Raw genomic sequence first — 69,961 nt, forward strand, 5'->3', positions numbered from 1 at the left:
CTTGCGTGTTGGCTGCATTGGAGGTGCCATTTTGGACATCTTCAGCTGTTAGAATAGAGCTATCCAAGGACCTGTAGGTTATGTGACGTTCCTGTAGATGGTAATGACTTTTGTCACGCAATTTGCGCCTTGTGTAAATATGTTTTGAGCTCAGTTGTTCTGTTTAGTGGCTGTATTGCAGCATCGATGTTGTTCTGAATAGCTGAGTAACAGAGAGATCTTGTGTTAAGATTGCTTAATGCCAGCAAGTCGTAATTCGGGTTTCTATGTTTATCTATATTCTGAATCAGGAAATCAGCCGGAGAGACGGCGTAACATGTAAATTTTCAAACCGGTGAAATAGTGTCCGTGCTTGCTGCCCGAGCTTGAATGGCAAGCCATCTCCCAACGAACAGACGAAATAGTGTCTGTGCTTGCTGCCCGAGCTTGAATGGCAAGCCATCTCCCAACGAACAGACAAAAAAAATTGACACAAAAGCCAAAAGAAAGGTTGCAGCGTCAACGTTGTTCTGAATGGCCGAGTAACAGAGAGATCTCGTAATTCAGGTTTCTATGTTCATCTATTTTCTGAATCAGGAAATCAGCCTGGGAGACTCGGCGTAACATATCAAATTATTCAAAGTTTCAGATCAGTGAAATAGTGTCAGTGCTTGCTGCCTGAGCTCGAAACCAGCAGGTTAATGAACAGCCGGGAGCATCCTTCTCTATAGAATGGGCTTTGTCTCCCTTGCGCAACGAACAGACAAAAACATTGTCACAAAAGCCAAAAGAAATGCTAGAATATGGTAAAGATTTCATTGACCCTTTCATTGCAAAATTTGAATGAGAATGTTGCGTAAGAAAGAATTAGCGCATAAGAAGTACTTAACCCAACATGGATAACAGATACGCAAGGTCTCTGAAGAAATCAGATTACTGTAGATTGACTGAAAACTATCACTGCCCCAGCTCTGAAACATTTCAGAATGGCAAATCGTTTCCCCAGAAAAAGAGTCTCATCGGTGCCATAAGATGACAATGCAAACTATCACTACCACAGCTCTGAACGTTTCAACCTGACGAAGCATTTCCCCAGCAACTGAGAGTCTCGTCGGTGCCTAGACCTGCCTAGACCTTCAGCACAAGGCCAATTGGACTGTGGTCGCTGTTTGTTACATCGGGAAGAATGTACGAATCATGTACCCTGTCAATGATGGATCCTGACGCCAGAAAGTAATCCAATCGCCAACCTGTTACATGAACAACAAGATATTAGAGCGAGTATGTTTTCATTTCGACAGAAATATGAAGAAGGAACAATGCTTTAGTTTTAGGAAAAAAGGGGTTTCTTTTGTTTGGAAAAAATATGGCTGTAACTCAAACATTTGATTAACAAAAATCTTTCAATATAGCACCTTGATTTTATACCATTTGTGTATTATTCTAGGTAGACATGTCTGCAATTATGCAGTATAAACCAATGGTAGTATAAGCTTCATGCTGTAACTGCTGTATTTCCATGTAAAGAGAATATCTCTCACTCAAAGGGTGATTGAATGAATAGTTAATTTCATTTCACAGATGCTAAGATTTCCCAGACATGGATGCAGTGTTACCTTTTCGGCACAAGGGTAATAGAAATCAGAAAACAAATGCAACACTACAACATTTATTTATACAATTAATTAATTATATCAACCAATGTAGTGTACCTTTGTTGTTACGCCGCTGGTTTTCTCCCCAGAAGGTGTAGCCCACAGCGTTGGGATGCTGCTTTCTGAAGGTATCAACGAAGCCTCTCATAGTAAAGTTTATCTCAAATGACTGCCTCTCTTCTTCCGTGAAACCTGCATCGTCAGTTTTCATCTGGAAAAAATGCTGAGTAAGAAATTGTCCACATACACATCGACGGGCTACTGAAATAGAAAAAGAAATCCGGCACTGATATGGTATGATACTTTTGGAACCTGAACTGTTCCATTTTCAGGAGATATATATGTAATGCAAACAGCAACTCTTAACTTTTGTTGAATGTTTTTAAAAGTATTGAAATTCATACTAAACTGCTGATAACAGACTTGATACTGAACTACAAATAAAACACAAGTTATGTTTAAGATTATATTCTGATGTCAGATTCTGGCAGTAGCTTCTTTGGTATTGAACTTTAACTGAACCATGAATTAAACAAACAAGATGACCTCCCTACAAAATTTAGCAATGGATAGGTCATGGACTTCTTTTAGAGCACAAATGTTCTGATCCCTAAAGCATGGCCGCGGCAATTTCAGTGCTGCTCCTATACCATGTTCACATATTAACGTTAGTTTCAACTCCCTATACCATGTTCACAAAATCCATAAGTACGCACCAATACCTGGACCGTTTTCTACTTTCTGTATAACTTCATGTCTGTTGTGAAAAGAGGAATCATAGATGTTCAAACAGAGGAATATGTTTCATATCACAGAAAAAAGACAAGAGCAAGGAAAATTTTGCATAGCGTGGCAGTTCTGCAACTGAATTTCATATCTACAGCTCTCCCAAAGAAATCAATAAAACATGGTAGGGAAGGCAAATTGGGAACCTTCAGTTCCCAGTTCCAATACAGCATCAAACAATCAACACATACCTCTAGGAAAATATCCTGGGTTTATAATAAGTTATAATAAGTGAACTAGCATACAAGCGTGGTTTGTAGATGTGTAACCATGACAAGGGCAATGCAAATGATACAGCGTACAATCTTAAGGATGGAGCTTTTGAGCAATAAGTTCCTCAAATGAAAGAGAACTTACTGGAGGATTATGGATGTCCATCTCCTGACAAGCACAGTTGAGGTCACCAGCAACAATTACTGGTTTGAAACTTTCCAGTTTCTACAGACCAAAAGGTTAACGTTAGTCTCCATTGCAAAGCTGCCTTCGAATGATCGCAGTAGGGAAATGTGATTAGATATTGTGCTAAACAGAAGAAAAGAACTAGATAATATCCCTTACGTGCACTCAGAGCAATCAATAATATAAAGTGAATATGCAAAAAATGGTCTATGGATCTCAAAAAGAAATTAAGACTGCAAAGCTAGCTAAGTGAACGTACTTCTACAAATTCGCTGAAACATGGATCCCAATCATCAACCCTGTAGAGCTGAAGATAAAGATTAAAAAAGTATTAGACTGAAGCAATGACAGTAAAACAAATGGCAGCAGTTATAATGAAAAGGAACAACAGTCTTACCAGCCTCTTTAAACCACGGCCAGAATTTGGGACATAAGCATTGACCAAGTAGAAATTATCAAACTCCAAAGTGATTACCCTGCCCTCCTGATCATGTTCTGCTGTGCCAATTCCGTACTGGACAGAGATTGGTTTTATCTATGAAGTGCAATGGAACCACAAGGGAAAACCATGTTATGAACGACTTTGAACCAACCGATATGTTGTGCCAAAGCATCTAAAGAAACAATTATGCAGAGTGAAACGAGTCTTGGTCTTGAGCAATGATCAGCATACCCTTGAAATCACTCCAGTCCCTGAATAGTCAAGCCTTGCGACACTGCATGACCAATAGCTGTAGTCATACCCTGCAATCAGATTATTGAAATCTTTCACATCGCCCTCCTGGAAAAAAGAGCGGAAACTCAGTCATCGCAATGAAAGACCACCAATCCGACATGTCAGGTGATGATGCGCATACTGAAAAGCTGATAGGGAGTGCTGTAAGCTAAGGGTGTACTGGTGGGAACAACAAAACTTGCCTTCAAATGAGTCTCTTGGAGGCACAATACATCGAAATTCTCCCTCTGGGCTAGGGCAGAAAACTGTCCTGACATCGCAACATTTCTCACCCCATTGACATTATAGGACAGAATCTTCATATGCTTGGTGTCGTCGCCCAGTGGCTGAGGCCTCATGGTCCTCGGATTGTACGCAACCCATCCCGGTTGCTTCTTACTGTGTGCAAGCTTGGTCCAAGGCTCCTGCCTGCTCGCCATCTTAGCCTGGTTCCAAAAACTATGTAGGCAGCCGTCAGTACAGAACAAGACTTCTGAAAAAAAAATACAAGAACACTTTGTATTTCTTCTCTAAATTGCCATATCAAGATAAACTAAAGTTCTGTTTGCAACTGTATGATTCTTCCAGAACACGAGCAGAAAAGTAGTCACGCAGGAAAAGTAGTCACGCAGGAATGCAGGTGACGTTTGATCATGGAAGTAGATTTTTCATCAGAATCAGGCTAACACGAGCAGAAAAGTAGTCATGCAGGAATGCAGGTGACATTTGATCATGGAAGTAGATTTTTCATCAGAATCAGGCTAACACGAGCAGAAAAGTAGTCATGCAGGAATGCAGGTGACATTTGATCGTAGAAGCAGATTTTTCATCAGAATCAGGCTATACTCATGTACAGGAACGAGAATTCCTGAAAGAAGATTTTCTGCCTTACAAGAATCTGACGCGAATGTACCATCAGAAAATAAGCAAACTAATCCCCGGTAAATTGAAAACACAAGGTAACTAATCATAAAGATTAATTCAGATCTAGCGTACACCAAACGTAACCAGTTGCTTTTCAGTTCCAAATAAGAACGCTGCACGATCGAAACTACGCCTTCTAGAGCGGGGGAGACGGGGAGTTACCTCCTTGGGCTAGGAGTTTCGTCAGCAAACTGTTCCCCAAATCCACAGATCTAAAATTCCCAGGATTTACCCACGCCCATCAGGACACGCAGAAAACCACTTCCACTTCAAAGCAAAAGCAATTAAGACACGGGATACAAATCCAGCGCCATGGGTGGTTACGGATAAGAAAATCCAGCGCCATGGGCGGCTACGAACAAGCAAATCCAGCGCCACGCCTTGTCCGCTCAAGAAATTCCGCTGGGGAACACCCAAATAAACGGGACTAATTCACGAACACGCACGCGCAGAGCCCATCCCGATCCAACATTTAACCGATTCCACGGCCCGCAACCGTGTGCGCCCGCGCTTCTACCCAAGGAAAATCGACGAAGAAGACTACAAGCGGCCACGAATTTTTTCCCCCAACGCCATGGTTTCCCTATCCAGCAGGTACGGGAGAATCCGCCGAGAAATACCCCAAAAAACGAAACCAAATCGGAGCCGAAGACGCGCTCGCTAGCGGGTGGAGAGGGAGGAGGGGGAGGGAGAGAGGCGCGTACAATCGGAGAGAAGAGGCGCGAGTTGCCGCCGTCGTAGCGAGGGAGCGAGGTCGGCAGATGACGCCGGCGGGGGTGTGGAGGAAGCCGGTGAGAGAGGAGAGGAGACGATCGCTGGGTGGGTTTAACTCGTTTCCCCTTTGCCACGCTAAACCCGCTTATATCACGTCACGTGGGGCTCGCCGACCCCGTGAGGCCGTGAGTCGGTAACTCGCCTTGCCGGCTAAGGCATTATTAGAGCAGAGTCTATAAAAAATTGAAAACTCAAAAACTTCAGCGATAATAGGGGTTTGGTCGAAGATGGGCCGGAACGAAACCTGAACTCGCGCACTGGCCCGTATAACGAGTTTGGCCCGTGAGAAACTGCGCGACCGTCCCGTATTAAAATGGGTCGCGGAGGGGAGTCCGGTTTCTAAACCATACTCCCCTCCGCCGCTTTCACTCCCGCCGCCGCCGCCTGCCTCCTCTCCTGTGAGTCATTTCGCCGCCTCTGACGCCGCTTCCGCCACCACCCTTCTATTCACAATGGGGCGGTTAAGACGTGTAGGTAGGGGAGGGGGCCGAATCGGCGGCGGAAAGGAACCACGGCGTCCGTCGGGTGTACAGGCGGAGGCGGTCCGCGCGAGGCGGGCGCGCTCCGACGGCGCATGGAAGCGGGCGGGCCGGAAGTGACCGCATGCTATCGTGGGCTGGCAAGCGCGAGAGGAGGCGGCTGAAGAAGGAGATGCCGAGGCGCCCCCGCCAGCTCCTGTAGCCTGCCGCTGCCGGTGTCTCCCCCGTGCGATAACGACCACGACGACGCCGACGGGCCGACTGTAGCCCGGCGCGGAGGCGGCAGCCTTCGAGGTGGCGCATTGTCGCGTAGGATTCACCGGCGAGGAAAAACCCTCCGCCGCCGACGGGAAACGCCCCGGTGACAATCCGGGGCCTAATCTAGTCATTTTAGGTCTCTAATTAGCAAATGTAGGTCGAACAATCATGTATTTTGGTTAAATTAATGTAAATTATTGATAAATTAAGCTTGATCGGAGCAAACTGGGTTCAATCGCGACTTTGATTTTCCCGCAACATTTGATTTTCGCTTTTTCAGTTCACAAGTTCGATTTCTGATCTGGGCGGTGATAAAATCCATCGGTTTCGAGATATACGGGCTCTGCTAGACATGCTCTTATGCTCTGACTGATCTCCCTTGCGAGTGCTGATGTGGCCGCAAGATCGGCCGATCGTTCGAAGACCGTATGCAGTGATGTTACAACACACGCATATACTCGTGAGATTTAATAGACTTAAATTTTGATGAAGGATTATCTGGTACTTGTGTATTTAAATCTTGAATTCCCTTTAGAGCACGCACAAGTAATTTGACGATGCCTCCACTTTCCATATCTTCCGGTTTGTGATCTGACCATAATTCAATTCAGATTGTACGGTGCTTTCAAACCCGTAGGCACTCTACATTCTACAGTACTACGGGTGAAGCCTTAACAAAAAAAGATCAGCAACAAAACACATCGTACCAACGGAGGAATAATTTCATGCGTACTCTACTCTCAAAGATCAGTCTACAACCGAACCATAATAGTACTACAACCCTAGATTGGTAGTACAATGGCCAATCAACAGCACCATTACAGACTTCCAGTAGCACCTATTGTTTCACCGCTGGAAAATCCATCTGCGCAAAACGGAACGAGCAGCATTTGCAGACCAACCACAGAAGAAGATTTGCGTTTTCCATCCGGGCTGGGGCGCGACCTCCGCCTAGAGCTTCAGTATGAGGCCGAGAGGGCTGTGGTCGCTGGCCGAAACGTCCGGGAGGATGTACGAATCATGGACTCGTTCTGCGATGGACTCTGACACGAGAAAGTAATCCAGGCGCCAACCTGTGAATCCATCAACAGACAGATGCAACATAGTGAAATAATGAGCTTACCTTTCTCTTACAAAGCAAAATGATAGGCTCATTGGGATGATCAAAACTGTGCACAATGTGTTGGCTGAACAAATAGAACGGTATAATTTATAGATGGTTGCTAAGAGATCATGCTCTTCGGTAAATACACACAAAAATGGGGGATGGGTTTAAGTTTATGATAGTCCGCGGCTCAAGTGTTCATACCTCTATTAGTCTTGCGGCAGTTGTGCCTATATCCCCAGTAGCTATATCCAACAACATCGGGATGCTGTTTCCGAAACGTATCAACGAACCCTTTGGACAAGAAGTTAGTCTCGAATGATTTCCTTTCTTCTTTTGTGAAGCCAGCACTTCTACTATTTCCCTGGACATAAGGCAAAAAAGTACAAGGTATCAAAACAAACACATAATGTTTGGGGAGGTTAAATTGGAAATAATATCAGTACCCACAATCTGACCAGGCCAGACATCATACTCATACCCATGAGCTAAACAAGATGACGGACCACTCAAAATCATGTCTAATGACAAAATGATGCAAGAAATTTATTTTCCACAAATTTGCACAAGGATTTCTCAGTAACTGTGCTTTTTCACAAGCATCTTGATAATTTATATTCATAAGCATATTTCTGGATACTGAAATAACAAACACAACATGGGAGAATCTTGATAATTTATATTCATAAGAAGCATATTTATGGATACTGAAATACCAAACACAACATGGGATAGAATGCAGCACATAGCAATTTTGCATAATATACATCACCTTTTAAGAAATACATCGAGTGCTTACATAGTTTCCAAGTCAACAATCGTTTTGGACAAACTAAGCATTTATATACTTGGGTGTTGCAGTTGCTATCGTAACCTCTTAAGATATTGGGTTATAAAATAATTTTAATAACATAATAAGCAAAGGTTTAAAATGGAGTGGAATAGCGCATACACCAATATACTTACGCATAAAATTTACTTTTCTGAATCACATATATTCAAGTATGTAGGTGATTCAATCTAACGATTACTTACAGCAGGATCATGTATATCAATCTCCTGATGAGCACAGTTAAGATCACCAGTTAGTATGACAGGTTTCGACTTTTCCAATTCCTGCATGATCATAAGAAATTCATCAGGCTCTCCTCAAACATGCAATTGGACAATTGGAAATACAATGATAAATGAAGGAGGGGCAGCAACATGCTTGAACTGTATTTCTGTCTAACAAAGTAGTTTTGCACATGATGCCAATTACACAGGGGAAAAAACTAGGACTGGGTTTATCAGTCTTTAACTAGTAACACATTATCCACATAACAAATGAAAGACCAAACAGAATGGAAGATGTTCCAATATGCAAGCTTGGGCAAGGTAAAATAAGGAAAGGATGGTAGCCAACAGCGGAGATATGTAGCATACTGCACCGTGAAAGATGCCCAGTGTGCTGTGTTAAAAAAATTCAAAACTCACAGCTCTAATTAAGTTTAGGGCATTAACATACAACTGTGCCATGTACCTCCAAAGTTCTAAGGAATGTTATTTTATTCTTAGCTTTTTCTCAGATTGGCATGTGTGAAGGTATCAGGAGAACCAACAACCCTAATTGCAACAAGATAAACAGATACTACAACACAACTGCTTGTACTGAAGGAAGAATATGTCCAACAAACAGAAAGAGTATGGAATAGGAGTGGGCAATTAATGCAGTGACAAACAACTATATGTGAAACGATGAGCAAAAGCATAACTTCAATTTTCCAGAAAAGACGCAAGGAACGTATAAAAGCATAAGAATGGTACTTCGATATATTAATAAGAGTTAAAAAAAAGCAGTCATACTTTCATGTAGTTACCAAGGCATGGATCCCACTCTGTGACCCTGTAAGTCTACACAGCAACATATAGTCAAGTCATGGATTAGGTTGTTATCCCAAATGATGTATAACCACAATGAAAAAAAATAGCAATGAATTACCAGTCTTTTTAGGCCATCACCGGAATTCGGCACATAAGCGGTTAGCAAGTAAAAATCATCAAATTCCACTGTCACAACCCTCCCTTCTGTATCATGGTCTGGTACACCAAGCCCATACTTGATAGAAAGTGGTTTCACCTATAGAAAGTGCAGGACATGACGAATAGAAACAGAATATAAGGCATATGCTAACCAAAAAACTGTAATTGATAATAAATGTTCCTAACTTGTTAATGCGACACAGATCAAATGAATGAGGAAAAAATATTGGAAACCAGCATAACAATATAATGGATCTCCTTGTCTAATATCTATAAAAGATACATAAAGCAGAGCTGGATGATTAATCAGGTGACATGTCTTAGTACCATGGAAGGGGATAAGGGCGAAGCAAACTAACAGCTACCGAATATCACAGTGAAGAAAAGATAGAAGATGCTTCAGGGCAAGAAAGAAGAAGCTCATGATAACTATGGAGAATCGGATAGTCCAGTCCAAAACTGGAACTGCATAAATACTCTCTTTTTTCCTGTCATCTGTCTTAGGGTATTCTTCTTTTCTTTGTATTTTGGCCAAGTTTTTCTAACATTTCCTTTCTAAGTTTCAGGTACTCTGGGGTTAGAGGCTCCAAAATAAAACACGAGTATCAATGGAGCTGGAACAACTGGTATAACTGGGTAATTCCTAGGTAAGGGGACAGTTGGGCACTTTGTTACTTCATTCCATTTCCATTCAGTTTTAATTGCAGTTGGTTTAACTTCAAATACAATAGAAGAAAGAAATGAAAATTCATACGTGTTCTATTTGCATATGAATGAACAATGGAGCACTGACAATAGCGGTGGCAGTAGGGTGCGAATGACAAGTCCATACCCGTGAAATGATGGCAGTCCCCGAATAGCCAAGTTTCGATACACTGCATGTCCAGAAACTATTGGTATAGCCTTCAAGTAGAGTTTCTTTAATGACTTCAACATCTTTCTCCTGCAATAGTGAAACTATTGGTTAAAAAAAATCCAGTGAATGATGTGCAACAGACATTTCGGAGAGGACAAAAGGCAGATGCCAGATTTGCGAGGTAACAAACATCTTGCCTGCATTTTCGTCTCTTGCAGGCATAGTATATCGAAATCCTCCCTCTGTGCTAACTCATGAACAGAGAAGCCCCTAGATTTCATCAAAGCTCTCAGTCCATTGACATTCCATGATAGAATCTTTACGGCCCTTGTATCCTTGCCAAGGGGTGGAGGCCTCATGACCTTAGGATTGTAGGGAATCCACTCAGGTCGTGGCTTCTTGTGCACAAGTAGAGTCCAAGGCTCTGCATCATCCACAGTACCGTGAACTGTGATAAACAATCCCACAGTTAGCGAAGAGAGAAGTAATTTTCTAGCCCAAGAATGATCAATTAAAGACAACTGAAACAATGAGCGTACCAACAACTGTTTCCTTCTGGATTGATGTCTTATTTAGCTTGACAGTAGTCACAGAATTCTCCTTCGGAGTGATGCCCTTGGTTGATTTCTGCTTTGTTCTACTTCTCTTGCTAGGAGTTGCAGAAATAACTTCAGAAGTTTCTAAATTTTGTTCAACTACTACTGAAGCGGCACCTTTTCTTTTTGAAGGTACTTCTGATGGGCCAACTTTCTCAACTGTTGATGCTCCATCTTTATCTGTAGAAAACAATTCAGCATCCAGCCAAAATGCACATTGCACATTCTATAGATGTAGATGCTAAAATGTACCAGCTTGCTATTTTCTGGCTACCTAGTACCTACTAGGAATATTTGTTACCTACGAGGTAACAAACAATTCCTGGGGAAAAACTGAAAATTGCCTTATATTAATAGGGATAGAGTCACAATTTGGATCAAGAGGTTGTTGAGGTACATGTATTGGCTCATCATTTTTATTTTAGAAAGTTATGCAAAGAAAGCATGGATTTAGGCCAATGGTACTACTAGGAAAATATGCAAGTAAGCCATACCAGTTACTTCCTGGCCTAGAGAATCCATCAGAGCTGATACCAAGTCTTTCTTGTTACCTTTCCCCGAAACGCCCATCCTCCTTCAAATACATCGCACACAATAATTAAATGGAGAAATCAATTCTCGGCAACACAAAATAAGGGCAGGCTAGGAAAAGCGTGAACCTTGTGAGTTCCCTGAGCTCTTTCACTGTCATGGATTGGAGCATACTAGGATCACCTCTGATTCGCTCTATCTCCAACGTGCTTTCAGTGACATCTTCCTACGGTTCAAACCAAAAGAAAAATGAAACCACATCCATGGGGACGGGTAAACGGACAATGACAGCACAAAGGGGCATACAAGACTAACCTTCTCTGTGATTGTCTGGTCATCTTTCTTGATCTCAATGTTCTTAGAGGCTGCTCGGCGTGAATACGTAGCACGAATCCCCTCACTCATCACGTTTAGTTTTGTAAGCACTAACTTTCTGCAACTGTAGTTTGCACTTGGAAGCCCACGGCTACACCTGTAAAAACAAATGTCACCACATTACATATTGCTGAAACATCCTAGGTGATTCTTGTACAAGCGACCCAGATGCGTGCCAGATTTCGTCAATGCGCAGAAAATTGGAGAAATATTATGGCCAACATTGTCTTTGCCGGTTCGTACTAATTGCAGATGGGTTCAGTGGAAGTTGTTCACATGAAACACCAATGCTCAGCCCCGTGAATGGCAAACTTAATAAGCTACAGCACACTGCATAAAACCATATTTTATTTCGATCCGTCGCCAAAGCCAAACTCCTAATGGAATCCGCCCCTTCTATTATCCCCCCCAAATCGAAAGCGGCGGCTCAAACATGCGGGGAAGAGCCCGAATCGATAGAAGGAAATTGAAATGCATGTAAGGGGGCTCGGTAACCGTACTCGTAGAGACGGAGGAGAGAGGCGCCGCGCAGGAGCTGCTGCATCCGCGAGTGGGTGCGTGGTGGCGGCGGGACGCTGCGCAGAAGGAACCCTCACTTCATAAATATCAAAACTAGGGTTTATGGAATCAACAGACCAAGAGAAACCACATTCGACTCGAGAAAATGGGCGTGCGGTAGGGCAGAGCATACCTGAGACGTCGCCGCTGAGATGAACGGAGCCGCCGCTGTACCTCTGCTGTTCACGACGGGACGAGGGCACAAAGCTCCGATGTGTTCGGCGGCCGCAATTGACGGCAGAAGCCGATCCATTCGATGGGGGTAAAATGGGAAAAGGTGGTTGCGAACACATTTTTAGAAGACTATAGTACAGTATATATTTTAAAATTCAAGTTTGAAGCATATGTTCTCTTAAATACAGCAGGAGTTTCAAAATATTACAGTTCTGTTAATTCTCATTCAGCTGATAATTTTTTAAGTCTAAGCCAATTAAGAAATTTTTATTGATTCGTAACCGGTGCAAATTTTACATTTTTTCTGGACTCTAAAAATAAGAAATGCATTCCTTTTGTGGTATGTAAACAAATTATTACATCATAATGAAAATCTTTTAAGATATGTATATCCCAATTTGTAAAATCGGATGTCACTAATTCTTCGTTGAATGAGACTTACATACTCTCTAAATATTTTTAGAGTCACAATGTGGTAGGATAAACTCTAGCCGATCCTATAAAAGAGTTGAAGCTGTAGATTTACGGTTTTTCGGTGAAAATATGTCAATCCCAGAGTGTGTAAACAATCACTAAATTAAAATCTGCTTACCACATATTTGCAGTGCATTATAAGTTGCTAGATATAAATGCATTATAAGCTTACCACATATTTGCAGTGCAGCTCAAAAACTTTGTGCAGGGGTTTCAGGATAAGGCGGTCACGCAACCGCCGCCATCCCCACATTCCATCCATGGTTTGGACCTCCCAACGTAGTTGTGACGCCGAGAAGGTCCCTTGCCACCCGCCGCACCATCTCCATAATAGTATGATATTAGCACATCTCCGTATATAATGCATGATATTATGTAGTAGTTATAATTTTCTTATATTTTCAAAATCTAGAATCTCAAATTCTCAATGTAAAATTGTATACAAGATCTATTTGATATTTATTTTTCTAGTAGTACGTGCTATAATACTGTTATGAACTCTCATCACTAATTATAGTGATACATCATCTTTCTACATGCATGATATTTTCATCCTAGATAGTCTAAATGTCTGTTTCGAGAAATTTACACTAGAAAAACTAGAGTGCATTATAAGTAGTTTTTAGATGGGGTTAATAATTTAATTGGGTCTAATGCATATAAAAGGGGTGGCAACGATTGCGCCATTGGAGAAGATTCGAGGGTGAAGCTGGAGGAAAAGATCATTGGATTTAGGTCTACTAGTTATGTAATGATCATCCACTAATGAAGTAATGAGCCACGTTAAAGAGCAAAGTGGTGAAGGTTTCAGAAAATTTGTTGGGTTCTGAACCCAACACTTGTTTACCAGCTCCGCTAGATCGATTGCTGCCACGAAGGTTTACATAGACAGTGTTCGAGGTTTACAAATACATAAAAGCTCCTAGCAAAGAGGACACACAGATTAATGGTCATCGATTATAAGCAAAGAAAAATGTCACATGCACCGGAGGTGGAAAAGACTACCCTACGGTCCACCTATCATACTTAAACCATTCTTCCATTTGGTATCAAACTTTATTCATGTATGATTGACCATTTGTTGCATTCAGAATTACTTATTTAATTTAGAATATAATTATTATTATTATTATTATGGTGTGACATTTTTCAGTCAACTGAGAATAATTTCGTTCTTAACATGTTATTAAATCTTAGTTGCAACCTTATGACTAGCACAAATCACGGAGCTTTTATAAGAGAAAAAATTCAGTTGCAACCGCAACCAAACCTACGTGCAACTCATATGTAGGAATCGCAATACAAATTACGAATTGGAATACAAATTAAACGATGTAGAACTTGAATGGATCGGCATTGCTCAAATAGTGTTCAAGGTTTATGAAAATACCTAAAAGCTCCTACCAAAGAGGACACAGAGAGATTAATGACCATGGACGGAGCAAAGAAATGTCACATGGAGGTGGAAAAGACTACCCTACGATCCACCTATGCTGATACATAAACCATTCTTCCATTTGGTATCAAATTTTGTTCATGTACGATTTGACCATTTGCATTCAAGATTACTTGTTTAATTTAGACTATTATTGTAATTTGTATTATTATTAGTACTGAAAACATTTATTTAAGAAGAGATCATTTTGATGAGTTCACATATTAACGTGACAAATAAAGGGAACGCGCGCCATATCGTACGTTTGGTTATTTAGCAGTTGCTCTCTAAGGTTGTCCCCGGAGGATTGGAATTCCATTAACTCGAACGATTTACATGAGCTCACGGTGCTGCCCAGATAAGCAGCACAAGACGATGCAGGTCACCTCACTGATCATGGCAGATCTGAAGAACTGTACTCGGTCGCTCAAAGTACACGTACACTAGTGTATTCCTGCCGTACATTACAAGAGGAAATGCTGCAAGTATCTGAGCCCCTCGTCGACGCTGACGTACCGGCAGTCAAGCAGCACCCCGAGCCTCACCATCTCCACCAGCCTCTCCTCCCCGCGCACCCCGACCACGACCTCCGCCTCCAGCCTCCCGCCGCCGCATCCCGGCGCGGGCATCCTCTCCGTGGCCCACGCCTCGCCCCTCTCGCCGCTCCGGAGCGCGCCCGCCCTGGACGCCGGCACCTTGGCGTCCATCATCACGATCGCCGCCGCAGGCGCGAGCCCTGTCCGCACGGCCGTCCAACGCACGCTCCAGTGCTCCCCCGGCCCGGCGGCCGCGTTCCGGTCGCTGACGTCCACGCCGAACTGGAACACGCCGCCGGGGGCCTTCGTGACGCCGGCGTCGGACGCGGCGACCGCGAAGGAGAGCGCGGTCTCGCCGCTCGCCGCGAAGAGGTCGACGCAGAAGGCGACGTCGGCGAGGGCGAGGCGGGGCGCCGGGAGCGAGCGGCCGCGGGAGGATGCGGCGTGGAAGAGCGCGTAGAGGCCGCGGTGCGGGCAGGCGCGTCGGTCGGCGGCATTGCCGTTGCTGTCGGCGTGTCGTAAGGGGAGGAGGCTGGTGGCGGACGGGTAGTGGGAGCGGCAGAGGCGCGCCCAGAGGTGGTCGGCTGCGAAGGCGGCGTGCCAGGAGGCGGAGACGCAGGACGCCGCGGCGAGGGAACGGGCGTCGAGGAAGCCGGCCACGAGGGAGAGCGCCTCCCACGGAGGCTCCTGCGACCGCAATAATGGCCTCGCGGCCGGCATTGTCGTCGTCGCTCCGCCGTAGCGCATATGGTGGCTGCTGTGGTTATCGTCGTCGAGTTTTTTTGGGGTGGAGATCGGCCCGTGCACGTCAGTACGGGCGCTTGTTTATATCGGCCGGCGGCGTGCGTTACGCATGTAGGAGAAGATCGCCATTGGGAGAGACGCTGGGCGGTGTGTGGGCGTGAGCGGAGCACGTGGTAGCGGGCTGGTGGCGTGGCGCGGCGTGAGCGGGGCGCGTGGCGGCGAGGGACAGAGCGTGCCGAGATGGCCTCTTGCGCGCGCCGCGCCGGGAGCTGCCGTCGGACAGAGCGTGGCGTTGCAGCGAGAACGAGACCACGCGTCTCGCGCACAGAGAGCGCACACGAGAGCGGGACGCTGCTAGACACGTGGCGGTAGACTGAGTACCGTACCAACTCATTTCCGTTCCCGACCCGACCCGGCTATTTTTTTTTAAAATATCATTTTTTTAAAATTTCAGAAATAATATGTTTTTTAAATTAAAAATAATATAGCGTTGTCTTTTTTTTAGAAACACAGTACAAACGCAGACGTTTACATACACGCACATACACCCTTTCCTACGAACGCACACACGTACACACTACCCGTCGTCTTGGCTGACGACAAGTGATGATCGTCTTCTATCAGAGCAACACTGTATCACTTTTAAAAATTTATAAAAACATGCATTATTTCTAATAGAAAAATAATAATATCCTAAAGCGTAAGTTATAAGAAATATCTAAATGTCCGTGAAGACCGTTGAAACCTCTACAGACCGGAGGAACTTGGCTGGGCTGATTGGTTTTAGCCCATGTCAATAGATATCCATAGCTAGGTGAATGATCACATATGACATTTCGGTGGACTACACCAATAAGTATTCTCACATTGGCGAAGATACTACTCTCGAGTGTGTGTGTGTTTTCTAAGGTGATCACTCATGTGTTTCGTGCGGTGGATCTTTCCCAATGAAGACGATTTAAAGAGATTGATGACGATCAATGAGAAAAATGGTTGGCCAGAAATTCTAGGGAGCATAGATTATTTGCCTTGGAGATGGTAGAACTTCCCTATTGGCATGGCACAGACCGTGGCATTAGAGGTCTTGTGGATTTATCATTGCTTCTTTTGACTATCGGGTTTTCTCAATGACATCAATATCTTGTAGAGGTCTTATCTTTTTGCTAGACTTGCGGATGCTCTGACTTGCAACTACATAGTCCATGGATATGCCTACACTATGGGCTATTATCTTGTCGATGATATTTATTTGTTGTGGTCTATATTTGTGAAGATCATCCCAAATCCAGCAACAAGCAAGCTGAATTTTGCAATGCACAAGAGCAATGCTGAAAGGACACTCGGAGAGTTTTCGGTGTTTTAGAAGCTAGGATTGCTATTGTCCAAGGTCTTGCTCGTTTCTAGGACAAAAAATCCTCAAGAACATCATGGTTGCATGAGTGATTCTTTGCAACATGATCATCGAGAACGAGAAGGATTTAGACTTGGAGTTTTCTCTATTTATGTATACTAAGCGATTAACTTATACTCCTCCATTTCAAATTAACTGAAGCAAATTTATTTAAATTCGTACTTATATGCACACAAAAAAATATCTAGATACATGGGTATCTAGAGAAATCCGCGTCAATTAATTTAAATGGAGAGAGTATTGATGAAAAATCGCTCAATAAAGGTAATAGAACTTCATATCATCGATTTTGTAAAACAAATTGGACATAGCTTGGGTGCTCCCTACAAAACAAAGATCATAGCATGTCTTTGTTGTCCGCTCGTGCACTCCTTGATGACATGACATGCACCTTAGAGAATCAATTGGCTGAGTTCAGGATGCATGTCAAGTGAATTTTGAAGGTAGACCATAGCACACGAAGCGGTTACCAGTATTTCTCGCTTGATTTATCCGCCAGCAGAGGGGACAGTGTAAGCTGCAAAAACAATAACCAACAACAAGCACAAGTAAATTAACAACTAACCGTAAAAACAAAGTAAATTAAGAACCTCATGTGTCGGGCGAGAGAAACATCTACGAGCACTTACTTCCACACTTGGAGCCAGGCGTGAGTGGTCGCTTGCAGTAGTCAGCGACGTACACAACTTCCTCCATGTCTATAATCGACTCGACATCAGCGTCCACCTTGGAGCACAGACATGGTATATCCACCTTCCGCCATGTGTCGCAGCATGCTTGCGATGGCTTACTCTTCGTGCCCGGCGGGCCGATCACGTAGAGTATGCACTTTGGGATTAGGGCGAATATGTCACCGACACAAGCACCCTCTCCCTCTGTGCCTATAGCTGTCGCCGACGCACTGGCCACTGCGACCATTGCCAAGGTGAGGAGGATGAAGAAACCCGAGAGTTTCACCATGGTTGCTGCCAATGTAAATTATTTTGATACACTACTTGTGTGATTTCGGTGCAGAGTTTGAGCGTGTTGGTTGGGTTTATATAGACTCTTTGGAGTAAAGATTGAGATATGAAAAATATCTTATTAGATTGGTCATTTATTATGGATTTCTATTTTCGCCATAAGCAAATATATATGAATGCAATAATAAGTATTGTACATTTATGTCTATTTATTGTGTATTTACCACGAAATAAATTAATGAGGCCATTTATTATAAATATTTCTAGATATACACGTTTGTTTGGAGTATAGCTAGTACTACATGCATGCAAAAAAGCTGATGTGTCATGTCAATTAATGATGAGAGATGATAGTAATATCGTAGACAGATACCGTATCATAGCACATAGAATAAGAAAAATTACTGGCATCTCCAATGGACCGACGCAAAACGGACGCTAAAAGTGTCCGCACGCGTCCGTTTGTGTCGGTCCGCAGACACCAAATCGGTTCTACAGGGCCTCAGGGTCCATTTGCGTCGGGGATGCAATTTTTTTCCATATAGCGTCAAGCTTGGTAATGAAGGTTTAATGCCCTGTGGAGCCCTACGAACGGCGATTGCCGCTTCCCGCGTGGGGGCGGTGGTTCCCACGTGCGTGAAGGCCACGGAGGTGGCGGCGCAGGAGGTGATGGCGGCAGCACAGAGAGTCCAATGGGACTCCTCTCTGGTCGAGGCCATCGAACGCTGCCGTCGGGAGGAGGAAGCCTCTAGGGAGTTCCGGCGACGTGAGTGGTGCAATGCGGTCACTGCCTGGATTCGCTTCGACGACGATGTCGGCCACTCAGCTCACGTTGGCAGCCATTAGTAGGCAGCGCGACTGCGAGTAACCCCGGCCATAGTAGGCCGCGCGACGGCGAGTAGGTACGGCCGTAGTAGTTTTATATTAACTCAACTAACCATCTCTGTAAAGATGGTAATTTTGGCCAATCAATAGTTAATGGGAAACTGATGTTCGGCGCAACCGCACAACGTCAGCGCAGACGCAAACGCGGAGCATATTTGGGCCGCGTTTGCGTCTCCAAGGACAGGCTGGCCACTTTGCGTTGGGCCGCTGGATCTCGGTGCAGACGCATTTTTTTATCGCTCTGCAACCGTTTGCGTCGGGCCGTTGGAGATGCCCTAATGCCAAACAAACCTTGTACATGCTTTTGTATTGAGATTCTACAAATTATTAAATATAATTAACATATGATACTATTGCCTAGATTTTAGAGGCCTTGGCATTGATCTTCATCATCACCATCCTCATCCATATCATTGAAACCCTAGTGTGGATTTGCACGTTTAGTATTTGATCCTTCACAACCATTTGTACCACTATGATGATGTTGTTTGCCTCCATGTGTGAGTAGCTCCATTTGTTCTTGGGGACATGAAGAAACACTAGCAATATCATGAACTGTAAAGAATATTATGTTGTATCCATTTGAATTATGCATGTGGTGATCTTATTTCAATGATGTTGTGTGAATGTCGATTGCACAATATTTTCCCCTTGGGGACACTAGAGGAAATCATCGTTATCAACGGCGGAGGCAGAAAAAAGTTTGAGGGGGGGGGGGGCGACCAAAGAACACAACTCGCGGATGACAAAAAAAGGGCAAGAAGTGATAGCGATATTTTTTTTTCATTGATTATACAATCATTCACTGAATAATTGATGATGACAAAAGGATGTACAATTTCATATATTACTAAAAGTAGTAATCTAGATAACATGAGATAGAGCAACTAACACTTCTCAATTAAAGTCCACTCGAGGAGGTGCTTCATCGAACTCATCTATAATTGCATCCGTTGATATTCCAACAACAATCTCCTTTTCAATGTATGTTACCAACCATTCTCTTAGGAATCCATCTTCCATTTTATTTTGAAGCCTTGTTTTCACAAGTTTCATTGCAGAAAACGTGCCTTCAGTAGTTGCGATTGAGACTGATAAATTAAGAACAAGGCGAACCAATTTGTCCATTAAAAAGATTCATTAAAAAGAGTTAGTACTTTTAGCAATGATTAAATCAACTCATAGAACAATTCTATTGAACAAGGCGAACCAATTTGTCCATTAAAAAGAGTTAGTACGTTTACCTTAGAAAGATGAAATTAAACACCATCAGGCTAACAACTATGTATCATAATTTCATCGGTTTTGCTATATCTCAGTCAACTGAGATTTTCTTAATTCTAAGTCACTTACAAAAAAGTGTTGGACTTGCACTTTTCTATGAAAAAAGTGCAATTGCACTTTTCTGCTAGAAATGTGCAACTGGGTCGAGTTGCACTTTTTTTTGAACCATAGTTGCATTTTTCTGAGGTGACTGAGACTTAAGAAAATCTCAGTCAACTGAGCCATAGACACCATATACTCAAATGTTAAATCTAAAAGAGAAATTGGTAATACAATCAACAATTACACTACATTGGTTCATACAAAACAAGTCCTAGATCTAGAGGATCAAAATAGAGGAACCTACAATCCTAGATTCGGAAGGGGAAAAGCCGAGCTGCTCCTTACCGCTTGCCTGGGAACTCGATGGGAGGGCCAACTGGTTGGGAAGATCGGAGGGGGCGATTCTGGGAAGGTCGAAGGGAAGGGGCCAAGCAGGGAACTCGAGGAAGGTGAGTAGGGGCTTCGTGGCCGCGCAGTCTCGCCTCGCAAGTCGCGAGCGAGCAGTCCGGGAGAAGAGGACGCCAGATGGGCCTGGCCTCCTAGAAACCTTGTTTTCCTCTTCCAAACTTTTTTTACAGGAAGAAAAAACTGTAAGGGTACATTGCCCCAATGTGTGGTTTTGGTAATTAATGAAAACCCCTATGGACTAATGTTTTCATTGAGTTTATATGAAGGAATATTCCATAGGTACTTCTTGTATTCCATGTGTTGGATTCAAGTATGGATGCCATGAAGATAAAGATACACCTTGTGTATTGGCATCAAGATCATCGATTTAAAGATACATATGTGATATGATCAAGAAGAAGAAATGAAGATGGAGTTCTTATGTGGAACTCAATATTAGCCATGCTCTATCTTAAGTGAGTATGTGAAGATACAAGGTTGAGTTGGGCAAGTTCAAGATGAGCATCTCAAGTGAATCACATGCTTGAAGCTTGCCGCCCATTTGGTAATAATGGACTTGTGAAGATGTGCATCAATGAAGCTTTCCCATCATAGTGTATGGGGGAGCATTTGTGAGTCTTCACAAAGCAACAATGATCAAGTGAGGCATTCCGGCTTGAGTGGAGCGTGAAGAGCTATCATCAAGATCAAGCGGGATGCGCAAGGCAAAGGTATGACCTTGCTAGGTTTTCCTTTTACCGGTCTCAAGGTGGTTGTTGGGAGACCGGATTATAGGATAGATAGCCGCACTATCAAGAGGGGCTTTCGGTTGGGTAACTTGATCACATCGTCTTAGGGAGCTCAATCCTTTGCATACTTTTCATATCCTTATTGCTTCTTGGTGTTTCTCTGTGTGAGGTTCTTGAGCTTGTTGCTAGCTTTACAACAAGCCCAAGTTCATCGAAAACGGAATCCGCATGCATCTTCTATTGCGTTTTCGAGTTTGGACGTCTTCACCGTTTCTTGACGGTGGGAGACTCCCTCTCTAAAATCATCTAAAATGTTCTATTCATCATTATCTTTCCAACAAAATTGGTTTCGTGTCAATCGGGGTCCGGACACAAAAGTTATCACAGTTTTTGTATAACATGTTTTCCTGCTCACCCGGTCAGGGACCCGGTCGGACCGGCCCATGCGCCGGCCGGTTCCGGTCTGCCACCCGGTCAGCCGGCCTCCCAACCGGCTGGCCCGGCGTGCCGACCGGTCAACCGGGCGCCAACCGGGCGCCAACCGGGTGACCTCCTGGACAACACAAAGTGACCCCGGTTGGGGTCCGGCCTGCCGACTGGTTTGGACCGGCTGGTCGGACCTTTGGCCCAGTCTGACCGGGCCCTTGACCGGACGGCCCGGCCCCAAGCCCGGTTGACCGGCCTCCTTGACGAATGACTCAGCCCAACTTTTCCCCAACGGTTATATTTGCTCTTGGGCTATAAATAGCCCTTCTTCCACCTTGGGCTGAGTTAGTTCTTCCCATTCTCTCTCCTCCATTGTTGCACTTGAAGAACTTGCTCTCTCTCTCTTGTTCCCCTCCATGATTCTTGCTCATTCTTGAGGGATCTAAGAGAGGAGATTTAGATCTACACTTCCACCAATCCATTTCTCCTCTAAGTGAGGGAAACTCTTGGGATCTAGATCTTGGAGTCTTTTGTTGACTTTTCCCATTGTTCTCCCTCTCCAATCTCATCTTAGCATTTGTTGCTTGGGTGGGATTTGAGAGTGAAGGATTTGAACACCTCTAGTGTTCTTGCTTTGCATTATTGCATAGTGTTGAGCTCTCCACCACGATTAGTTCGAGTGAGAGACCGTGAGCTTGTTACTCTTGGAGGGAGACCTCCTAGTTGGCTTGGCGGTTGGTGCTCCGGTGATCTCTTCAAGAAGATTGTGAAGAGGCCCGGGCTTCTCCTTCGTGGAGCTTGTGAAGTGGTTGTGGAGCTTGCCATCTCCGGAGCGGAGGAAAAGCTAACCATAAGGAAAGGGCCATTATCCTTCGTGGGTGTGGTTCGGAGAATAGGGTGAGCCTTCGTGGCGCGGGGAATCCTTCGTGGGACCTCCACTCCTCCAAACGTGATGTACCTTCTTGCAAAGGAAGGGAACACGGGAATACATCCTCGTCTCCGCGTGCCTCGGTTATTTCTATACCCGAGCTCTCATTCCTTGTGATAGCCATCGTGCTTGAAGTACATATATCTTGCTATCACTTGTGCTACATATATCTTGTGCCTATCTTGCTTAGCTCTACTTGCTATTGTTACACTTAGTTGAGCTTAGCATATTTAGGGTTTGTGCTTGTAAACTAAACGATAGTTTAATTCTGCATTCTTACAAGACAAATCCGCAAGAGTTTTTAATTGCCTATTCACCCCCCCCCCCTCTATGCGACATCTCGATCTTTCAAAAACCAACAAGTCAACATAGTTTAGTGGGTACTAAAAAATTGGTTGCATTTGTGTGTGTGTGTGTGTGGGGGGGGGGGGGGGTTGTTGGTCCCCTACTGCCTCCGCCTTGGTGGTATGTGTGCGTCGGTACGTGATATCATTCATCGCCTCCTTAAATTATGTATTAATGAGGGAACATGGTGACGTGGGGTAGCACGACAATGCCCTTGGATTATGGACTTGGTTTTTCGAGGAAGAGGATGGGGGGTTGTTGGTCCCCTACTGCCTCCGCCTTGGTGGTATGTGTGCGTCAGTACGTGATATCATTCATCGCCTCCTTAAATTATGTATTAATGAGGGAACACGGTGACGTGGGGGTAGCACGACAATTCCCTTGGATTATGGACTTGGTTTTTTGAGGAAGAGGATGTGCTGGTAAATTCTTCTGCGCGCAAACAAGACAACACCCGGGACACGATTTACCCAGCATTAGGCCCCCAGAGGGAAAATCCTACGTGTTGCTTGTGTTCTCTTGATTGAAGATGATTAGGGTTACAAGGTTGGTGTGTCGGCTATGGTGTTCTCTAGATCATGTGTTGTGGAATCGTCCTTCCAGTCAATTTATCCTAGTCCTTATATAGGAGGCCTTGTCTCAGGACTCCGGGTCGGTTACATGTTCGACTACCCCTGTATGGGCTTGTCCTTGTGTTGCACGTCAGGTTCTTGGGCTTTGATTGCTTGTCGTGTCATGGGCTTCCTGGGAGTTCTGCTTGGACCGTAGCCTGGTATGTTAACAATGGGTATCCAATAAGGTATGCCCACGTCACACGGGGATCCAAGAGTGGATATCCATAACCATGGGGAGAACATTAAGTACTAGTGTACTTATGTTACTTCCTATAGAAGTACTAGCGATGGTTATGTGGGGTGAATATTAGCGCAAGTAAGTGCATCTTTATGTGCGACTCTACCCGTACACACATACTAAAGTCACCATATATGCTAATCATATAGCTATGGTAGTGGTGAGTGTGCAACTCTCTGGAACCCTTTTTCCCATTGCAGTTTCAAGTACTTTACATCTCTTACTATGTTTACTATGCATGTATAGGAAGAAATTATATGCGTGTATAGGAAGAAATTATATGTCTGGTTTGTATTTATCCGGTTTACGGATGGAGACAAAATTATGGCGAAATGCAAGAGGGTAGATTATGGCAAAATATCTCCTCTGTTTCTTGATATAATGTGTATTGCACAAATATTAACGCACAAATTAGGAGGGAAAACTTCGTTGTTTGAACGTTACTAGAACCTAGGTATCTTGTCCGGCCTTCTCCATAGACTGTGAGAGGCGGACCAGGAGCTGGTATCTTGTCCTTTTTATGGGATCTGGATACTCGATGGCTAATTCTCGGATAATTGCAACCCATTTGCAATCCACATGCAGCACTAACCATGATTTAGATCTAAGGGTTTAAAAAATTTCTCATCGGTTGCAACTCACTTGTAGTTAAAAAATAATGAGCTGCAACCCACTTTCAACTAGAAAACACTCAGCTGCAACCCACTTATAACACTTCACACACACAAATCACGACATAAACTCAACGATTCTGATTCTGTAGTTGACCGAGCTCTAAAATTTCTGAGCCGACCGAGAACTAGTACACCGATATATAAAAAAAAAGACAAGCAGGGAATGTTTTGATGGTTGTCAAATCTCATCGTACCAATTATCTTTTTCTTATCAACTTATTTGTCGGCGATGACAAAAAAATGTGGCACTGGAAGGATTTCACAGGAGGTTTAACATGTAAATGCTGCAAACAGTGGCTGGCACACGTACGTGGAAGAAGAGTTTATCAGGTTTACGGAGGGAAACAAAATTATGGCGAAATGCAGGAGGTGGCGGAAGGAAGTTGCGTGGATGCTTCAATGTAAATAAATACTGATGAGGAGAGCCGTTTCCACTCAGACACGATTTTAGGTCTCGCTCATGAGACGCGGCGTGGGTCGCTCCACAGTCTTATAGCATGGAAAAGGAATGCTTCTCAATTTAGCTTCTTCCAAAGAAAGAGAGAAAGGAACGGTCCAGCGAGCTCACTGAATCTCCGATCACCTTTCGTAGATCGGTGCAGCGTTCATCACTGGCCGTTGGACGGATGTAGCTCGTGATCACGGAAAAACCAAAAGAACACATTCTACCGTCTCCATGGCGACTGCTTACGCGTTGTGCTCCGTCGCCGTGGTCGCCTGGTTCGCCTCAATCGTCGTCATGGTGCTGAGCTTTTTCATCGACAAGGGCACCGTCCAGATCCGCGTCACGACCAGCTATGCTTTGGTCGACTGTGCCCCGCCGCTGCTGCCATCACCGGCTGCAAGAAACAGCAGCTCCTTCCGCGAAAGCCTCCTTCCGCTCCTGGCCGCTCTGCCCGCCGCCGCCGCCGCCGCCGCGCCGCGTGGATTCGCCTCTCTTCACTCCGACGACCACAGCGCCTTCGTCCGCGGCATCTGCCTCGGCTTCGACCACACCAGCAGCTGCCACGCGTGCCTCGTCGCGGCCGCCGAGAACCTCACCAGCAGCTGCCTCGGCGCGAGCCGCCGCGGCGGAGCTTGGAGGAGCGAGAGCTGTTTCGTGGCCTACGCCGACACGAACACCTCCTCCGCGCGGGAGGACGCCTTCCGTGTGTTAGGAATAAGCCATGTCGTGGTGTCGACCAGCGTGTGTGCGCGTCTAGGTTGAGGTCGGACTGCGGTGCGTGGTCGCGTCCATGCTGGTGTCCGTGGTCACGGCAGGTGTGCCTAGTGTATCGTGTGTAGGTCGTGCCGGTAGATTGGCTAAACTCTAGGTTTGTTAGTGCGTGCGTTAGAAACGGAGAGTCCTTGGCATGGCTTGCGGTCAGCTTAGAGGATATCGATAGTGCGGTTGAGGAGATGGCTCACTTACTTTTTTTTTTTTCGAAATGGGGGTGAACCCCGGCTTCTGCATCATGACGATGCACACGAGCCTTTTATTAAAACTTAGTTCAAAACACAAATCTTTTACAAGCACACATCAACGAAGATCGATACAAGAATCAATCATCGAAAAAAACAGCATACTAAGACTATAAATCAACATAGCCTCCTAGTATGACGCCAACCAGCCTGGCACAAGATATCCTGAGCAACCATCAGGAGCCGTATGCAGCCAGAAGCCATGGCATCCCGCTGCCCCTCCGGGGAAAGTAGAGCCCAGAGTTGGACCCAATGGGAGACCATATGAAGAACCTGCAAAAAGTTAAAAGAGGATTTTTTTATTAAAGATTATATCATTTCTAATCCTCCAAATAGACCAACATAAAGCAGACATCCCAATCCGAATAAAAGCCTTAGATTGTCTATTTACTCCATTTAACCAATTACCAAACATATTAGTAATATTGGTTGGAGGTGGAAGATCATAAGTGAAAGTAACCGTACGCCATACGAGTTTAGCTAACGGACATTCAATAAACAGATGTTGAATAGTCTCCTGCTCCCCGCAGAAGACACATTTTGTACATCCATTCCAATGACGTTTCGCTAAATTATCCTTAGTTAATAACACTTTATTACTCATGAACCACATAAAAATCTTAATCTTTAGCGGTATTTTCACCTTCCACAAATACTTTCTCAAGTAAGGAGTATGATCACACATACTATCTTCATACATCGACTTGACAGAAAACATCCCATTAGCTGTCAACTTCCAAACAAAACGATCATCCTCATCGTTTAAATTAACCATCATTAATCTTCTACATAATTGTATCCACGAGGTCCACTTATTATCATTTAGTAACCTCCGAAAAGTAATTTGCAAAGGTGATTGGGCAAGCACATGTGCAACAGTAACATTCTTATGATGTACAATATTATACAAGGACGGATATTGCTGGGCCAAAGAGGTATTTCCTAACCAGACATCTTCCCAAAAGCAGATGGACCTACCATTCCCAACTTTGAAAGAGCCCCTAGAAAAAAACTCCTGTTTGACCATCATCAATCCTTTCCAAAAGGGGGAATCAGTAGGCTTAGCCTCTACCTCTGATAACGTCTTATGTGTTAGATATTTGTTATGTAGCAACTCTTGCCACACCCCATCCTCATTTAAAAGTTTGTAAAGCCATTTACTCAATAAACATTTATTCTTTATTTCGAGTACCTCAATACCTAACCCTCCTTGATCTTTGGGTCTACATACAATATTCCATTTTGTAAGCCGGTATTTCTTTTTGTTTTCGTCAGACTGCCAAAAGAATCGAGATCTATAGAAGTCTAAACGTTTTCTTACCCCAACAGGTATTTGTAGGAAAGACAACATAAACATTGGTAAACTAGTCAACACTGAATTAATAAGAACTAACCTATCACCATAGGATAATAACTTCCCTTTCCAGCATCCTAATTTACCTTCAAAACGGGTCTCCACCGGATACCAATCTGAATTCCTTAGTTTTTTGTAATGGATTGGAATACCCAAGTATCTAAAGGGGAGTTGTCCAATATCACATTCAAAGATCTGTTTATATTGGAGCTCCTCCTCCTTTGCCATTCCAAAACAAAAAATCTCACTTTTGTGGAAATTAATCTTAAGACCCGACAGCTCTTCAAAGAGACACAAGATTAATTTCATATTAACGGCTTTACTAAGGTCATGTTCCAAGAATAGGATTGTATCATCAGCATACTGTAATATAGAGAGTCCTCCATCAACTAAATGAGGAATTAACCCTCCTACCTGACCATCTTCTTTTGCACGTTCAATTAAGATAGCAAGCATATCCACTACAATATTGAATAGCATTGGAGATAAAGGGTCCCCTTGCCTTAAACCTTTCCTTGTCTGAAAATAATGACCAATATCATCATTTACCTTGACACCAACACTACCTCCTTGAACAAACTGTTGTACAATCCTACCCCATTCTGGAAAAAAACCTTTCATTCTCAAAGTTTGTTGTAAAAAAGGCCATTTCACCTTATCATATGCCTTTTCGAAATCAATTTTAAATAATACCCCATCCATTTTCTTAGTATGTAGTTCATGGATTGTTTCATGAAGTATAACTACCCCTTCCAAAATATTCCTTCCTGGCATAAAAGCAGATTGAGTTGGTTTAATCACTCTTGGTGCAATCCCCGAGATACGATTAGTCCCAACTTTAGTGAAAATCTTAAAGCAAACATTCAGCAAACAAATAGGTCTATATTGTTGGATCTGAACCGCATTTTCCTTCTTGGGTAACAAAGTGATAACCCCAAAATTAAGTTTATAAAGGGGCAGTTCCCCATCACTAAACTGGGAAAACAATGCCATCAAATCATCCTTTAAAACTTCCCAAAATGTTTGATAAAACTCAGCTGGAAAACCATCTGGCCCAGGAGCTTTATTCAACTCCATTTGAGAAATGGCCTCGAACACCTCCTTTTCAGTAAAAGGAGCCGACAAGATCTCATACTTGGGCAGGCCGGGTCTCCAGGAGCTAGTGCGTGTGCGCGCGAGTGCCGCAGAGTAGTTGCTAGGTGCTGTTCTATAAAACGTCATGTAATCCTTTGTACTGTTTTGGGTGCCAAGTGAATACAAAAGAGACTAGGGCGTTGGTGCGCCCGTGGCGGCGTTCGTCGCCGGCCGGAAAACCTTGTGTTCATCTCCTTCTTCTACCTCAAGTCCGTGAGTGAGAGAGAGAGAGAGCTACCTAGGGCTGCTTGGCACCTACACCGTGACGTCGTCTTCTCCGGCCAAGACCCGGGAGGAGACCCCAACTGCTTCGACACGCGGAAGCTCGTCGCGCTCGCGCGGTCCATGGCGCGGCGCCGCGCCGCGAAGGTCTTGGGCGCGCATGTGTTCAGGGACGCGGCCGCACTAGCGAGGAGGAGCGTCGCCGCCGCGCAGGACACGGTGCGCGTGTTTCCGGACGTCGCCAGGGGGGACACCAGGGTGCGCGTGCTGGCGCAGTGCGCGCGGGACCGCGCCGGCGCGGCGGAGTGCGCGCGGTGCCTGGGCGACGCGGCGAGGCAGGTGCCGCCGTGCTCCTGGGGCCTCGACGGTGCGCACGTGCGCGTGGCGGACGTCGTCGGGTACAGCTGCTTCCTGCGAGTGGAGACGTTGGTTAAGCCGCAGCCCGTGGCGACATGGCGGAGTGAGTACTTCTTTCTACATGTAATTCTCTTGCAAGATCATGCCAAATTCTAAGCTGTCTCTAAGTTGAAGATGGTCGATCGATGCCTGCAGGTCATTTTTTGGATATGGCAACGAACGTCCTGGTAGCGCTCGAAGTTTTTGCAACAGTTCTTGCCGCAGTAGCATCAGGTGCGTTCCTGTTTCCGCATCTAAATTCATGACTGTCAATCAGTCTGTGATTTCATTGCTGAGCACAGTCTGATCCGGGGCTCTGGTGAAGCAGGTGCGCTGGTTTAGCACCACGCGGGTTTGGCTCTCTCGTCGTCCTGGGTGATATACTGGTTGATTGAGGACTTCATATCTCGAATCGGTTGATAATTAGTCATCTATGTTCTTATGTTTTCCTTGAACTGCAGTCCATACTTGCTGTGTTTTGCATACCTGCAGCGTGGTTGTTGGCTTTTTTTTTTTTGTTGAGGGAATGCAGCGTGCTTGTTGATTTCTGCTTGTTTTCTAAGAAATTTTCATCTGGAATCCATGCCTAAATCGGTGCACACCAGGAATGGTTTTGTTCAAAAAAAAAAAAAAAGGAATGGTTGAATGAATACAAGGTATTACGGCGTACCGTCCTTCTGCATTAACTGTGAAGAACGAATAGGACTCTGAAAAAAAGATGCTTATAGTCATCACATGGCAATACATCATTGATTAAGTTGGAGAATGGCTGAATGGGTGCTGAATTAGCATACTATGCCGATTGCAAGTACATAGTCCATGTGGCTCCAAGTATGGTGAAAAATCCATCTATTATTACCATAACTTAATCAGATAAGCCCTTGTGCATGTGATGTTTCTTTTCAAAAAGGAGATTAAAATCCCGGCCTCTACATTAAAACTATGCACACAACTTTCTTTATTGAAGTTGATCTAAGGCAACTATGCTAAAGTCATCAGCAAATAAAGTACTGATGCATGGACCGAAGGTAAGCAAGGATGTGAAACTGCATCCGCCGTAAAGAAGATTTTTTTTGCGAAACACTGTACAGACGTAGAAGTTCACATATATGTACATACACTCAACCGCTATGAACGCACGCACATCCTACCCCTATGAGCACCTTCGAGAGACTGTGTCCAAGAAACTTCATCCGACAAGTCTTGAGATTGACGAAGTCACCACAGGCGCCTCGCTGTCGATGAAACGTCGCCTCCCACTGAAGAATATTTCGCCTTTAATGAGACACCAAAGTGTTAAAGCTGGTGTTTAAACTCTAGTGGGCTGGGGGTGCCACTGTCCTCCTAACCACCCAACCCAACTCAGCGATACACTTTGCTAAAGCACGAAACTATGAAATCTGAGCAATAGTGAACTTGTGGAATAGTGCAAAAAGATACAGGTTCAATTCATGAACTTTGGCTTGAAGAGCAAACACTATAAGTCCATAAATCACCTAATGTAATTTTTTTTGACAAACACCAAATGTATTTAGAAGACCCAGTACTGTTGTCACTATACGTACCTTCCAACGTTGCACCACAAAAGCAAAGTAATTGGTGGTGGGGGGATCACGAAATGATGCAGAATTTAACCAGAAAATGATTTAGACTACGGAGACCTTTTTTTGACATAAACATAGCTCTTTATTCATCGTTACATCGTTTACTAACTAGTAATTTCTACGTGCTTTGCACGTCAGATTATTATGTATACCTACAATTCTAATCCATAAAATTAAAAGAATCACCTATGCTCGGAAATTCAATTCGGCTCCCGGGTGCAAATGCTCTCTCTACCAAAAAAATTATATTTCATCATGTCGAAATTTTTTGACAAAAAATTCTACATGTACATGTCCACAATTGAAATTTCGAGCGTATGCACCCGGAAGTCGAATTGAATTTCCGAACATGGGAGTGGTGTTTTGGAACATGAGATCATATGCTCCCCCATTTTGAAATGCATGTTACACTTATTTTGAAATTTTAAAAAATTTAAAACAAAAATTCTCACGTATATCTTCACATGCTACACGCTCACAAAGTTATTTCATGAAAAATCGACTTATCATGTGGCGTGTGTAAAAAATTCAACCGTAAAAATAAGGCTTTTTTGAAAAGAAATTTTCTCTTTTTTACGTAGACCACATATGTTATGATATGCTACTATTTAATACGTAGTTTTCAAAGGGTGGTTATATTCTAGGAACTCCAGAAAGTTTTTTGTTTTTTTTTTTACATCAAACCACAATTGGACAACTTTTTATGAAGTACTCCCTCCAGTCGTTATTAATCGACCCGTAACTACAACTAAAACAATGTATCCTTCCGTATAGGCGACGTCGATTAAATCAGATTAGAGGGAGTATGTATTAGGAGAATCCTTGGTTTTTATTTAGTTTACCAACTTCTCAAACTTGAAATATAGAGAAAAGAAGTTTGATGTTCAAATTTCCGCCATTTTATAAACGGAGGCTGTCATGCATGCATTCTAGGTCACACTGTCAGTTTGCTAGCATTGTACGTGCGCATTTATTGAGATACTTCTAGTTCTCTACAGCCTAGTCTACCATCTTCAAGTCATCACGTTGTGTTTTCTAGTTCTCTATACTGCCTGCTCACGTGCAGCTCCTCGCGTGAAAGTTCTAGAGTCACTAGTGGAAATATGGCCTTTTGCACCGGTTTTTAAAGGCCATATGCACCGGATGGGCAACCGGTGCAAACCATCCGGTGCAAAAGGCCCCCCCCTTTTGCACCGGTTCTCTTACGAACCGGTGCTAAAGGGGTCTCCACGTGGCCGGCTGTGGGGCGCTCGGCGGGGGAGCTTTTGCACCGGTTCGTAATACGAACCGGTGCAAAGGGTTGGGCCGCGGCAGCATTTTAGTGCCCTTCCCTGCCGCGGCGGACTCGCCGCGGCAGGGAATTGCACTAAAACGCTGCCGCGGCGAGACTCTGCCCCATTCGAAATACGGTATAATATTAATGCAGTACAATTCACATATATATATAGGAAACCATTGTATTACATATATCGATCAAAGTGACACACGTTCATGCATATATATATATGTCTACATCAACATTGATATTGGCGGTTGTCCACATAGTGTTCTCCATCTGGAGCTATGACTTGCTCAAGTAAGAACCCCGCCAGTTCTTCTTGAATTGCTCGTACATATAGCTGTTCTCCATCTGATGCCTCTTCATCTTGATCACCTCCTCCTGCATCTTCATCTTCATCATGCCCTGTTGCGGTATAACCGTAGTTAGGGTACATATCATCATCCTCTTCTTCTTCTTCGTCGTCTTCCATCATAACCCCTCTTTCTCCATGCTTGGTCCAACAATTATAGCTGGGCATGAAACCTTTCCAAAGCAGGTGTGAGTGAATGACTTGCCATTCAGGGTATTGCTTCAAGTTATGGCAATCAACACATGGACAACACATAAAACCATCCGCCTGTGGGTTTTCCGAGCCACACGGATAAATTCTTCCAGGCCCGATCTGAACTCGGGTAAACGTCGGTCAACGTACATCCATTGCCGCCGGTTCATCTACATCAAATAATTAATTAAGTTTATCAATAAACAATTACAAAACATCATAATATTTATAAATAGTGGAAATTAGCACCGTACAAATGAAAGGGTTAAGTTGTTGCTTAAACCTTGATCGAGGAGGAAAGAAGGAGAAAGCTTAAGTGTCGCTCCGGCACCTCATCTCATTTTTGTTGGGTGTAAAATCAAGCGGCATCACTCTCTCACACATTTCATCGAGCACCTTATGTGCATGCCAAAGAGAAGCAACTTAGCACTCAACACACACACCTTCTCCTAGCAAAAATGAAGTGAGTTGGGCTGTTTGGCCGGTAGCTGAGCTGAAATAGGGCTGGGGACCTTTTAGCACCGGTTCGTGTTACGAACCGGTGCAAATGGTCTATCTTTTGCACCGGTTCGTAACACGAACCGGTGCTAAAGGGTCCTCGGCCGACACGTGCTCGGCGACGAACCTTTTGCACCGGTTTGTGTTACGAACCGGTGCAAAGATAGATCATTTGCACCGGTTCGTAACACGAACCGGTGCAAAGGTCCCTCGGCCGGCTGCTCCCCACGAACCGGTGCTAATGACCCCTTTTAGCACCGGTTCGTGCCAAATCCGGTGCAAATGACATTTGGGGCAAAAAACCAAAGCCCTTGTTTCTACTAGTGAGTGTACGGTTTGGTTAGATGACAGAGAGGTGGTCCCCTCAGCGAATCCCTTCAATATAAACCGTAGGATTGCAACATCCAACGGCACATGTGATGCCACCACATCTCAGATTTTTAGTCAATTGATTAGAGCCATTGGATTGTATAGATCCAACGGTTGATATGTTCTGCTATTGGTACACTATATAGTGGTATAGATATAGATAAGGGTACAGTAAAATCAGGTAGCTCATCGAACCACACATGCTGATCATATCTCCGAGCTAGTCTCGCTAGTTCATATTTGCTTCACGGACATTGTACTTGAACTGAATTTTTGAAAATTTTGTTGCCAGGTTGTAACAGTCATCTAAAGTCGCCGCTGCGGCTCCATTTGAGTAGCCTCCGTCTTGCATTGCTTGGATCACATACAGGTTATCAAAGCAGTAAATAACTCTGTTACAGCCAACAGTTTGATCCAACATGAGTCTCTGCTTCAGTGCATTGATCTCAGCTGATAAAACATCACGAACAAACTCCTATTTCGTGCTACTAGCAGCTATGAAGGATCCATTGCAGTCCCAAATTACAGCCCCGGTAGCACCTCGTAGCTGGTCCTCATCAAATGAGGCATCTACATTCAACTTGACAAAATTAGATAGAAAGCGCCAATGGCCATTGCCGATTGCGCCACTTCTTTCACTTTTTCTCCATGCTATGCTTGCCTTCTTTCCCACCATAAATACCAACACATGATTTTTTAAACATAAGGCCTAAGCCCAGCTTTAAATTAATAAAGCCACAATGGCAGAAAACCATACATCCGAATCTGAGATCTGACACACATACGCCACAAACACTCAGCCAACTGCAAGACTGAAACCTACTACCCCAAGACTGGTACCTACAACACAAATACAACGCAAGACCGATAACAAAGTCATATGAACCAGCGCCACGTCCAGCCCCATCAAGTCCTCATCCTCGCGAGCAAGCTCCTACCCTCATCCAGCGGCACGTCCAGCAGGTCCCTGACCCTCCGACTGACCCGTGCCCTCCAGCTCTTGCTCGTCGTTCCTGGTGGAGACGCCGTCCAAGTCCTTCTCCTCCGCCCGCCTCATGGCCCTCTCCAGAATCGGTGTGCTCGCCTGCACACCGGTGAACCTTGCGCTCTTGCGGGTTGGCATCATAGACGATGCCTTCTTCTTCCTCCTGGCGTACTCGATGGTCTTTGTGCGGCGGCCCTGAGCCACCGGAGTTGTTTCCTTCAGCGCCTTCTGCAGGTCCTCCCTTGGCTGCTCCCCGGTGCTGTCCACCAAGATACTCGTCCTCCATAAGCCCAAGCTCGCTCGACTGCCCCTCCTGGACGCCAGATTTGGCGAGCACCGCCGGCGGCAAGTCCACGACCTGGCTGTCATCCACCCATGAGGGTAGAGGGTCCGTGACCTGCGAGATAGAGTCCGCAGACCCCGACGGCGCTCCCGCCCTCAGCTCCTGCACCATCGCCCCTGCTTTGAGTGTGAGCAGCTCCAACTCCTTCATCTTGCCCTGTTCGGCCTTGTCAAGCATCGTCGGTAGGGGCCCCATGTCCACTCCGAGATTGGAGCCATAATAGTTGAAGCCCCAAGCCGCGGACCCTCCATGCGACTGACCACGGACCGGGGCACTCCACGAGCCCAGCATCCCGGCCCCAACCGTCTTGGCCCCGGATGCACCGGCCTCGTCCACCGCCCCGGCCCCGAGCCCCGGCTCAGACCTCTGGTCTTTGTCCTTGTTCTTTTTGTTCCTTCCATCCTTGTTCCGCTCACCATCTGAGGACACATAGTCCGAGTCCTTCTTGTCCCTGTCATCGCGGGCCGGTGGCGGGTCCCCTGCCCCTCCCCAATCCCATCCCCCGGGCCATGTTCCGCCTGCACCCCAACAGTGAAGCCTTCACCATTGACAAAGACTTGAACCGAGCCCTTGATGCGCTCAGGGTACCGGCATTGGAACCGTATTCGAATCGGCTAAGTCTCTCTCTTTAAGATCGATAGATCATCAACATCAATTGCCCTGCCCACCATCCCAAAGGCCACCATAAGTCTCTCCCGTTCCATCAGGTCCTCAGGGACGCCGATAAGACGAACCCAAGTCGACGGTAGAACAAGGTACGGCTTTGGAGCGTTGAAAGCCTCCCTAATCTCCGTATCTTTCTTGTTGAGCGGTAAGTATAGCTTGCCACTCCCCGTGCTCAAGCGAAGAGTCTAACGTGTGGGGAAGATGACGGAGAACTCTGACTCCGACAGCCTCCGCACCTTCCAATCCCACATGTCATCTACCAGGTGCTTTAGCTCAGCAACGAGTTGTTCCTCCGAGAGCGGTGCAGACGGGAACTTGATGACAGCAGCAAACACTTCCCCCACCCGCTTACCTCCCTTGAGCGGCTCAACATCAATGTTGTAGAACCCACCACCTGTAATGGCATGGCCCATCGTCTGGAGGTGGAAGCCCTTTCCCCTCGACGGCCAGTTGGAGGCGCCCGCACCCTCCCGGCGGTCGCCACCCTCCTGCCAGCGACCACCGTAGCCCCCGTCCCTGCGCCCTCCCGCATCAAAGCAACGCTTCCGCCCATCATCCCCACCGACCACGAGCACCTCCGCAAAGGAGCGGTCGAGCGGTGGCGGGGTTTGAACTGGGCGGAGGAGCCTGTGTGGTGGCGCGGAGGGATCGCACAGCCGCTGTCTCACCTCACTATGACGAGCTGGGAACCCTAAGGATGGGGATGAGCACCCGGCTGGCATCCAAAGCCACCTAAACCTCCAACGTTTAAATGGGCCAGGCCCGGGAGTGATTAGAGTCCCCTCACTAGCCGGATCTGGAGCAGACGAAAGACTCACCAGGGGCCCAAGAGCAGGCGACGCGGCCCACCCCAGGCCTAGGCCGCCCCTCCCCGGGGTCTCCCTAGGGTTACTGCCGTCTTCCCCAGCGGCCGCCTCCCGCGCGACCTGCGACGCCGCCGTCTGAACCACCGGCGTCGAGAAAGACGAGCACCCCCACCCCGACGGAGCACTCCCAGCGCGCGTCTTCCTTGTAGAGCTAGCAGCCTGCCAGCCGGCGTCGCCCAGGCGAGTGAAACGAGGCACGGTGCGACTGAAGCCCGCACCTTTTTCAAAATCTTTAAATAGCCGGCTACATTTAAGTTCAGGTCTAGAAGGGGAAGTTTGAAAACATACATTTCAAGGGAGCTCAAATTGCATCGATGCAACTGCAACTCTAATATGCAACACAACTACACAGATTGATGATTACACTTCGCTTTCTGATGAAAATGCTAGCAAACTAAAACAAGATACATAACTCCACATATTTCTTTCTCGTTGTCAGCTCTAGCTAATGAGTCATAATTTGCAGTCACAGAGCATGCTGCCTACCGACCGCCTCTTCCATAGTGCCAGCAACTCTGCGGCTTCATCCTCTGCCTGACTCTGTCTTCGGCGAGAGGTGACGCAGCGGACAGGCGCCCACGACGACGAGAACAAGAGGGGCAGGGGAGGAGCTGACCGATGCAGGGAGCGACAACAGATGAGCTAGCGGCGGGTGATGCCGGTGACTAGCGCAACCATAGCGGAGCCGTTGAGTAGGAGGTGGAATCACGGCGATGGATGAGTTAGGCGTTGGGGAGTCGAGCGAGATGACTCGCGGAATATTTTGACCAAGAAATGCGACAAGAACCGACAAAAGCTAGCATTTCGAAACGATTAGCAAAGTTGAGGGTTTGTATTGTAGCAAGTTTTATTTCTTAACACACAGAAGAGGAGGAACGATTTTCAGCTTTGGCAAAAGCACAAGAAGCACATGGGTCACAACCTTCTGTCTTAGTTTTGCGAAATAGTAGAGGCAACTTTAAAGAGCAAGCTATGTATAGGTCTGGAAAATTCAAATCTACTATTACATTGATGAGAAGATCTTCGGTTTTCAATGATTTCTGTTATTGATGGCTCAGTTTTAGCTTCCAAGACATGTATCTAAGTACTCCTAATTTCATCATATCGACTTTCTTCTATAAAACTTAAATAAGGTATTATCCAGGAATATAAGACACCAACCATATCGTGCGCTAATCTGTTCGTAATTTTGTGTGCTTTATCCTAATTCCATCCTATCATATTTATTTTGTAAAAACTCAAAAATGTACTATTATTTTCTCACCTGGTTCTTTTTAAAAAGAAATAAGCTGATTTTTATCGTCGTTATACAAAATTTCAATCATCGCTAATTTTATGGGATCGTGCACCAAGGTGCACATCTAAATCTAGTGGTTAACAATTGTAGGCCATTCAAGCATAGGTAGTGGTAAACAATTTGACTTGGTTATGACTATTGATTCTAGGACAGTTTTAAAATTTGGAGCACTAGAATAAATAGTACAGGGAAGGGAGAAAATATTTTACCATTTACCTCTTTTGTCTAAAATATAAACATTTGTGTTTGAATTTTGCTTAGAGACCTTTTTGAGGACATTTATAATAAAGAAAAATATGTCCATTTTAGAGTGTTAAGTTTCCCTCACAAATGCAATTATTTTTTATACGAGTTGAAAAAAAATGAGTGCTATCCTCATTAGTGCAAATTGTCTCTTTATTGCATATATTAGATGTTACAAGGGACTATGTACCTCGTCTCTCCAGTTTCTCCTCACTAACCTAGGGGTAGAGTCCCCTAGAAAATAAGTTTGTTTTTTGTCCCTGCAGCCATAAGTGAGGAAATAATTGTTTCATCAAGCAACACAATAGTTTTTATTAAGAAACAAGCAAGTTAGAAAGAACAATTAGCTCACCGATTATGATGGCACCAGAAGATACGATGAATGAGGTTACCAGGGGACGGTTCAAGACCACAAGTAGATTCATCGGTTGTCCTCAACCATGTGCCACCCTTGAGGTGGTACTCCCCAAGATGTATGTCCCTGGGTTTGAGTTTTACAATGGTGTCGCCAACAATGGTAGGGAGCGCCCTAGCGCTCACACTCAGACTCCTATCGATATTGGCAAACAGAACATTTCCCCCAATGCTCTCTACTGGGGTAAATTTGTTTAGGATAAGGTCAGCTAATCTGTAAACTAACAGGTGCAAAGAATTCGGTTTGTCGCTACAACCGATAGCCAGAACATCCGAGTCACATTGTACCAGGTGGTATGGAGGCTGGATTTTTCCTGGGCATGTGGCAATCAACTTTGGTGGCGATAGGATTTCCTTATCATGGTGTGGAGGGTCGATCTGGAGAATCTGTGGGTTACTACTGTTATAACCGGAACGCTGCAATATGTACAGCCTTCCTTGGAACGACACTGACCTCCACATGGGTGAAAGGCTCCAGCTTGAGACACTCCATTGCCGGTCAATGCCGCCGGAGGTGGTAGCAAAGGCCACGTGGCCCATCATTGAAAGAAGAATCATGACCGTGATGAGTCCATCCGAGCTCACGCTGACGGAGGTAGCACTGATTTTCCTGAAATCCGACAGATCCCATATGGAAGGCAGCTTAGACTTGGCCGCAAAGTCAGTCACAAGGGTTGAGAGAGGCGGGAGCTCGGCGATGTCGCCGGTGAAGGGGTGGAGAAGGCGGATGGCGCCGTCTCGTTCCTGTAGCAGCAGGACGAGGCCGTCAACCGAGTCGAGAATGCGGTGGTCCTCGAACAGCCGGAGGCGTGCGCGCACGGAGAGGCCCGTGGAGCGGTTGAAGAAGCGGACGTACCCGTGGAGCTCGCTGTGGCCGGGGAAGAGCGCGCGGCCCTCGGGCAGCAGCACCCACAGCCGCGGGTGGAAGCGCTCGTCGACGAGGCCGCAGCCAAGTGGGCAGACGGTGCTGGAGCGCCAGAGTGGACAGACGGCGCGGAAGCGCACGTAATCGAGCAGATCTCCGGCCAGCACCCGCCACCCAATCAGCCGAACCAAGTCCGGGTAGAGACACGCCCAACGGGATGCATCGTCCATTGGCAGATGGTACCCTCGATGCAGCAAACACGACAAATTGAGATGGTTGGCGAAGAACTAACAGAATCCAGATGAGATACACGTAACACGCCGCCGCCACTCCGGCGCGGATCGTCACTTCGCCTCGCCCTGCGCCGCCGTGGGAATTCAGAAAGATGACAAATTGAGTTGCTTGGCGAAGAACAAACAGAATCCAGGTGAGAAACCGAGCTGATGCACGCAGCACGCCGCCTGCCGGTGAGCGGTGAGCCCTCCCACGCGGATCGTCGCAGCTGCCTTAGGCCTCGCCCTGCGCCGCCGTGGGAACTTGGGAGATTTGGGATTTTAGGGGAACCCGGGACAACGCCGTATTTGAGGATCAAGGTGGCCGGCTAGTTGGGCTTGTCCGCTTGGGCATTTATACCCCTTTGTGCTAATGGGCCAGAGCAATCAGATATGTCAGCGATTTTTTTATAATACATTTTTTTCTTTATTTTCAGAAATAATACTCGATTTCGAAAATTTTCACAAATAATACACCGCCGAGAAATAGTACCCCGATTAGTGGGGTATTGGGGAAGCCGAACCCGATTAGCCGCAGTCGGGGTAGCCAAACCCGATTTCTTCAGGCCACCTGACGCTCGCCAATTCCTTTGCAGTAGTCGGTGTACACTTACCCGATTGCCTCCAATCGGGAATAGCTAACCCGACTTGTTTGGTCAGGCTACTCATTCCCGAATTTTTGGCCCTGTCATCCCGCCACCCTTCTCCCAGTCATCTTCCCGCCACAGTTCTCCGACCAACCTGTTACCGCCACCCCTCTCCCGCCACCCTCTTTCCCGCCAATTAATCTTGATGGCTCTCTATAAAAAGAACCGGACCACAAGATTGTTTCGAACAACCATTGTTTCTATCCCTTTCTTCGACCGCAATTGTTTTGCTGCCATGAGTGTGCCTTGCTCGGACCTGGACTGGAGGCCGAGGAAGAAGAAGGATGCAAGCTTGCCCCCGGCATTCTACTGCATTTGGTGCTGAAATACCAAGCAAACAAACAAAAAAATCATTGTTAAATGAGGGAAATAGAAGTAGAGATGAGAGCAAAACGAGAGACAACTGAGAGAAAATGAGGAGGAAGAAGAAGAAGGCGAGGGCGTCGGCAGGGCGTCCGCTCGCATTTAAGCCTGGCTAGCACTACTCGGGGAACCTCTCCCTGATTCACCGCCTCATGATGCCGCGGCCCGACAGGCCTACCGCTGGTCAGACCGACCGCTGCGGCGCGTCTTTTCGGGGAGCAGGAGGCCAACATCGCGCACTCGGGGAACATCGGCCCGACAGGCGCTCGCTCATGCGGTCGACGTCAGATTCCTGATACTCGGGTTTCGCTTTCCCGATACCCTCTAATCGGGGTACTATCCCCGACGGTATATTATTTGTGCAAAATTTTGAAATCGAGTATTATTTTTGGACATAAAGAAAAATGTATTATTAAAAAAATGGCCTAGATACTCCAGAGTTAAAATGAAAAATAGTTCTAACCCCGGGTGTACATGCTCCTGGTTAAATAAAAAATCAAAAAAATAGCAAACAAGTTCAAAAAAAACTGAATTTGTGTATAGCGAACATGGACAAGTTTTCTAACTGCACACAATAAATCTAGGATAAACAACATACATAGTGATCTGTGCAAAAAAGACAGAATGTGGTGTTGTTTAGAACATCTAGATTTATTGCTTACATCACTCATATTTGTCTCTTTGAAATACTTATATCTTGCTTAGCTTATCTTGTTTTTGGTGCACTTTGTTGAACCTGGCTTATTTCGGTTTCATGATTGTAAAATACACGTACGTTTAGTTGCCCATTCTCACAAGCTAAATTGGTAATTGCCTATACAACCCCTCTAGGCCACATCTGGTCATTTCAAATGTGTTGCAAAGCAATTGCTGATGCTGCTGCAAGGAACGTCCTCATCAGGCGGCGGCCGCAGCTCACTGTGCTGATGGTTGGCGCTGCTGGCCGCGAGTATCACCAAAGCTCTGAGAGACGAACACGATGGGCCGGTACGAGGCTTGTTGGGGATTATTTCTAGGCGGATCCTATACACCGACGCATGCCGCACACCCCTGGTCGGGTATAGGGCCCGGCCTATTTTCGCCTTTTTTTTAATTTTCTGTTTATTCTTTTTCTTTAGTTTGTTTTCCTGTTTTTTGTTTTTGTTTTTTTCTTTTTCTTCAAATTCATAAAATATTTCAATTTATAACATGTTCAAATTTGATAACCAAAACTTAAACTTGTTCAAATTTTAAAAAATGTTTATATTTTGAAAAATATTAATTTTTTGAAAAAATCCACATTTTAAAAGATGTTTAAATTTAAAAAATGTTCATATTTTTAAAAAAATGTTATTTTTGTGAAAAAGTTTACCAAATTTTACAAAATGTTCAAACTCTAAATATGTTCATACTCGAAAAATTCTTCAACAAAAAAACAGGTTTTGAAAAAAGTTCAAATTTTAGAAAAACAATGAAAAGAAAAACAACAGAAAAAATCGAAAAAGGCAAGAAAAAAAGAACAAAATGGGTCGGTCCAACACCTTCCGTGGGGTGTGCGGCACGTGCTATACACCTAGCACTCCCCGTATTTCTATGCGGTACGAGGGGTGTACATGTGGTATCTAAGCTGAGCCTGGTTTTAGATCACAGGAGGTAGGAGTTGAATCAGACAATCCTGAAGGGGTTTACGGGTCGATTGTTTTTGTATTTCTTGTAGAATTTATTTTTTAAAATTTTGCAGAAAATGCAGAATACAGCCGCTTGGTTTAGAGAAGCCGATCTAACATCCACAAAATCAGTTGCCCTAAAAAAAGAGAGCTAGCACGCAATGGCGTAGTCAACTGCTTTTTATATCGGGCGACAATACATCTCTTGTGGACTTTATTTACTATCACAAAGTACATACATATATTTATCAGGGGCGATAGTCCAGTAAATCAATTCTCAGCAAATATGCAACTCTCAAGCACAAGTACAAAGGTGAAGGCTTAAAATAGCATCTGCAACCTTCGTGATCATCCAGTCGGAAGATATGCTGGATTATGCGATCGGAGGAACGTGGTAGCCTGCAAAACAACAATCAAAGTAACCATAAAAATGCATGAATCATGTGTGCACAGGTTCGGGTCGGAGCCATATCGACTTGCATATGGTTTTGTTCACGCTTACTTCCACAGGTGGAGCCAGCCTTGAAGGGCCTCTTGCAGTAGGCGGCGACGAAGACGACCTTGTCCATGCAGATGAACTTCTCCACCTCCGGGGTGACCTTGCCGCACAGGCACGGTATGTCGGCGTTCTGGATCACGCCGCAGCAGGCCGCCGATGGGTCGATCTTCGGGTTCGCCGGGAACTGGACGTACTGTTGGCAGTTTGCAACCAGGGCCTGCACGTCGCCGTCGCAGTCATCGGCGCCGCCCGCCGCCGCTGTTATTGGCGCCCTCGCCGTGGCCACGGCCGTGGCGAAGGTAAGGATAACCAAGCACACAACAAACAGCCTTGCCATGGTATGGTATGCAGTTTCAGTGTTAATTAGAATGAATGGCTACGTGTTAATTAGCTTCGTGTTTGTGGGGTTTGGCAAGGGATGCCTTGGTTTATATACGTAGGATCATGGTGTGCAGAAGGGCAAGTACTCCTACTTCGGATGTGCAGACGGTTTTGGGTTTTTTTATGGCACGACTAAAATGCGTATGTATCTGCCTTGTTTCTAACAAGCTCAGACGTCCAGTCATGAGTCTTGACAAAACTTAATATTTTGTTTCATAGGAAATGAAGAACATACATGTGGAAGTAAGCATCTTCTACCAAAATTTTGTATTAGTTCTCTTAATTGTTGGCACTAACTTGTTATTGCATTGTCCGTACATGATAAATAACTTAAGCCAAAAACGTCATCCCAGAAGTCAGATATAAGAATAATCATGTATATTTACAGGACGTCTAGTCAACACCCTTCAGTAAAGGTTTATCACGGTACAATTTAACTGCACATGATTGCGCAGTGCTTAGATATCGCAGTATTAGTTTAGCACAGTTGATATCAGGACAAACTTCGCAGCACCACTCTCAATGACATATCGATGGCGATGGATTCATGATTTAAAAATTCGTGAGTCTGTAGCCCGTACATAAGACGGATGCACCAAGCCACCAATACCCTATGTCACGTTAATCTCCAAAAATTTCTGATATCCAAACTCCAATGAAATATTTGCAATCAGCCAAAAGTTATACCCCAAATAACCCATCAAGGTTCAGGAATTAAAAGGCAGATTAGTTTCTATGGTTCAGATGTCTGAATTTTATTTTCTGGACATCCAAATCAGATCAAGTGATCCAATAACTGAATTCCATCCAGGTAACGGCTAGAAAATCAGTAATTAGCAGTTGCTTGGTAGAATTGTATTAAAGGAAAATAGCATCTCAAATATGTTTGGGGCATTGGCCGTCAGGACAAATAGATTATGAATAGAGCCTGGTAGATAACCTGCAAGGGAGATAATTTTTTTAATTAAACACAATGTCATTTATACATAGCCATACTGACTGAATCATGGCTACCGCTTCCAACCAAATAAGGATTTTAAAATTACGATCAATACCCCGTAACCAATGGCAATTTCTGTGGCAACAATTTAAGGTTGGTACAAGTTAAAAATCACCTGGATGACTGGGCATATAACAATGGCAAACTTGCACATGAAAACATATGTTTGATATTAAAACAATGTAGATTAGAGTGGACCGTGCTATACCTCTCAGCGTCGGTGGTAACTCTCTTATATATGCGACAACATCAGGGTATACAAGGTTGTTACGTGTATTTGGGATCACAACAGGCTAACTGAACTAAGAGCTGTTTAGATATACAATCTGTTAGCTTAACGTGAGGATCATGCATTGCTCCTATTGTCAACCAACTTTGTTTAACATGATACTTTGATTTTTTCATCATGACGGGAAAAAAATTAACACTTTTGTTTCCTTGTCAGTTGCGCTTTGGAAGGCTATCCTTAGTTAGGACTACACCTTTGCGAAGTGGAGATTTTAATTTTCAAAGATACATGTGTTTAGTAGATTTGTTCATTGTTGTTAATTGACACATCTAAATGTACTATACATGGAATCTACCAAGAATTTTTCATTAGCATGTGAATTCCTTTGGAATTCGTCCTGCCCTTGCAACAATTCGATGATAGCCAACCTCCCTTGAAGGATATTCCATGCCGCAAGAGGAGGCCCAGCTAAACTCCTCTACAACTTCACACAATGTGGTGCGACCCTAGCACCTCTGCAATTGTATCTCTTTTGTTACAAACTATAGAGATTTTGCTAGACCCCATCCTTTGTAAGAAGCTTGAAAAACCATAGCTTTGATCCAATATATTTTCTCGTTAGGAGATTTTGCTAGACCCCATCATTCGTAAGAAGCTTGAAAAACCATTTACTATGTAATTATTATTTACCTCAAGATCTTGAATATCAAGAGCAGCAATCATATGTTTTATGATAGAGAGCATTCCATTTAGTTTGTCAATGTTTGGTTTTTTTGTCATTTTGCCAAAAGAATATGGATCGGAAACAATGCAGCCTCTTAATTAAGGACCCTTTGTAGCATATTTCTTAGCACCAAGTTCATAAGAACCGACCTACATCTAATGGGGAGGAGCTTTCCTTTCCAACCGCTCAACCGCTTCTCAAAGCACTCTTCAATATTTTTTCATTGGGCATTTGAGAATCTCTGATGATGAATCGGCATTCCCAAGTGAATGATATTAAACATGCCTTGGTTGCAACCAAACGACTCGGCTGTATTGAGCGGCAGTATCCCACGCTTTCTCCAAAAACGTTATCGCTGATTTTTATGGCCATGCTCCCTCCAACTACGAAATTTTTGACCCATGCACGCCAATTTTTAGAAGGCACTCTATTTGAAGTTTTCTAAAGAGAAGGCCATTGCCTGTAGCTTTACTTTTCAAAGTTAATTGTAAGAATCACACCGCTCATATTCTTTCTGATGTAATTTATGGACCGTTTCATGAAGGAGTACCACTTCATTGAGATATTTCCTACCATGAGTATAGTCCTTCAAGTTGGTCAAACCACGTGATATGTCATCGAGTTAAGGCTAATGGTTGCAAATGCAACCAAAAATACTTGCGGAAAGCATGACTCGAACTCAAGACTCTGGGTTGTGATACCATGTCAAGCTTCATGCACTACCAGTAATCAAAAATCCAAACTGATGAAAAATATTAGGGAATCCACTTATACACTTTAATAACAACGTTTGTGAAATTTTTGAAGATGATATTAAGAAGATCGTATGCGCGTCCTTATTCTTAGGCAACAAATGGATTTCACCAAAGTGGGTATCTAAGGAATAAAATTGGTCTGTAAGGAACAAGTCTTTGTACAAATCCTATAGTAAACCGTACACATAGTTAGAAGAGGCTATGAATATTACTAAAAAAACGTAACCCAGGGTGTGTCTACTTAGTTTTTACAGTACAGGATAGACAAAAGAAAACTAGTTCTATCTTCCTGTTATTTGCTTTGAGCTGTACGTAGCTGTTATTGGATCATCTTCCTCCTTTCACAATTCTAAACTGGTCCCGGATCTCCATCGTGCTCGAGTTAACAAACTGAAGAAAACACAGCGTCAGTACTGTTAAGATTTCATATGCAAACGCTGAACTGCCCAAGAAAAAAGAAAAAGGAAAGCTAAAACTAACCTGAACCAAGACGTCGGTCTTCGTGGCGTGCACCCTGGCATAGCCAAATTCTGAAACCCTTGATATGCTCCAGCTGTGCCGCTGAATATTGGACAGCAAGACGGGGTTGGTTGTCAACGAACAGTATATAAACAGGTACTGATGCAGGATTATAAGTTTTCAGTTATCTCTAGAGTCCTACGATTCATCCTTAACTCTTACAATGATAGAGAAGCCGTCCAACTTGAACCCTGCTGCTCCAACAACGGCATGGACCGGCGCGGTGTAGTTGTTGTTGTCGTAGGTGTCGATTCCGTTTGCATCCTTCCTTGGCGTGCCTCTGCAGTCGCCCTGGTAGACTGCGCAGGTCCTCTCGTAGTTGTGCACATGGCCGAAGAAAACCAAATCCACCTATTACCACAAAATCAAGACATATCAATTTGACAGTTTACTATAATTTTATGATCATACAGCCATATTTTCTTCAGAATATGATTGCAGTGTGATGTCTTGCCTTGTTCTTGAGCAAGAGTGGCTCAACAGAGTCAACAAAGTCCGGGTCCACGCTGGTCGGTATACCCAGATTCGAAGAATACATTGGTCGATGCCTGCAATGGTCACTCAAATAGCAGGTGTTACTTACTTGTAGTCACATCAACAAGGCAATATCTACACGGTCTGAGGTATCGTTTTGGGAAAGAAAAGAAGAATTTTCTGGCCTCGACGTCAGATGAGGAAAGAGGGTTCAGCTCACCCGATGAAGATTACCCACGGCGTTCTCGTTCTATCAACCGAGGACAAATCTTTTTCCATCCATTTGTACTGTTTCAGAAACAAGGTAATTCAGGAAAACATCAGCTTGTAACACTAGGCGTTAAATTTTGTATGTACAGTATACGAAATAATAGGAACGCGCAACGGCTGGTTTGCATACTTGCTCCGACTTCTCCGACCAGGGATGCTCGGTGGACATGACGAGGAAGTGGACGCTCCCTTGCTCGATGGAGTACCACGGCTTGTCCTTGCCAGCGGCAGGCATGGGGAAGTAGGACTCGTACGCGACGCCGCATTCACCGCCCGAATCCGGGGTGACGTACACGGAATGAGACCCTGCATAATCCCTGAAATTTGCAGTTTCTTCAGCAGATGTTACGGACGGTGCATGTGGCGTATGGTGTCATACGTCCATCGTTAGGTCGAAGTTGGCAGGGAAGAGTGCGAGGTTAGTTCTGGGTTCAGAGAATAATCACCTCTCGTGGTTGCCGATGGCGGTCATGTAGGCGACCTGGGAAGCGATAGGCCTGATCAGGTGCAGGAAGAAGTCCCACTCGACCAGGAATCCCGTGGCGTAGCTGATGTCTCCTATGTGGAAGATCGAGTCGACCTTCCCGGATTGCATCTCTTTGGCTACTGCTTTGGTCACGGAGATCGATCCAGGCTGCAAAACGAGTGTCATGAGCGTTAACTTGAGAATTCAGAAGATCTCGGTTTTGGTCCGGTTTTTTATTAATTAACTGGGCACTTTCTTCTTAATTCATAGATTGAAGCAAAGCTTTTGCTCCCGTTCTTTTTAAAAAAAAAAATCAGAAGATCTCTGTATTGGGAGCTATATATTTTCCATACCTGGATGTAGTGCTCCACCGATGGGTCTAGTGGAGCCTTCCCCATATCACCATAGATCACAAAGGACACCTCGTCTGACCCTGCAGCCGGAGGGGTTCTGAACTTGACCGTGTCACTCCAACCCACAGAATCACTGCACCAGTGATACCAATGAACTCGTGAAGTCAGGCCACAGTGCCACACACACAATTCACACAACAGTCCTAGAGAGTAACAATAGGAACTTCACCTTCCGTAACGGTAGTCGTAGGACTGAGAGGGCTGGAGCCCGGTCATGACGGCCGAGTGGATGTAGCCGGGGTCATGCCACCCGAAATCCTTGGCGGGGCTCGGTAGCACGTGAACACCTGCATAAGTTCGTTTTTACTGTATTAATCCTACCGGAAGTCTGGAACTTGTAAATTAAGCATGTCAAACTGTCTTGTTAGTTGCTACAAATCGACAAGCATATCTATCACTCACTGCACATGTCCTTCTGCGTGAATGTCGTAGCCTCGGACGCGGCGGACCTGCTGCCTCCTGCATACTGAACCTGCTGCGGCCTCCCATCTCCGCTCACCCACGTCAGCTTCATCTGGCAATACATGCATACCCATGCATCGCTCAAAAACAGGACGCCATTCGCAGCTCAAATTAAAGCATGACGAAATGCTCACCGAGGTGGCCGTGGAGTCGGTACTGGAGAGGTGGCCGTGCAGTGGCTTGGCGGGGTTGGCGAAGTGGAGCACGCCGGAGCGCTTGAGGACGCAGGGCGTCTGGAAGCCGTCGGAGAAGAAGACGAACTCGACGTCCGTGCGGAAGTTGACGACGTGGAAGGTGAGCGTGGCACTGCACGTCCGGACCTTGCAGGCCCCCGATCCGTCGCGCTTCTGGCAGGCCGCCTTCCTGCACCCGAGATAGTCCGGGTCGCTTTTCACCAACTGGGCCTATATTCCAAAGGTTTATGCCATTTGATTTAGCCCACTGGGCATAAATGTCCAAGTATCGTTTCAATTAACTTAGCGAACTGGGCCTCGAAAATAAATTAGGCCTGCCTTGGCTTGAGTTTTTTGGATTATTTTTCGAAACAGTCTTTCGCCCCGCTTTATAGAAAAAAGTCATACCGCAACTGAAACGACACCTTTTACAAAGTAGACGAAAGACAAACAAAATAATAAGACTAGACACACTCGACGAAGCACCCATGAGAACTAACTAGAGGTGCCATCACGACTCCTTGTGAAAACATCGCACATTGTCACACAAAATCCACCAAGTCGTCACCGAAGAGGGCTGCCTGCTCTCTCGCTTCGGGCTGTGGAGCGTCGATCATGTCAGCGAACAACGAGAACGGAGAGTGGTGAAGACAAAGTCGCGTGCATAATAAAGGAGGTCAGCCGATCAAGGAAATGGCTTGGCTTGAAAGATGTCAAATCGGATGATTGTCATGATGCGCAAACCGTTCTTGAGTGGTGGAGCACCTTTGTTCAAAAAAGAGGTCATCCGATGAAGGTCATGGATTCCCTTGGCATGCTTATGTCATGGAAAGGTTGGAAAGGTTGGGGTTTAGCTTTCGACTAGACCCATGGGGTTTGTAACAGTGTAACACTCTAAAAACTCTTTTCTTTATTAATAAAAGGCATGCCTTAATAAAAATAGCAAATCTTTTGTCTTCTTTTAAGAAAAGAAAAACACCCCACACCATCGCCGAAAGTGCTTGGGCACAGGATCCGAACTTGTCGGTGGATGATACCACAACGAAACGGAGACGTACCAGAGCTCCACGAAACGTGTCTATTCCTGGCAGAGATTAATGTTGTTGGTGTCTTGACGCTAGTGGCTCGTGCATGATCGAGTTTCCATTAATAAGCTATAGACAGTGTCACGCTTGAGCCATGCAACAGCAGACGCCGTACGCATGTGCGGCCCATACGGACATAGTCGACCTAGCACGCTTGATATATAACTTGGCTTTGCTTCACGGATGGCCATGTTGTTTCGGGTGAGGCTAACGCACATGTTGGATCGGCCAACCAGTTATGGCGCTAGCTATCAGTACGTATGTAAGCCGGCAGTGGCTTCCCGTAAACATGACAACGTCTTAATGGCGACCGGAAAACTTGAGCAATGGTAAACGTACGTACGTACAGGAGCTGTTCACATGGCGATCGATAGGCCGTACGTCGTACGATCGAGGGGTGCCGCTAAAACATGATGAGATTGATAGGGGTTGCTGTGGCAACTAAATTCTACTGTGGCCAAACGGTGGTTCAGGGTCGAATTGGCAAGTGGTGCATGCAAAAGGCAGATGCTACCTCACCTTGACGGGGTAGTGGCACAGGAGCGGGAGCTTCGCCAGGTCGCCGGTCTCGACATAGTTCACGCCGCTGAGAGGGCATCCGGAAACACTGCTCGATCGCGCATGCATGAACACTATTGTTAGTAGCTACACATGCAGATCCATCAGAAAGTCTAAACGATCGGAAAAATAATCAAATCCCATGAGAAAATCTCGACCTAGCTATATATAGTTATCGGAGAAATGTGTGATCAATGTCAAATCTGTGGTTTAATTACCTGGAGTTTGAAGGCGTGATCATGGCGACCCAGTGCGAGCCGTCGGGCCGGTAGACGCCGCCGACGGTGACGTTGACGAAGGCCTCGTCGGGGAGCGGGCCGCCGGGGCTGACGTCGATCGACAGGTACGGGCTCGGGTTGAAGCACGACTCCAGCGGCCTCCGGTTGATCGTCCTGAACTCCGACTTCCCCGCGAAGCTGTCGTGCAGCATCACCGGCGGCGGTGGCAGCGGCAGCGGCGGCGGCAGCGGCGGCGGCAGTGGAAACGCAGAGCACGAGCCGGCCATGGCGTAGAGGCCGAGAAGCGCAAGAAGGAAACCGCGCGGGGAGGAAGAGAGGGAACCCATCGCCGGCAACCGCACCCTCCCCCACGTTCAACACCACACTACGCGTACGTGGTGGCTATATGTGATGTGAGCGCGCGCAGACTGATTGAAACCCTGCAAGCTTATAGTGGTAACATGCGACGGGGAGAAAGAAGAAGGTAGCAATGCCAAGGCACAGCTACGGCCACACCAACGCAAACACGACTGTGCGGACGAGAGCGGGGGCATTGAGATATCAGCGTCCCGGAAAGCGATATGGGATGGAGGAGGAAGCTATAGAGGTATACGCCTGTACTCTGTACACGTTGCGCCGCGTGCGCGCGCGATGGGAGCGGGGGCGGGCGGGGCTGCCAATTCCTTTCTTTTGTCCGCGATCGCAAGGCTTTCCCCGACCCAGTCCACCGCCCGCGCCCGCTGCGCTGTCGCTTCACACTGCAGCATATACCGCCGTATCTTCCTGGGCTGTGGCAACGTAGACACGAGACAGTGAGAGTTCCTCTTTCGAATGAGACCATCTCATCTATTCATCAATCCATTCCAAAAAAAAAAATCCATTCATCAAACCAGCAGTGCACCTAAAAAAGTATGGAAAATACCTCAAGGTCAGTGGCTTGCCGATCGTCTTCTTCCTCCCAAACGGATCGCCGCCGCTGCCTCTCCACACCGGAGTCAGCCAATCGTTGTTGATGGTAGACGGGGAGTCATCAAGGCCACGAACGTATCGAGCCAACGCGCCTCAAAGAAGAAACAGTTAAGTCCATCATCTGAAGATCCACATATACGACATCTCAATTCTCAACCCCAAAAAACAGAAAACTTGTAGGCCTCAGTCCGACGCCGAAGGCCACACCAACGTGATGGAGAGAAGGCCGGGGGACCGAATTGGAGAGGGAAGCCGGCGGTGCCGGATGCCAACAAACAAAACAAACCCTAACATCACCTGCCCGAGGGCTAGCACGAATCTACACCACGACAAGCCATCAATGTCGCTTCAGCCGACACCGTTGAGAAGGAGAGGCAAAGGATAAGTTATTCACCAAATCTGGGCAGTCGCCACCACCAAGGAAGCAGCGCAGTGTAGACCTGCTAAAGCCCCAATAACAGGGACAACTACAACTTCATATGGTATATCGTGGCCTCCCAGAACTCCCACACCAGCGGAGCACTACAAGAATGCCCCGTGCCTGGCATATTTTCTGGACGACACAAGCAAAAAGAAATCTCCAAAAGTGTTTTACCTGTCATATAGTCCTTTCACGACGACTACATAAGAAGGTGGATATTTGTAAGCCATGTCTGAGCGGCCGTCAGTAATATCGTGCTCGGGTAACAAAGGCATAAACAATTGCGTAGGCATTCCGAGCGAAGTTCAAAGTGTGCCCCGCGCTATAGAAAAACAAGCATGTTAGGTTGCCTTGTTAGACATGCCTCACTGACTAATGTGGTCCACACCACAAAGGTTGATCCAGAAGCGGCGAGAGTCGGGCAGAGAGCTGCCACCAAGGGAAACGAGCTGGAGGATGCGGACCTGTTGCAGCTAATTTGATGCCTAGCTTAGGTCAAAGGTGCTACCCAGTGCACACGGATTAAAAATCAATCTAATTGTATGTCTTATCTTGTCAAAATAATGATTATTGCGGAACTGATAGTTGGTGCATCCCATCATAATAGATCATCTAATTAGCCCACTGTATGGAGATTTTGAGCAACTGAGACTCATAGTTCTGCCAGCTTACTCAAGGGCCCATAAAACAAATCATATCTCCACTATAAACTCGCGTTTTATATATAATACATGTAACACTTGACCAATAAACTACGCCCGCCACAATCCCATAGTCTCATTTCTCCACTCTGAACCCAAGATCTCGCACGACTCTCATGTCTTCACTATGAACCCTGGATCTCACACAGTCTCCCCCGCCGTGCACGTACCAAACGTGTGTTACTCATGCTTCTACATATCACATTTCTTTTTGCTATTCTTTGTTTTCTTTAATCACCCTTATCTCTTTTCATATCTGACTCGAGGAGGACAACTAGCAGATCAACGACACATAGGATAGCTGGAAGATCAAAGGCGCGGAGAACAACTAATAGATCCTCGGTACGGAGGACGGCTAGCAGATGCTCGGTGCGGAAGATGGCCAACAGATGCTCGTCACAGAGGACATCCCGAAGATCCTCGAGGTTGCCCGACGCGATGCACAAGATATGAAGAAGAGAGGGGTGTTCTAGGAGATTATTAGTACCCATTTTGTCCTCCCGTCGAGCAAAGAAAGTTGGAACCTTTGAAGTGGAGAAGCTAGATCGATTAGTCGGATCCGTAGCTACCTCAGTACTTAGGCGGATCCATGGTAACTTTGGTCCCAAGGTGGATCCCTGGGCACCTTTTTCTCTAGGTGGATTCATGGTGGATTTGTCTGTATGGCGGATAAAAAACTCATCTTGGCAAGAAAGGAAGAGTGCTAGAACTTGAAGACATCGAGAATTCACGCCAAGAAGGAATGCCAAATGATTTAGGTCAGAATTTTTCCACCTCTGGTTTAAGGTGGAAACGCCCGGAAGACAACATATGGATATGTTAGTCGGAATATCCTCGATATTACCTCATATGGAAAAATGACCAACACGAAAGTTGTCCGTATCATAAAGTCCTACATCTTTGCTTTTCGAGTAATCTGGATCCGACTTACGATGCGGCCCACTGATACTTGACAAGATTTGGGTATCAAGCCTTCCACCTTATGGATCTGACCTGAAGCTGAAGATGTGCTTGCAGATGCATCAAGGTGGCCTTAGATGGAACATTGCTCAATACGGAAGTTGTTCGTATAGTCAATACTCACAACTTTTCTTTTTTGTCATCTTGATCATACATATCTTGCGGGCCGCAGAATCTTCACAACATTCGGGTAACATTCTGCCTGACGGATCATCGTTGCTGCCTCTCCACGCCGGAGTCAGCTAGGCGTTGTTGATGGTAGACGAGGAGTCATTAAGGCCATGATCCTACTGAGCCAGCGCGCCTCAAAGAAGAAGCGATAGAAACCATCGTTTGAAGATTCACATATATGACATTTCAACCCAAAAAAAAACTTGTAGGCCTCAGTCCGACGCCGAAGGCCGCACCAATGTGATGGAGAGAAGGTCATGGGACCAAATTGGAGAGGGAATCGAAGCCGACGGTGCCGCCATGCAAACAAACAAAACAAACCCTAACATCACCCGCCCGAGGGCTAGCCCGAATCTACTCCAAGACAAGCCATCAATATCGATTCAGCCGACACCGTTGAGATGGAGACACTAGAGGATAACTTATTCACCAGACTGGGGCCATCGCCATCGTCTAGACCTACTAAAGCCCCAAAAGCAGGGACACCTACAACTTCATCTGGTATATCGTGGATGCCCTGAACTCCCACACCAACGGAGCACTACAAGAATGCCCCCGTGCTCGGCATATTTTTTGGTCTGACATGATGGTCTCAGTCGGGGAGGCAGCCGCATGACGGTCATGTCTGTCACGACGTACCGGGCCGGGTGGGCTTTGGGTGTGGGCTAGGTCGTCACGGATCCATGACGGGACGATCTAACCGTCAGTCTAGTCATCTGTGACGCGAGGTCCGCCACGGTCCTGCAAACCATCAGTATGAGGCCTCCATGACGGATTTTGCCCTTTCGCTGACGAACTAAAATCGTTATAGAAGCCCTTGTTGTTACTAGTGGCTTTCCGGGCTTATGCCGCCGGTTCCCCTGCCATCCCCGTCATAGAGGAAAGGGACAAGGGTGCGTTAGAAGAGGGAGATGCTTCGGCCTTACCCTCCTCTAGCAAGCCCTTGGATGGTGATCACTTAGACAAAAATAAAACCCCCAGTGCTTCTCCTAGGGCAACAAGTGTTGGAGTGAGCTACAATGCTTTTCCTCCACCTTCCCGCTCTCCCGACATCCCAGTTCCCCATCCGCATATAAACATTAGGGGTGATCCACCCAAGTTTAATGTTTAAGATTTTAGTACTTGGCAATTTGAGTTTCGCTCTCATGTTTGTAGTGCCTCCAATAAACTTTGGAGAATCATCATGGAAGGTTACAACCCTTACAACCCCAACAAGTTGACTAGAAGAGAAGAGGTTGACAGCCAACTCAACTCCATTGCCTTGAACATGATTCAAACAAGTGTGGGAACAAAGGACTTGTCTTATGTTCGGAAATTCACCACCGCCAAGGAAGCTTGTGAGGGTTTGGCCATAAGCTTCATGGGAAGTGAAAGCATGAAGAGAAACAAGTATAGTGCTCTTCGGAATCAAGCCGAAGGGTTCATGAGGTTGCCGGATGAAGATCATCAAGAGATGTATAGAAGGCTTATCACCATTGCCGATGCTTTTCGGAATGTGGGTGCTCAACATATTGACGACTTTTGGATCAAGGACAAGTATATCTATTGCATGATGTCTTATGAACCCATTGATGCCAAAAGTCTCCTTGGAAGAGAAAGTTACTCTTCACTCACATCCCAACAAGTTGTGCACGAGTTGCAAGCTCTCAAGGTGGCCGAACAAAACTATCAAGATTCTCGCAATCGTGCTATTGGAATGGCAAGAGGTACAAACCTTGCCTTGATGGTCAATACCGTGGAAGAAGTGAACACTCAAGAACCATATAGGACATCTTGGAGTATGTCCTATCCGGAAGATTTGGAATACCACTACAATGACCACATGGCATTCCATGAAAAAACCTTTTGGGTTGATCCATCCAAGGCAAAGGAAGATAGCAGCAAGAGAAACAACTCAAGTGGGTTCAAGAGCTCGGGTCCAAGATCAAGATCTTGCTACAATTGTGGTGACAAACGCCACTTCATAGCCGACTGCCCCTATGAGCATAGAGAAACTCATGGTGGAAGGCTCATTCCGAAGGACAAGAGCAAAGATTCAAAGGCCCCCAACAAGAAATTCTACAACAAGAATAAGAAGAACAAGAGGCCATCAAGGATTGTGCTAATGACTAAGGAAGAGTATTCTTCCGATGACAATGATAGTAGTAGTGATGAAGAAGAGACCTCAAAGGAAGTGGCCGCCATTGCCACCACAAATATTCCCTCTCATCCCTCTTTGAATCCCCCAATGAGAACCCTCACATCAAGAATGCACATTGCTTCATGGCAAGGTCCTCCTTGAACACATCTATTGTGCTATCAAATGGTGGCTTCCAATGGGTTGATTGCTCTTGCTTCGATCTCCACCAACTCTTCATCACCAACTGAATCCCCCAATGAGGATATTCACATGAAGGAAGAAAATTGCCTCATGGCTAAATCTTCCGAGGTATCATCCCCTAACCCCTCTATGCCTAACATATCAAATGCTCTAGGGGTTGATCATGCTAGCTTAAAAATGAAACAAGAAATGCTTGATTTCGATGAGTTCATTCTTAACTTGAAAGGTGACACTAAAAAGCATGTTTCGGCTCTCATGATTCATCTAGCACAACTAGATGACATTGTTGATAAAAATGTCAAATAGAAAGAGATGATGAAGCCGCATAGTAGCTGGCACTATGGAAGAGGCAGTCGGTAGGCAGCATGCTCTCGTGACTACAAATTATGACTCATTAGCTAGAGCTGACAACAAGAAAGAAATATGTGGAGTTATGTATGTTGTTTTAGTTTGCTAGCATTTTCATCAGAAAGCGAAGTGTAATCATCAATCTATGTAGTTGTGTTGCATATTGGAGTTCCAATTGTATCAATGCAATGTGAGCCCCCTTATAGAACTGAACTGAAATGTATGTTTTCAGATTTCCGCTTCTAGACCTGAACTGAAATGTTTGTTTTCAGACTTGAAATTGAACAGCTGAAAAGCATAATGATTATTGAAATTGTATAAAAAAATCTGGGACTTTCTTCAGTGTGGACAGCTTATAATGCAAAATGGGGATGCCAAATTAGACCCAAAGTATGTGGTGGTGCAATTGCAGATACAATGAATCCACACCTGATGTGGGATACGATCTGGAGATTAAAATGTCCAGCTAAGATGAAAATTTATCTGTGACGTTTGATACAGGAAACAATACCCTGTGGGGCGATTTTGGCAAATAGGCATGTGAATGTAAGTGCACAATGCCCCTTATGTGAGCTTGGAGCAGAAGACACTAGTCTAAGCATATGCTATTTCAGTGCTCTCGAGCCAAACTGATATGGAGGAAGATGGGACTAGAAGAAATGATCGCCATAACTTCCATGACTGGTCGTACAGGACAAGCCATACGTGAATCCCTTCTAGCTGGCCAACACCAAACATCGACGGTCCTAGGGCAGTCAAAAACCCCTGAGATGGTGGCAATCACGTGTTGGTATTTATGGTGGGAAAGAAGGCAAGCATAGCAGGAGAAAAAGTGAAAGAAGTGGCGCAATCGGCAATGGCCATTGGCGCCTTATATTCTAATTTCTTTGCAGCATGTTCCCCCAAACCCAAGATTCGTAAGGTGAGCTAGACAAACCCTTACATGATTTTGTCAAGTTGAATGTAGATGCCTCGTTTGATGAGGACCAGCTACGAGGTGCTAGCGGGGCTGTAATTTGGGACTGCAATGGATCCTTCATAGCTGCTAGTAGCAGCAAATTGGAGTTTGTTCATGATGTTTTATCAGCTGAGATCAATGCACTGAAGCAGGGACTCATGTTGGATCAAACTGTTGGCTGTAACAGAGTTATTTGCTGCTCTGATAACCTGGATGTGATCCAAGCAATGCAAGAAGGGAGGCTACTCAAATGGAGCGGCAGCGGCGACTTTATATGACTGTTACCACCTGGCAACAAAAATTTCAAAAATTCAGTTCAAGCACAATTTCCGTGAAGCAAATATGAACTAGCGAGACTAGCTCGGAAATACGATCAGCATGTGTGGCTCGACGAGCCACCTGATTTTATTGCACCCTTGTTAGTAAACGATGTAACGATGGTGATGAATGAATAAATAGCTATGTTTATGTAAAAAAAGATCTCCGTAGTGTAAATCATTTTCTGGTTATATTCTGCATCATTTCGTGATCCCCCTAAACCCCCACCCCACCCCCCACCAATTACTTTGCTTTTGTTGTACAACGTTGGAAGGTACGTATAGTGACAACAGTACTGGGTCTTCCAAATACATTTGGTGTTTGTCAAAAAAAAATACATTAGGTGCGTTATGGACTTACAGTGTTTACTCTTCAAGCCAAACTTCATGAATTGAACCTGTATCTTTTTGCACTATTCCACAAGTTCACGATTACTAAGATTTCATAATGTGGAGGTTGGTGCTTTAGCAAAGTGTATCGCTGAGTTGTAACTTCGTTTGTCTGCTTACGGCGGATGCAGTTTCACATCCTTGCTTACCTTGTACTTTATTTGTTGATGACTTTAGCATCGTTGTCTTACATCAACTTCAATAAAGAAAGTTGTGTGCATCGTTTTAATGTAGATGCCAGGAATTTTAACCTCCTTCTCGAAAAGAAACATCACATGCACAAGGGCTTATCTGATTAAGTTATGGTATAATAATAGATGGATTTTTCACCATACTTGGAGCCACATGGACTATGTACTTGTAATCGGCATAGTATGCTAATTCAGCATCCATTCAGCCATTCTCCAACTTAATCGATGATGTATTGCTATGTGATGACTATAAGCATCACTTCTTCAGAGTCCAATGTCCTATTCGACGGTACGCCGTAATACCTTGTATTCATTCAACCATCCCTGGTGTGCACCGATTTAGGCATGGATTCCAGATGAAAATTTCTTAGAAAACAAGCAGAAATCAACAAGCACGCTGCATTCCCTCAACAAAAAAAAAAGCCAACAACCACGCTGCAGGTATGCAAAACACAGCAAGTCCATAACTGCAGTTCAAGGAAAACATAAGAACATAGATGACTAATTATCAACCGATTCGAGATATGAAGTCCTCAATCAATCAGTATATCACCCAGGACGACGAGAGAGCCAAACCCGCGTGGTGCTAAACCAGCGCACCTGCTTCACCAGAGCCCCAGATCAGACTGTGCTCAGCAATGAAATCACAGACTGATTGACAGTCATGAATTTAGATGTGGAAACAGGAACGCACCTGATGCTACTGCGGCGAGAACTGTTGCAAAAATTTCGAGCGCTACCAGGACGTTCATTGCCATATCCAAAAAATGAGCTGCAGGCATCGACCATCTTCACCTTAGAGACAGCTTAGAATTTGGCATGATCTTGCAAGAGAATTGCATGGAGAAGAAGTACTCACTCCGCCATGTCGGCACGGGCTGCGGTTTAACCAATGTCTCCACTCGCAGGAAGCAGCTGTAGCCGACAACGTCCGCCACGCGCACGTGCGCACCGTCGAGGCCCCAGGAGCACGGCGGCACCTGCCGCGCCGCGTCGCCCAGGCACCGTGCGCACTCCGCCGCGCCGGCGCGGTCCCGCGCGCACTGCGCCAGCACGCGCACCCTGGTCTTCACCCTCGCGACGTCCGGAAACAAGCGCACCGTGTTCTCCGCGGCGACGCTCCTCCTCGCCAGAGCGGCCGCGTCCCTGAACACATGCGCTCCCAAGGCCTTCGCGGCGCGTCGCCGCGCCATGGACCGCGCGAGCGCGACGAGCTTCCGCGTGTCGAAGCAGTTGGGGTCCCCTCCCGGGTCTTCGCCGGAGAAGACCACGTCACGGAAGGCGTCCTCCCGCGCGGAGGAGGTGTTCGTGTCGGCGTAGGCCACGAAGCAGCTGTCGCTCCTCCAAGCTCCGCCGCGGCGGCTCGCGCCAAGGCAGCTGCGGGTGAGGTTCTCGGTGGCCGCGGCGAGGCACGCGTGGCAGCTGTCGGTGCGGTCGAAGCCGAGGCAGATGCCGCGGACGAAGACGCCGTGGTCGTCGGAGTGAAGGGAGGCGAATCCATGCGGTGCGGCGGCGGCAGGCAGGGCGATCAGGAGCGGGAGGAGGCTTTCGCGGAAGGCGCTGCTGTTTCTTGCGGCTGATGATGGCGGCGGCGGCGGCGGGGCGCAGTCGACCAGAGCATAGCTGGCCGTGACGCGCATCTGGACGGTGCCGTTGTCGACGAAAAAGCTCAGCACCAGGACGGCGATTAAGACGAACCAGGTGACCACGGCGACGAAGCACAACGCGCAAGCAGTCGCCATGGAGATGGTAGAATGTGTTTTTTTGGTTTTTCCGTGATCACAAGCTACATCCGTCCAACGGCCAGTGATGAACGCTGCACCGATCTACGAAAGGTGATTGGAGATTGATCAGTGAGCTCGCTAGACCGTTCCTTTCCCTTTTTCTTTCGACGAAGCATTCCTTTTCCATGCTACAAGACTGTGGAGTGACCCACAGCGCGTCTCGTATCTGAATGGAAACGCGCTTTCCTCATCACTACGGGCCTATTTGGTAGGCTCGGCGCCCCTTGGTTCGCATGGGTCCAGTATTTTTGGGCCGTTTGGTTTCCTGGTTCAGCCGTGTTCTTGCATAGCACAGGTCTTAAAGCATCTCTGGAACAGACCCGGTGCCAGAGGTAGGCCTTGGTGAGACGAAAATCGACAACGCCGGTCGCGCGGGCACTCCGCCTTGGCATGCGGGAGAAGCCGAAATCCCAGCGGTGTTGCGCGACAAAGGTAGGGGTAACCTCCCTCTTCGGTTACCCTCTCCATTAGCCCCCTCCCAATTTTCCCTTTCCCCAATTTTCACACCGGCGGCAGCGGCGACCCAGATCTGGCGGCGCATCTCCCTTCGGTCTTCGACGCTGGACCAGGGTCCTCTTTTCCAGCCGCGGCGGAGCCTGCGCACATCTACGGCGGCTTTCGGCCGTGTCCGTCATCCGCCATGACGGAGGTAAGGGGAAACTCCTTTGTTCTACTGTACTCTCAGATTCACGTTGGTACAACTAGTTGGGTTGGTAATGCATAGATCTTATTTGAGTAGACCGACCAGCTCCAGCTTGTGCATCACGCTGCAGCACTCATCGTTTGCATACAAGTCTGGATCATGATACTGCACAAGAGAGCAGTTAGACATGCTGCTTTTCCTCGTGTGAGTTATGATCCTATAGTACAACGAGATCTGGAGAGGATTGCTAACCTAAACCACATCTACAACTGCAACGACGTAGAGGCTATCTAGATGCTACGGATGAGAAGAACCCCTTTCTATGCACTTGTGAAAACTTTCAGGACTAGAGGACTGCTGACTGATAGCATCCACACCTTTGTCGAAGAACAGGTCGCAATGTTTCTTCATGTCATGGGTCATAACCAGATGTTCAGAGTCATCCATAGCAGGCGATCCACGGAGACTATCTCTCGGTACTTCCAGCAGGTGTTGTACGCAATTGGGAAGCTCGGAGGTGAAATGATCAAGCCAACATCAACGAACACACCACCCAAGATCAAGAACAACTACAGGTGATTCCCCTATTTCAGGGTGAGTACAAAATCATGTTCCTTCTACCTATCAGATGTGTGGTACTGTCAGAAACATGACTGTGTGCTAATTTTTTTACAGGATTGCATTGGGGCTATTGATGGTACTCATTTCACTGTAAAGGTACCGAGATCAATGTCTGCAGCATTCTGCGGGAGGAAGCACTACACCAGCCAAAATGTGCTAGCAGCTGTGGATTTCGATATGAGGTTCACATACGTGCTTGTTGGGTGGGAGGGTTCAGCTCATGATGCAAGCATCCTGGCCGACAGGTTGTCAAGGCCTGATGGGTTGCAAATCCCTGATGGTAAGTTCTACCTTGGAGATGTTGGATATGGCATGCCGACCTGGTATTCTACCTCGCTTCAGGAAAACAAGGTACCACCTCAACGAGTTCTCTGCGAAGCACCAACCTCAGAATGCGAAAGAGTTGTTCAATCTGAGACACTCAAGCCTTAGAGTCACCATTGAGAGGGCCTTTGTTGCATTGAAGAACATGTTCAAGGTCCTTGACCAGAAACCGTTCCACACTTTTGACACTCAAGTAAAGCTGGTCCTTGCTTGCTGCATTCTTCACAACTGGATCATGGGTTGGGGCGAGGATGAGTTCTTCGAAGAGGTTGTCACTTTTGATGAAGTAGAGACCAACCATGGCGTGGACGCATGCGACAATGATGCCTGAAAGGAGAAGAGGCAAGAGTGGGCAGATGCAATGTAGGAAGCCAGAGGCAACACCACCATGTGAGAAGAAGTGAAGATGTGAAGAAGAAGTGAAGAAGAAGAACCCCCATATGATTCCCTGTTTCTCGAACCCCTATTCGATCCCCGTGTTGAACGGCCCCGTTATGATAAACTGTCATTCGTAGTAGCTACGGAGCATCGTGTTATGAAATACCATTCGTACTAGCTAGGGCTGATTTCGTGAACTGCTAGCTTCATAAGTTTGCAACTATCATGAACTGTGATTTATGTGTGATGGGAGGTGAGAGCATGGTAAGGCTACCCTTTGTAGAGAAGAGGTAACCTTAGGCATGCCTGGATGGTACCAAACAGGCGTAATCTCATGTCCATCGAGATTTTCGGGTTGGCTGCAGAAAAACAAACAGAAAGCCCTTTTCGGCCCAGCCGATGCAGCCGGACCTACCAAACAACAGGCCAATTCCGACCTGTGGCTCGTTCTGGACGCGCAGGTGTGCTTGCACCACTGCGCCAGTGAGCCAGGATTCGTGCCCAGGCTACCAAACGCGCCCTATGTACATTGAAGCGTCCACGCAACTTCCTTCCTCCACCTCATGCATTTCGCCATAATTTTGTTTCCCTTCGTAAACCTGATAAACTCTTCTTCCACATACGTGTGCCAGCCACTGTTGGCATTTACATGTTATAAACCTCCTATGAAACCCTTCCACTGCCACAATTTTTTGTCATCGCCGACAACAAATTAGTTGCTAAGAAAAGGATAATTGCTAAGATGAGATTTGACAACCATCAAAACATACCCTGCTTGTCCTTTTTACATCGGTTTACTAGTTCTCAGTCGGCTGATAAATCTTAGAGCTCGGTCAACTACGGAATCAGAATCGTTGAGTTTATGTCGTGATTTGTCATTTGTGTGTGAAGTGTTATAAGCGGATTGCAAGTGAGTGTTTCCTAGTTGAAAGTGGGTTGCAACTGATTATTTTGTAGCTACATGTGGGTTGCAACCGATGAGAAATATTTTTAACCATTAGATTTGAATTATTATTCGTGCTGCATATGGATTGCAAATGAGTTGCGACTATCCGAGAATTGGCCCTCGAATATCCAGATCCCATGAAAAGGACAAGATGGCAGCTCCTGGTCCGCCTCTCCTAGTCTATGGAGAAGGCCAAACAAGATAACTAGGTTCTAGTAACGTTCAAACAACGAAGTTTACCCTCTTAATTTGTGCGTTAATATTTGTGCAATACACATTATATCAAGAAACCGAGGGGATATTTTGCCATAATTTACCCTCTTGAATTTTGCCATAATTTTGTTTCCCTCCGTAAACCGGATAAATACAAACCAGACATATAATTTCTGCCTATACACGCGTATAATTTCTTCCTATACACGCATAGTAAACATAGTAAGCGATGTAAAGTACTTGAAACTGCAAGGGGGAAAAGGGTTCTTATCTACATTATAGTTTGAAGTGAGAAGTATTAAAAAGGGAAAGCCGTGGATGAAAAGGAAGAAGAAAGAAAGAAGGCTGGAATTTCCAGGCCGGATATTCCGGGCCGGAAATTCCCCCAAATTTTCGGTAAGGACTTAAAGGTCCAGAGCCCCTGGATGACCCCCAGAAATTTGCCCGGACATTTCTGTCGAAGGGGCGGAAATTCCGGGCCGGACATTTTGAGAATTTCTGGCCCCCAAAATTTCGCTAAGGACCTGAGGGTTCAGGCTCTCAGTATACCCCCTGGAATTTTGCCCGGACATTCGTATCGAAGGGGCGGAAATTCGCGGGGGGGGGGGCGGAAATTCCGGCCCCAACTTACACCGGAAATTCTGGACCTAAAAGTCAGCAACTGCTACATTTGGTGGGGGTATAAATACCCCCTTCTTCTTCCAGCTCAAGTTGCTCAATCCCGCCCAAGTTCATCCACCATTAGAGCCACTTCAAGAAACACAAGAATCACACGATCTCTTCTTTCAACCATCCAAAGCTCTTGATCTTTGGAGAATCGAAGGAGAAGACCCCGATCTACATCTTCACCGAAGCGATTTACATTTCCCCCTCATATGATTGAGGACCCCTTTGTTAGTGTTCCTCTTTGGAAACCCTAGTTGTTTGTGGTTGATTTATTCTTGTTATTGCTGTGTTATTACAAATATTGGGAGCCTCCAATTTGGTTGTGGATGTGTGCCCCAAGAACCTTGTAAAGGCCCGTTTTCCGCCTCGAGGAATTCACTTAGTGGAAGTGGGCTAGGCCTTTGTGGCGTTGCTCACAGTAGACCTGAGTGAGGCCTTGATGTCTACGCACGCTTCTATTCCTGTAGACAGTGTTGGGCCTCCAAGAGCAGAGGTTTGTAGAACAGCAGCAAGTTTCCCTTAAGTGAATCACCCAAGGTTTATCGAACTCAGGGAGGAAGAGGTCAAAGATATCCCTCTCAAGCAACCCCTGCAATCACGATACAAGAAGTCTCTTGTGTCCCCAACACACCTAATACACTTGTCAGATGTATAGGTGCACTAGTTCGGCGAAGAGATAGTGAAATACAAGTAGTATGGATGTATATGAGCAGTAGTAACGGCACCAGAAAATAGCTTGCTGGCGTGTAGTTGATGGTAGTAATATTGCAGGAAGTAAAGATGCAGTAGAACAGTAAATAAGCGATGATTGCAGTATTTGGAAACAAGGCCTAGGGATCATACTTTCACTAGTGGACACTCTCAACATTGATCACATAATAAAACCACTCTACACTCTCTTGTTGGATGATGAACACCATTAATTGTGTAGGGCTACAAGAACACCTCAATGCCGGAGTTAACAAGCTCCACAACATTCAATGTTCATATTTAAATAACCTTAGAGTGCATGATAGACCAACACAATTATATCGAGTACTAACATAGCATGCACACTGTCACCGACAGACTATGAAAGGAGGAATAGATCACATCAATACTATCATAGTAATAGTTAACTCCATAATCTACAAGAGATTACAATCATAATCTACAAGAGATGATAGGGTGGCGTGGCCAGGGCCTGGGCCGCGCCCCCCTATTGTGTCACCGCCTCGTCAGCCCTCCGACTCCGCCTCTTCGCCTATTTAAAGGTCCCTGACCTAAAACCTCGATACAAAAAAGCCACGGTACGAGAAACCTTCCAGAGCCGCCGCCATCGCGAAGCCAAGATCTGGGGGACAGGAGTCTCTGTTCCGACACGCCGCCGGGACGGGGAAGTGCCCCCGGAAGGCTCCTCCATCGACACCACCGCCATCTTCATCAACGCTGTTGTCTCCCATGAGGAGGGAGTAGTTCTCCCTCGAGGCTAAGGGCTGTACCGGTAGCTATGTGGTTAATCTCTCTCCTATGTACTTCAATACAATGATCTCATGAGCTGCCTTACATGATTGAGATTCATATGAGTTTTGTATCACTATTCATCTATGTGTTACTCTAGTGATGTTATTAAAGTACTCTATTCCTCCTTCATGGTGTAACGGTGACAGTGTGTGCATCATGTAAGTACTTGGCGTAGGTTATGATTGTAGTCTCTTGTAGATTATGAAGTTAATTATTGCTATGATAGTATTGATGTGATCTATTCCTCCTTCATAGTGTGATGGTGATAGTGTGCATGCTATGTTAGTACTTGGTGTAATTGCAATGATCTATCATGCACTCTAAGGTTATTTAAATATGAACATTGAATGTTGTGGAGCTTGTTAACTCCGGCATTGAGGTGCTCTTGTAGCCCTACACAATTAGTGGTGTTCATCATCCAACAAGAGAGTGTAGAGTGGTTTTATTATGTGATCAATGTTGAGAGTGTCCACTAGTGAAAGTATGATCCCTAGGCCTTGTTTCTAAGCATCGAAATTCCGTTTATTTATTGTTCTGTTGCATGTTTGCTCGCTGCCATATTTTATTCAGATTGCTATTACCACTCATATTCATCCATATTACTTGTATTTCACTATTTCTTCGCCGAACTAGTGCACCTATACATCTGACAAGTGTATTAGGTGTGTTGGGGACACAAGAGACTTCTTGTATCGTGATTGCGGTGGTTGCTTGAGAGGGATATCTTTGACCTCTTCCTCCCTGAGTTCGATAAACCTTGGGTGATCCACTTAAGGGAAACTTGCTGCTGTTCTACAAACCTCTGCTCTTGGAGGCCCAACACTGTCTACAAGAATAGAAGCAGCCGTAGACATCAAGCACTTTTCTCATCATAAAAGGCACTCATACTCCGGTCCCAGGTAACTAAGTACTTTTCTGTTGCCATTGTGTGTGTGTTCGAAGCTATTTCCTTTAGATCCTGCAATTGCATCTTTTTTTCTTGTTAAACACTAGTAAGGCATAATGGAAAACATCTGTGAGCTTTTTGTACTATTTCCTGAGTCAAGACATGAATTGTTTAATGCGAAAATTAAAAAACCTATGGAACCTTATTTGCATGCTAGTAGTAATATTAGTATGAACGCTTTGAACACCACTGTTGATAATGATATAGAAAAATCTAAGCTTGGGGAGGTCGGTTTTGATGAAAATGATCTCTTTAGCCCTCCGGGTATTGAGGAGAAAGTTTATGTTGATTATGATATGCCTCCTATTTATGATGATTATAATGATAGTGGTCTTTTGGTGCCACCTACTATGGAGGATAAATTTAATTATGATTACAATATGCCTCCTATATTTGATGATAGCTACTTTGTTGAATTTGCTCCCACTATTACTAATAAAATTGATTATGCTTATGTGGAGAGTAATAATTTTATGCATGAGACTCATGATAAGAATGTTTCATTTGATAGTTATATTGTTGAGTTTGCTCATGATGCTACTGAAAATCATTATGAGAGAGGAAAATATGGTTGTAGAAGTTTTCATGTTACTAAAACACCTCTCTATATGCTGAAAATCTTGAAATTGCGCTTGTCTAGTTTTCCTATGCTTGTTGCATTATGCCTACATGACTTGTTTATTTACAAAATTCCTTTTCATAGGAAGTGGGTTAGGCTTAAATTTGTTTTGAATTTGCTTCTTGATGCTCTCTTTTGCTTCAACTCTTATTTCTTGGGAGTGCATCATTAAAACTGCTGAGCCCATCTTAATGGTTATAAAGAAAGAACTTCTTGGGAGATAACCCATGTGTTTATTTTACTACAGTACTTTGTTTTATATTTGAGTCTTGGAAGTTGTTACTACTGTAGCAACCTCTCCTTATCTTATTTTATTTCATTTGTTGTGCCAAGTAAAGTCTTTGATAGTAAGGTTGATACTAGATTTGGATTACTGCACAGAAACAGATTTCTTGCTGTCACGAATTAGGGTATGATTCTCTGTAGGTAACTCAGAAAAATCTGCCAATTTACATGCATGATCCTCAGATATGTACGCAACTTTCATTCAATTTGAGCATTTTCATCTGAGCAAGTCTGGTGCCTCTTTAAAATTCGTCTTTACGGACTGTTCTGTTTTGACAGATTCTGCCTTTTATTTCGCATTGCCTCTTTTGCTGTGTTGGGTGGATTTCTTTGTTCCATTAACTTCCAGTAGCTTTGAGCAATGTCCAGAAGTGTTAAGAATGATTGTTTCACCTATGAATATGTGAATTTTTGATTATGCACTAACCCTCTAATGAGTTTGTTTTGAGTTTGGTGTGGAGGAAGTTTTCAAGGGTCAAGAGAGGAGGATGATATACTATGATCAAGAAGAGTGAAAAGTCTAAGCTTGAGGATGCCCCCATGGTTCATCCCTTCATATTTCAAGAAGACTCAAGCATCTAAGCTTGGGGATGCCCAAGGCATCCCCATCTTCATCGACAACTTATCAGGTTTCTTCTCTTGAAACTATATTTTTATTCGGTCACATCTTATGTACTTTACTTGGAGCGTCCGTGTGCTTTTATTTTCGTTTTGTTATTTTCATTCTCTGAATAAATGCTTGTGTGGGAGAGAGACACGCTCCGCTGGTTCATATGAACACATGTGTTCTTAGCTCATAATGTTCATGGCGAAGGTTGAACTGCTTCGTTAATTGTTATATGGTTGGAAACGGGAAATGCTACATGTGGTAATTGGTATAATATCTTGAATAATGTGATACTTGGCAATTGTTGTGCTCATATAGATCATGTTTAAGCTCTTGCATCATGTACCTTGTACCCATTAATGAAGAATTACATAGAGCTTGTTAAAATTTGGTTTGCATGATTAGTTTCTCTAGAGTCTAGATATTTTCTGGTTAAGGTGTTTGAACAACAAGGAGACGATGTAAAGTATTATAATGCTTGCAATGTGTTCATATGTAAGCTTTGCTGCACCGTTTTATACTTGAGTTTGCTTCAAACAACCTTGCTAGCCTAAACCTTGTATTGAGAGGGATTACTTCTCATGCATCCAAATCCTTGAGCCAAAAACTATGCCATTTGTGTCCACCATACATACCTACTACATGGTATTTCTCTGCCATTCCAAAGTAAATTACTTGAGTGCTACCTTTAAAATTCTATTCTTTGTCTTTGCAATATATAGCTCATGGGAAAATAGCCTTAAAAACTATTGTGGTGAAGAATATGTAGCTATGTATCTTATTTCTTATAAGTTGCTCGTTGAGCGGTAACCATGTTTCTGGGGACGCCATCAACTCTTTTACCTTTGTTGAATATCATGTGAGTTGCTATGCATGTTCGTCTTGTCTGAAGTAAGGGCGGTTTTCACAATCAAATGGTTTGAGTATGCATACTTGTTAGAGAAGAACATTGGGCCGCTAACTAAAGCCATGATTCATGGTGGAAGTTTCGGTTTGGACAATAATCCTCAATCTCTTATGAGAATTTTAATTGTTGTTGAATGCTTATGCATTAAAGAGGAGTCCATTATCTGTTGTCTATGTTGTCCCGGTATGGATGTCTAAGTTGAGAATAATCAAAAGCGAGAAATCCAATTCGAGCTTTCTCCTTAGACCTTTGTACAGGCGGCATAGAGGTACCCCTTTGTGACACTTGGTTGAAACATATGCTATGCAATGATAATCCGTGTTAATCCAAGCTAATTAGGACAAGGTGCGAGCACTATTAGTATACTATGCATGAAGCTTGCAACTTATAGGATATCTTATACATAACACATATGTTTTATTACTACCGTTGACAAAATTGTTTCTTGTTTTCAAAATGAAAAGCTCTAGCACAAATATAGTAATCAATGCTTCCCTCTGCGAAGGGCCTATCTTCTACTTTATTGTTGAGTCAGTTTGCCTATTCTTTCTATCTTAGAAGCAAACACTTGTATCAACTGTGTGCATTGATTCTTACATGTTTACCTATTGCACTTGTTATATTGCTTTGTGTTGACAATTATCCATGAGATATACATGTTGAAGTTGAAAGCAACCGCTGAAACTTATATCTTCCTTTGTGTTGCTTCAATGCCTTTACTTTGAATTTATTGCTTTATGAGTAACTCTTATGCAAGTCTTATTGATGCTTGTCTTGAAAGTACTATTCATGAAAAGTCTTTGCTATATGATTCAATTGTTTAGTCATTATCTTTATCATTGCTTTGAATCGCTGCATTCATTACATATGCTTTACAATTGTATTGATCAAGATTATGATAGCATGTCACTTAAGAAATTATCTTTGTTATCGTTTACCTACTCGAGGGCGAGTAGGAACTAAGCTTGGGGATGCTTGATACGTCTCAAACGTATCTATAATTTCTTATGTTCCATGCTACTTTTATGATGATACTCACATGTTTTATACACATTATATGTCATTATTATGCGTTTTCCGGAACTAACCTATTGACGAGATGCCGAAGGGCCGATTGCTTGTTTTCTGTTGTTTTTGGTTCCGGAAATCCTAGTAAGGAAATATTCTCGGAATCGGACGAAATCAATGCCCAAGCATCCTATTTTTCCACGAAGCTTCCAGAACACCCGAGAGCCACCAGAGGGGAGCCCTGGTGGGCCCAGATGATAGGGTGGCGCGGCCAGGGCCTGGGCCGCGCCCCCCTATTGTGTCAGCGCCTCGTCAGCCCTCCGACTCCGCCTCTTCACCTATTTAAAGGTCCCTGACCTAAAACCTCGATACAAAAAAGCCACGGTACGAGAAACCTTCCAGAGCCGCCGCCATCGCGAAGCCAAGATCTGGGGGACAGGAGTCTCTGTTCCGGCACGCCGTCGGGACGGGGAAGTTCCCCCGGAAGGCTCCTCCATCGACACCACCGCCATCTTCATCAACGCTGCTGTCTCCCATGAGGAGGGAGTAGTTCTCCCTCGAGGCTAAGGGCTGTACCGCTAGCTATGTGGTTAATCTCTCTCCTATGTACTTCAATACAATGATCTCATGAGCTGCCTTACATGATTGAGATTCATATGAGTTTTGTATCACTATTCATCTATGTGTTACTCTAGTGATGTTATTAAAGTACTCTATTCCTCCTTCATGGTGTAACGGTGACAGTGTGTGC

General features: G+C 45.3%; 8 protein-coding genes across 8 annotated transcripts in view; 2 read left to right on the forward strand and 6 right to left on the reverse strand.

Moving 5' to 3' along the window:
* LOC124661752 overlaps positions 1–270 on the forward strand; it is a 2,670-nt gene extending 2,400 nt beyond the window's left edge. The window contains exon 2 of the mRNA XM_047199627.1: positions 1–270. This exon is cut by the window's left edge and continues 976 nt beyond it. The gene's annotated coding sequence lies outside the window, so the exon portion shown is untranslated.
* A 513-nt stretch (positions 271–783) lies between these two features.
* On the reverse strand, positions 784–5,262 carry LOC124666212 (DNA-(apurinic or apyrimidinic site) endonuclease, chloroplastic-like). Its single transcript, XM_047203564.1, has 8 exons — positions 5,163–5,262; positions 3,738–3,993; positions 3,493–3,600; positions 3,217–3,354; positions 3,079–3,126; positions 2,778–2,858; positions 1,692–1,845; positions 784–1,229 (listed from the first exon to the last, which is right to left on the reverse strand). The coding sequence occupies exons 2-8, from the start codon at positions 3,972–3,974 to the stop codon at positions 1,108–1,110; spliced, it is 888 nt and encodes a 295-aa protein (XP_047059520.1). The 5' UTR covers positions 3,975–3,993; positions 5,163–5,262; the 3' UTR covers positions 784–1,107.
* A 1,658-nt stretch (positions 5,263–6,920) lies between these two features.
* On the reverse strand, positions 6,921–12,040 carry LOC124665854 (DNA-(apurinic or apyrimidinic site) endonuclease, chloroplastic-like). The gene is made up of 12 exons (XM_047203221.1): positions 11,955–12,040; positions 11,359–11,551; positions 11,208–11,305; positions 11,043–11,122; positions 10,492–10,728; positions 10,150–10,400; positions 9,929–10,039; positions 9,056–9,193; positions 8,920–8,967; positions 8,110–8,190; positions 7,279–7,438; positions 6,921–7,042 (listed from the first exon to the last, which is right to left on the reverse strand). The coding sequence occupies exons 1-12, from the start codon at positions 11,996–11,998 to the stop codon at positions 6,921–6,923; spliced, it is 1,563 nt and encodes a 520-aa protein (XP_047059177.1). The 5' UTR covers positions 11,999–12,040.
* Positions 12,041–14,388: 2,348 nt separating this feature from the next.
* Positions 14,389–15,351, reverse strand: LOC124662914 (probable F-box protein At5g04010). The gene has a single exon (XM_047200696.1). It carries the CDS (start codon positions 15,349–15,351, stop codon positions 14,560–14,562), a length of 792 nt encoding a protein of 263 aa, XP_047056652.1. The 3' UTR covers positions 14,389–14,559.
* A 9,645-nt stretch (positions 15,352–24,996) lies between these two features.
* On the forward strand, positions 24,997–29,229 carry LOC124662915. Its single transcript, XM_047200697.1, has 4 exons — positions 24,997–25,510; positions 28,556–28,951; positions 29,044–29,121; positions 29,165–29,229. The coding sequence occupies exons 1-4, from the start codon at positions 24,997–24,999 to the stop codon at positions 29,227–29,229; spliced, it is 1,053 nt and encodes a 350-aa protein (XP_047056653.1).
* A 12,932-nt stretch (positions 29,230–42,161) lies between these two features.
* Positions 42,162–42,624, reverse strand: LOC124662916. The gene is made up of 2 exons (XM_047200698.1): positions 42,291–42,624; positions 42,162–42,187 (listed from the first exon to the last, which is right to left on the reverse strand). Exons 1-2 carry the CDS (start codon positions 42,622–42,624, stop codon positions 42,162–42,164), a joined length of 360 nt encoding a protein of 119 aa, XP_047056654.1.
* A 2,841-nt stretch (positions 42,625–45,465) lies between these two features.
* LOC124658844 (probable inactive purple acid phosphatase 27) lies at positions 45,466–50,226 on the reverse strand. The gene is made up of 13 exons (XM_047196850.1): positions 50,015–50,226; positions 49,758–49,845; positions 48,115–48,384; positions 47,921–48,032; positions 47,688–47,805; positions 47,459–47,591; positions 47,086–47,273; positions 46,770–46,956; positions 46,590–46,657; positions 46,350–46,443; positions 46,058–46,246; positions 45,857–45,937; positions 45,466–45,766 (listed from the first exon to the last, which is right to left on the reverse strand). Exons 1-13 carry the CDS (start codon positions 50,224–50,226, stop codon positions 45,704–45,706), a joined length of 1,803 nt encoding a protein of 600 aa, XP_047052806.1. The 3' UTR covers positions 45,466–45,703.
* Positions 50,227–57,028: 6,802 nt separating this feature from the next.
* LOC124662917 lies at positions 57,029–59,502 on the reverse strand. The gene is made up of 4 exons (XM_047200699.1): positions 58,620–59,502; positions 58,455–58,532; positions 58,361–58,411; positions 57,029–57,150 (listed from the first exon to the last, which is right to left on the reverse strand). Exons 1-4 carry the CDS (start codon positions 59,500–59,502, stop codon positions 57,029–57,031), a joined length of 1,134 nt encoding a protein of 377 aa, XP_047056655.1.
* Between the last annotated feature and the right edge of the window lie 10,459 nt (positions 59,503–69,961).

The sequence above is a fragment of the Lolium rigidum genome, chromosome 6 (assembly GCF_022539505.1).
Source record: "Lolium rigidum isolate FL_2022 chromosome 6, APGP_CSIRO_Lrig_0.1, whole genome shotgun sequence".
Lineage (NCBI taxonomy): Eukaryota > Viridiplantae > Streptophyta > Magnoliopsida > Poales > Poaceae > Lolium > Lolium rigidum.

Excerpts from the sequence above, each read along its gene's own strand:
- LOC124662917 (XM_047200699.1), bottom strand. The coding sequence starts at position 59,502 with ATGGCGACTGCTTGCGCGTTGTGCTTCGTCGCCGTGGTCACCTGGTTC. Across the intron at positions 58,533-58,619 it reads GCCCGTGCCGACATGGCGGA|CTCATTTTTTGGATATGGCA; the intron begins GTGAGTACTTCT and ends CGATGCCTGCAG. Across the intron at positions 58,412-58,454 it reads TCTCGCCGCAGTAGCATCAG|TCTGTGATTTCATTGCTGAG; the intron begins GTGCGTTCCTGT and ends ACTGTCAATCAG.
- LOC124662914 (XM_047200696.1), bottom strand. The coding sequence starts at position 15,351 with ATGCCGGCCGCGAGGCCATTATTGCGGTCGCAGGAGCCTCCGTGGGAG.
- LOC124665854 (XM_047203221.1), bottom strand. The coding sequence starts at position 11,998 with ATGCAGCAGCTCCTGCGCGGCGCCTCTCTCCTCCGTCTCTACGA. Across the intron at positions 10,040-10,149 it reads TGCAAGAGACGAAAATGCAG|GAGAAAGATGTTGAAGTCAT; the intron begins GCAAGATGTTTG and ends TCACTATTGCAG. Across the intron at positions 7,439-8,109 it reads TTGATATACATGATCCTGCT|GGAAATAGTAGAAGTGCTGG; the intron begins GTAAGTAATCGT and ends CCTTATGTCCAG.
- LOC124662916 (XM_047200698.1), bottom strand. The coding sequence starts at position 42,624 with ATGGCAAGGCTGTTTGTTGTGTGCTTGGTTATCCTTACCTTCGCCACG. Across the intron at positions 42,188-42,290 it reads GGCTGGCTCCACCTGTGGAA|GCTACCACGTTCCTCCGATC; the intron begins GTAAGCGTGAAC and ends GTTGTTTTGCAG.
- LOC124662915 (XM_047200697.1), top strand. The coding sequence starts at position 24,997 with ATGGCGACTGCTTACGCGTTGTGCTCCGTCGCCGTGGTCGCCTGGTTC. Across the intron at positions 28,952-29,043 it reads GCCCGTGGCGACATGGCGGA|GTCATTTTTTGGATATGGCA; the intron begins GTGAGTACTTCT and ends CGATGCCTGCAG. Across the intron at positions 29,122-29,164 it reads TCTTGCCGCAGTAGCATCAG|TCTGTGATTTCATTGCTGAG; the intron begins GTGCGTTCCTGT and ends ACTGTCAATCAG.
- LOC124658844 (XM_047196850.1), bottom strand. The coding sequence starts at position 50,226 with ATGCTGCACGACAGCTTCGCGGGGAAGTCGGAGTTCAGGACGATCAAC. Across the intron at positions 47,806-47,920 it reads CACGCAGAAGGACATGTGCA|GTGTTCACGTGCTACCGAGC; the intron begins GTGAGTGATAGA and ends GAACTTATGCAG. Across the intron at positions 46,444-46,589 it reads CCGTGGGTAATCTTCATCGG|GCATCGACCAATGTATTCTT; the intron begins GTGAGCTGAACC and ends TGACCATTGCAG.
- LOC124666212 (XM_047203564.1), bottom strand. The coding sequence starts at position 3,974 with ATGGCGAGCAGGCAGGAGCCTTGGACCAAGCTTGCACACAGTAAGAAG. Across the intron at positions 3,127-3,216 it reads GCCGTGGTTTAAAGAGGCTG|CTCTACAGGGTTGATGATTG; the intron begins GTAAGACTGTTG and ends CTTTATCTTCAG. Across the intron at positions 1,230-1,691 it reads CCAGCGGCGTAACAACAAAG|GTTGGCGATTGGATTACTTT; the intron begins GTACACTACATT and ends TTCATGTAACAG.